This window comes from Lissotriton helveticus, chromosome 2_2, assembly GCF_964261635.1.
Source record: "Lissotriton helveticus chromosome 2_2, aLisHel1.1, whole genome shotgun sequence".
Taxonomy (NCBI): Eukaryota; Metazoa; Chordata; class Amphibia; order Caudata; family Salamandridae; genus Lissotriton; species Lissotriton helveticus.
Genome location: NC_136060.1, coordinates 283939421 through 284011509, shown reverse-complemented (window position 1 = coordinate 284011509; position 72089 = coordinate 283939421). Strand labels below are relative to the sequence as shown.

At 42.5% G+C, this 72089-nt stretch overlaps 1 protein-coding gene across 1 annotated transcript; it reads right to left on the bottom strand.

Moving 5' to 3' along the window:
• Positions 1-24453: 24453 nt before the first annotated feature.
• Positions 24454-52701, bottom strand: LOC144821653 (uncharacterized). The gene is made up of 3 exons (XM_078678884.1): positions 52628-52701; positions 47308-51013; positions 24454-24483 (listed from the first exon to the last, which is right to left on the bottom strand). The coding sequence occupies exons 2-3, from the start codon at positions 49450-49452 to the stop codon at positions 24454-24456; spliced, it is 2175 nt and encodes a 724-aa protein (XP_078535010.1). The 5' UTR covers positions 49453-51013; positions 52628-52701.
• Positions 52702-72089: the final 19388 nt, after the last annotated feature.

Here is a 72089-nt window from a genome sequence, read left to right as displayed (position 1 = left end):
TGTACCGGTACGACTCACATATAGCACGAAAAACAAACTCAACATGTGTTAAACATCAATCCTATATCCATACCATAACACCTTGGATACCCTTAGCAACTACCATAATACCTTGGTTACCCTTAGCAACCATCAATTTCTGCTACCAGAAGAATTGATCCAGCGGCCTATAGGAAATATGCCATAAGCTATGCTACCTAACTCTATAACCCACTCTATAAAATACTACTCTAACTCATGGACCCATTAACCAAACATGACATATTTTGACCTACTGAATCAGGTGGCCAAATTAAACCTATACAACTTATTTACAAATTATATACAATTATATACATCCGCGGTAAACGATGACATCATTTGAACAAATCCTAACTATTTAAATGACCACCATGGCGATGGCATCTAGCTATTAGTAACCTGTACTTCTGAATAACCAAGACCAGCTTGTTTTCAAGAGTAAGATTTTATTAACTAATTTTGAATTATTAGGAATATAATTTTATAAATGCAAATTTTATTAGAATCATAGTAAGCATGTTTGAAAAATATCATAAAGAAATACAGTTTTAAGCAAGGAATTATAAATTTAGCATTTCTAAAATCCTAAGTCCCTAGCTAAGCTAAATAAATGGAAATAAAGTAAAGTCTTTTAGGGTTCTTACGTGCTCCACGCAAAGTCCGACAGCACGACACCCTCATCTGAAAGTTGGAAAGCAGCAGCCAGCCCATCCCTAGGGCATGGGATTTTTATACCTTTCTATGCTAGCTAATCTAAGTAAAGGAAAATTTTCTGCAAAAGTCGATGTCTCATTGGTCCAAGAGTGACAAGTGACATGTCACCCACATTTCAAAACTTCCATTCGGTCATATTCTTTGGGACCATTGTCTTCCTTGTACGTGTTCCATAGCTTCCTTGATTTGCAACAAATTTGAGCAAGAGTTCTCGCTGGTTTCAATACACATCCTCGGAGACCAAGTTATCTAATGTTCTTTCTACCGGTTTCTGACCTTGGCCACGTCCGACAAAAAATTAATGACAACGCTCCTTTATTGTTCAGTGAATGAAACTTTGATGGAAACTTTCAAAAAGGACATCTCGTGCTCCTTGCAGAAATTAAATTCATCTTTTAGCAAAACTCGAGCAAACTCGGCCCAAAAGCAGGCAACTTATTTTTCTAGTATAAAACAAACACAAGAAAAGTATTAATGTAAGAAATATTATTTATTCTGTTTCCACCCTTCGTTTACTAATTGATTAACCCTCCCAATTAGTCTAAAGTTACCTAGCAAGAAGCAAACAAATAAAGCAGCATTTTATATTTACCAGACTTCATGAAACCATTAAACCTTATGTGCACCTAGAATAGTAGAAATGACACCACATAGTTAAGGAAAGCAAAATAAGCACATGCCTCTTTTAAATCTGCTGCAGTTAGTAATGACAAAACGAAAATGACAAAATTAATTTATTATTTTTGCACGAACAAAAAGATGCAACAATTATGCACGTTTATGAGCACACATGTTAATGTCCCCGTATGTAAAGTTTAATCTAGATTGTGTTAGCATAACACATCACAAATTATTAATATTATTATTTCATGTTATGGAAGTGTGACGTCACGAGTTTTAACAGATTTCTGTTTTCTATCTCGCTCCATCAGAGCCCCGAGCTTGAAGGGTCGAAAGAAGAGAGCGCCGATCAGCTGGGCTCCGAAGCAGCGGCGGTGGCTGCTGTTTCCATCACGGGAGAATGGAGAGTGGGGAATGGAGACGCGAGATGCTGGAGGTGAGACCGCTTAGCAGCTGCGCCGCGTCCCTGTGTTTCCGAGTAATGAGAAGTGATGAGAAGTACCCTTAGGCCCCTTAGACCTCGGGCTGGTGCCTCTCCTCTGACCTCCGATCCCCAATTGCAGGCAGGCAGCTCGCGGCACTCACCGGTCAGGGCTCAAGGCTCCCCCGTGGATATGGACGTGGATGCCAGACACAGACGCCGATGCGAACACAGGTACAGGCACTGGCTCTGGCGATTCAGGGTGATTGCGAGCGGCACAGACACAGGCTTAGGCTCAGACCGCATGAGACAGGAGACAAGGGACGAGAGACAGGGTTGTTGGTTTTTTTAAGCCCTGCTGCTGCTCTTCTATGGGCGTTCTGCAGATTTTCATCCGGCAGAAGGTAGAAGGTAGAAGGTAGAAGGCAGATGATAGAGAGCAGAAGTACCAGCATATTAGGCATGCATGGCGGTCTGCAGTAGTTGATTAATATTCAGCTCCGGTGGGCACTTTAGGCAAAACGGCTCCCTCGGGCAAGGAGCTCACGACTGAGCTCTTCACTCAGCCGCCATCTTCTCCCAACTGCATCCTTTGTTTTAGGTGGTCCCTTGACAGCCAGTGTTGGACTTCTCTGAGCGTGTTGTGGAGTCTCTGAATGTCATCAATGGAGGTGGTTTCCAGATAGATCTGAGTGTCATCGGCATAAAGGAGGAAGGGGACGTTGACTTTTCTGAGTAGGGTTGTGAGTGGTTCCATGTAAATGTTAAAAAGTTGTGGGGAGAGCACTGACCCTTGGGGGACCCCCTGCTAACATGCTGTAGGCCAGACATGAAGTTTTTGATTTTTATTCTTTGGGTGCTGTTGTGGAGGAAGGAGGACAACCATTGTAAGACCACCTCATCTAGACCTGCCCTTTCTTTAAGCGCCTTAATGAGGAGGTTGTGATCAACAGTGTCAAAAGCTGCCGATAAATCTAGGAGGATGAGAAGGCAGCATTTGTCTGCATCCAGAGATTTGTGCATGTTGTCAATGACGTTGAGGATCACAGCCCTTTCTGAAGCCCGATTGGTGGGCATCGAGGATGGATGTCATATTTGAGTTGTAGTGCGAGATAAGTTCCATTGCGGATAGGTGATCAGAAAAGCTGGGGCGGAGGGAGCGTATCCTTTTGTCTAGGTCTGTTAAAGGAATCTGTGTTAGTTTTGTGGACCATTTGGGGGGGTCTTGCTGAGAGCTTTTTGGTTAATATGAAATAGGATGCTGTGGTGGTTGGACCAGTCCACGGGGAGGACGTGGTCGATCGTCACTGTGTCATTTCGAGCGATAATGGCATCTAAGGTTGCCCCAATATTGTGCGATTCTTCGGAGCAGAATTGGGTCAGATTGTTGTCCTGAAGAAGATTGTTAGCAGTCAGAATTAGATGATTGTTTGCCTCATTCCAAAGCAGGTTGAGGTCACCATGAATTCGGTTATTTGAGTCACCGAGTGAGCAGTGGGCAATCAGATCCCACAGGTGTTTCCCGAATGTGGAAGTGTTGCCTGGAGGATGGTATAGGAGATGACAGAGAATTGCTCTGTTGTCGTTTTCTAAAATGGCAATGGTGTTCTTGTGTATGATTGCTATGCCTCTGCCTCTTACCTTGTTGATGATAGTGAAGTCAAGGGGCACCGACATGTCTGGGTTTGGTGTGAAGAATATTTTTAGCCAAATCTCGTTTATAAACGGAATGTCTATGTCATGCGAGAGGATGGTTTCTGCTAGTTCTGTTGCATGTTTAGTGGCTGATCTAATTTGGTGGGGGAGGCTCATAGAATGAGAGTGAGGAGGGCAGGGGGTCTTGGTGAATTCAAGGTGCTGTGGTCTCATCCGAAACCGGTGATCACTTGTATCTTGGTTATAGGGGAGGCTGCAAGGGGAGAGTTGGAGGTTAGAGATAGCTCTGTCGCATCCTTAGAGGGCATGACTGCTATGGTTTTTCTAGGTCTCTGATATCGATACTCTGTATCGGTTTTTCTGGGTCTTTTTCTCAGGGTCTCTGGGGTGGATGAGGGTTCACTGGGTCCCTGAGTTTGATACTTGGTATTGGCTTCTCTAGGTCTTTGAGTCAGTGTGGTAGGGTTGGTTAGGAGTTCACTGGGTCTCTGGGTTCGATACTCAGTATCGGTTTCTTTGGGTCTTTGTTGCAGGCTCACAAGGCTGGGTGGAAGCTCATTCAGGCGTGGTGAGTTGTTCGGTCTTGGATGGGAGGAGCTAGTCAAAGTTTGAGACCATAGCAGAGGCAGCCTAGTCTTACGGGCCAAGTCGTGGTTCGTTAAGATTTCCCTCAGGCCCAGGGTTATCAGTTCTAGATGGCTTTCTAGAAGGGCTAGCTGCTGCTCCAAGATTACTAGGGATAGGGATAGGGTAGGGGCAGCTTGGGAGGGGGCATCAGGCAAGAGGGTGGGCATATCTGTGTTACGGGGCCTTTTGGTGGAGGAGCTGACCGTATTAGGGATCATAGGTAGGGTTAGCAGATGGTCGAGCTGTGCTTTCACCATCCTGTTGTTCACAGCATGAGTGGAGTGACTGGGGGTCTGTACGTGCGGATGAGGGTCGTTCCTAGCTTGCAGGTTGGGGAGATTGGGAGGAGGAGGGTGTGACTCAGCGAGAGGTAGTAGCTCTTGGTTTGAGGGAGAGCAAGTGCGGGTGGTGACTCGTGTAGGACGGGTGGTTGTTCTGGTAAATGGCGAGGAAGTGGGTGATCGTTTCTCCAAATATGGACGGCTGGTTAGAGGTACGGAGTAGGGTGAGGAGGGGCAGGTCGTGTGCAAGGGGGTGATTTTCAGAGAGGGGAAGAGAGAGTCGAAGGCCTTTAGGTTCTCCTTGTTGGATTGGATCAGGACTGTTCCGTTTGTGTAGATAGTCACAGAGGGGTTGCAGTTTCGCATCAAGTGATTAGTGATTGTGGTCATCAGTTTGTAACTGTGCAGGGTGGTCGTAGTTTTGGCAATGGGTAGCTGTGTTTTGAGCGTGGCAGTCCAATTGTCTGGTCTTTTTGTGTGGAAGATTAGATCCATTTTTATTTGCCCTTTGGAGGAGCAGTGGTAGATGAGATTTGGTGTGTTGTCTGATCAGTCTATGTTTAAGGTTTCTTTTTGCTTTGAGTGAGAGGTTGGGGGAATTGATCACGAAGGTGTTCAGGCCATGGGGTTTCAGGTAAGTCGGTATGGGGGGACATTGGAAGGAAGGAGTATCGGATCCAATTTTCTCTCTGTTTCTTGAGTAGAAGAGAGTTGCAGGAGGCCTTGATCAACTTAAGGGCTAGTCGCTAAGAGAGTGAGGGCCAATTTTGATAGGATTGTTGTAGTTGGCAGGTTCAGATAGCCCAATTTGTGTATTAGTCTGCTTACAAACTATGGGATGGGATGTAATGGAATGGGGACAGCTCCTCAAAGGTTAGAGCTTGATAGAGGGTCAGGTTAGGTCTATTGTATGCATTGTTTTAATGACTGAGGTGGAGCTGGGTAACATTCAGATTGTTTGAGGTGGCATGAGGAAAGCTCTTTAGAGGTCAGAGCTTGGTAGAGGATCAGGCTTGTTCAATTACATGTCATGCTTCAATAGCTGATGAGGCGCTGGGGAACATCATCAGGTGGAGGATTTGTTGGGTCATTCTCAGTGGATCTAAGAGGTGGGGGGCTTCCTGACCTACTGAGCACTCCCTTACCTTACGATCGGGCTGCGGACTTTCGGATCCAGGTTGTGATTGGTCAGGCGAGCACTGTCCTGTACCTTTTTGTTGCAGAAAAATCTTGTGCGGTCTGGTCCTGGAGTGAAGATGCTTGGAATGTAGATCAATGTTTCCTTGGCTTAGGTGGCTTGGTTCTGGCTCACCTTTTGGACCATTCCTGTGAGTCCTGCCTTTCTTGGGGTGTGTTGTGTGGGGGGAGCCGGACTTTTTGCAGGGATTGTGATCCTGCAAACAAACACATGATAACAAATGCAAACAAATGTTAAAAATTAAACCTAAACTCTGAGGAAGAGTTTGTGTTTTCAAAGACTTTGTTTCAGTACAACTTACTGCCAAATATTCATTGTTATGAATTTAAAGAAAACAAGCCTATCTGAGGGATTCCTTGTTTTTTATATAGTTAAGTTACAGGCAAGACTTTCTAAAGCTCAACAGGACAGAAGAGAGACTCTCATTGAAGGCTATTTCCCACTGGTATTCATAGAGAGTTTCAGGGTGTCAGTGTGGGAGATCCAGATCATAGCTCAGTGAGCAACTGAGCTGAAACCGTGATAAATGAGTATTTCAGTCAGTTGAAACAGTGTTGCTAGCCTATTACCCCTACAGTGCTTTTTCGCTTGACCCTTGTAATTCGTGTATATCAATGCAAAAAGTTCCCCAAATCATGCTGTCAGTTTTGTTTTTGTTTCCCATGGAAAAAGCCTCCCTTCACATTTGGACTGTCTCTAGCCAGGAACTGCCTCTCAAGTAATATGAGGGTAGTAAATACTGCTGTTCACATTTTCTTGCATCAGGATATTGCTTGTACATGTATAGGAATGGTGATGGTGTAAACACACAGAAAATTCATGAACCAAATAAGGCAGTAGTCTGTAACCTTTAGACAATGGACCTTGTGCAGGAAAAAAATGTGTGTGTAGGTTTATGTCTTAACCTGAATGTGCATTATTTCCAATTCACTTACATTCCCAGTAGTACATGCAAACAGGAAATTAAACCTGTGCAAAAGCACTTTTTCCCTAGGGAGTCAATTTTTCATCCCTGGAGATATCCCATCTTCTACACCCCCAACAAATGTGGAAGTCAATTATTCACGTTTCCTTCCTCGAAAAAGAGTTACTCTAGCTTTTGGCGGGATAAAGTTTATGAGTAGTTCAAGGGGGGAAGAGGTCAATTTTGAGTTTAGGAATCCACACAAACATATATGTCTGTGAGAATTACAGAAATTCCAAGGCAAACAAAGCCTATGAACATGCATTTCCCACCCCTTGATAGTGATTTGTTATTGCTTAATTCTCTGCACCCGTGGAAAAATCTGAAATAATAAATACATTTACGCCGAAAAAGAATTCTGGCAGGTGTGTATTAGACATTTTGGCTGCAACATTATGTCTGAAGGTGACTATACCCTTATCAACATTGGCCAATGTCTATCAATGAACCAATACCTTTAAATATTGGTATTATACTACCCCACATAATACTAAACACTTTTGAGCATACATGAGTTTTGATCCCAACGGAGGGTTAAGTAGGGGAAATGGAGAAGCATTATTATTCCTTTTGATTCAGGATAATTTAAAAACATACCTTGGAGAAGGTACAAACAATGTAAAAGTAACAATGTAATTAAAAAAGGGGCTAATTTGCTTTTGTAAACACACAGAGATGATGGATGGAGTGCTGAAACTTTTCAGACACTCCCACCATGTCACAGATCCGGTTTGAATCCATCATCATTCTTTAGCTCACTTTGCCACCCCAGCTGCCTGGACCCAGCCATATGCAAATCAGTCTTGACCCTGGCCTCATTGGAAGAGTACAGCCCTGTAGGCCATTTTGGTTAAAGTTCCCTGAACTTTTTGCTTTCCCCCTAGACCGTTTTTCTGACCGAGAGATGCTAATTTAGATGCTTTGGGTACAGGAGTTCTCTATGTAAAATGTATTGGTGATTTGTTTTACAATATGATATGAATATGACTATGAATATATCGAATAAAGTATTACTTCTATGTATTGGTGATTGGTTGGCTATGATTGGTATGTTTGCCTTACTAGTAAAAGTCCCTAGTGATGTGCACTGTGTGTGCAATGGCTAGTAATGCAAGGGCGTGCAGAGGAGGGAACTTAGGCCTTCAGTGTAGGGCCTGCGTGCAGAATGCTAAGTTAGCAAGTATTCCTGACAAGTTCAACCACTTGTCAGGCCTAACTTTCTCTTTTGCATACACATGGGGCACCCCTGTGGTAGGTACTAGGTAACCCCTGGACAGGGTGCAATGTAGGTAACCGGCAGAACATAAACTCAGGTGTGTGTTATGTTCTGCCAGTGAAAAACTCTCCATTTCGTTTTTTACTGCTGAATGGCCATTCTGCCCATAGTACAGAATGGGGGAGGCTAGGTCAAAAGGCCTGGGTTGGGGCTATAAACCAATTGACTCATCTCCTGCTGAGTAATTAAGGATCCAGGCCCCCAGTATCAAAGGGAGAGATATAACACTCGAAGGGAGACACCCAGAACTCATTTAGGGAGGGGTCTGGGACCCCTGAGCACATATAAGCTTCAAAGACATTAAGGGGTATAACTATGAGAGCTGAAGCCCCTGATTGTTGGAATGAAACAGATATGGATTGAGACTGAACAGGCTTGGGCCGATTCTGTGGTCAAGAGGAACCTCTGCTAAAGAAGGAACAACTGAAGAGACTGCTGTGGATAGAACAATCCTTGCTTCGTGATCTGGGGTTGGTCTGCATATTGCTGTTCTAACTAAGGAAGAGGCTGTTGGACTGTGCTTGGAGGCGCTGGGTCCCTCTGCTTGAAGAAGACTGTGCTTTGTGCTGTGTCTTGTAACCCCAAGGGCTCGAGGTGAACTGGCTCCCAGTTTGGAAATACAGGTTCATAAAAGTTTCCGGAGAAGTCCCAAGCTACGCGGTGTGCACGTGGTTCTTGAGACCCTCAGAAGTTGTGCCTTGTGATCGTGGGCACACAGGAGTAAGCTTAGTCTCAGACGCACAGAGTGGGTGTTGTGGTGCAGGCCAAGGTGTTGGTGAGGAGCGTCTGGTCGTGGTGTGCATGGGCGAGACGAGGCGAGGCTCAGATGCGCAATGGTATTGGGAAAGTTTTGGGAAAGAGCGCCTGGACATAGTGTGCACCGGGAGAAGAAGTGAGTCTCTGACATGCAAAAGTGTGTGTCATGGTGCAGCCAGGGCATTAGGGAAGAGCGCCTGGACATTGTGTGCACCGGGAGAAGAGGAGAGGCTCAAACTCGCAGGGTGCGTGTTGAGGTGCAAGTGGAGCATTGGTGAAGAGCACTGGATCGTCCTAAGGACCAGAGAAGATGCAAGTCTTGGATGTGCGGTGTGTGTGTCGAAGTGCAAGCTAAAGTGCTGTTAAGGAGCGCCTGGTTAGGGTGTGCACGGAATTGATGTAAAGTCTCCACAGTGCTGAGGGCGGGTCTTGGTGTGGACTGAGACCGCCGGAGTGAGGGCCAAATCATTGGGCCCTCAGAGTCGAACAGCAGCAACCCGGGCCAACAGCCACAAAAGAGCTTCACTGAGTTCTGGATTAAGGCCAAAGTCGCTGACGTCTGGGAGGAGAGTGGGATTGCACCCCCCCAAGGTAACATGGATCAACACCTGGGGTGGAGTGCAGGCCCGGAGGGACACTCTCTCAGCCTCCCGCTTCAGTCAACTGCGCGAACCGTTGCTTTGGTCAGATCCCGGCCCATGCTGACCCAAGACGGGCCAGTATTGGGGCCGGAGTGGGAAGCAGTACTTTTTGTGTCATCATTTGATCCATAACAGGGGCACTATTAACAGGGCATGTAAAACAGTCGTATTACACTTTGCATTATTGCTGCTAACGAACTATCGAACTGTCGTATGACGCCTGACTTCATTTGTGCCTCATGAACTGAATGCTGGGTGGGCTACACACTGCGTTATTTCTCCCTTGCATATTATTTGATTGTAAAGTGGCGCATTGCATTATTTCTTCAGTGCACAGTATCTGAGTTTAACGTGACACAGTGTATTATTTGTTCATTGCACCGTGCATGATTGTAGCGTGACGCATTTCTTTATTTCTTCTTGGTACAGGGCATGCTGGTGGTGATACGCATTGCATCATTCCTTCAATTTCAAAGTACATAACTGTGACGCTACGTATGTCATTGTTTCTCTGTTGCACAGTATGAGAGAATATTGTTACGCATTGCAGTATTGTTTCCTTTGGCAACCTGTGTGATTCTAGCAATACGGCTTGCCTAACCTTTTGGGAAACGGTTAGAAGTGAGCTTAACTGTTGGTTAGAAGTGGTGGTTGGGATTAGAACCTACCGACCCACCGGAAAGAATACTACCCATTCTTATATGTTGATCTATTATCATGTGGTCGTATCGTATAATTGCCTATATGAAGATTATACTAATTTTTATCAATACTCATGTGGGGTCTATTTGTGATGACATCATGGGGTTACTGTGAGCATGGTTGCACATTCTGAACACTTGTGCTTTGGAGATAAGCCTGGCTGCTTGTGCCAAGCTACTAAGGGGTAAGGGGGTGAGCAGGGCTATCTCAGACTGTGTCCTTACTTAGCCTAACGTTGAAGTGAGGGGTCCGAGACGCACGCCTCCAGCATTTGGTGACAGCAGTAAGTGACAGGGACCTCTTTTTCCAACAAGCCCGAATTGCCAGGCCAGATCCTCCCTGGACCGGAAACAAGCATCCTGGGAGCAGTATTGGGGTAAAAACTTCATCAGCCAGGCTAGCTTGCATACAGCAGCAAAGTGAGCAAGGGACCCACGTCTGGGCATACCCTGCCAGCTTAGGGCGAACAAAGAAAACACAAGGAGATGATGGAGGAAGGTCAGAAACTCTTCAGGCACTCCCCCCAGTCACAGATCTGGGTTTAATCCTTCATCGTTCTTTAGCTCACTTTGCCACCCCAGTTTGGACCCAGCCATATGCAAATCAGTCTTGACCATGTGCCTCAACTGAACAGTCCAGCCCGAACAGCCTGACAAGGTCCTCCCTGGACTGGAAACAAGCATCCTGGGACCGGTTTCGGGGTAACACCCCTCATCAGCCAGGCTAGCTTGAATTCAGTGGCAAAGTGAGCAAAGGACCCACGTCTGGGCATTCCCTGCCAACTTGGGGCGAGCAAAGCAAACACAAGGAGATGATGGGGGAGTGCTAAAACTTTCAGACACTCAGCCCCTGTCACAGATCTGGGTTGCATCCATCATCGTTCTTCAGCTCACTTCGTCACCCCAGTTTGGATCCAGCTATTTGCAACTCAGTCTTGACCCTGTGCGTCATGGGAACAGTCCAGCTCAAACTGCCAGGCCAGGTCCTCCTTGGACCAGAAACAAGCATCCTGTGACCGGTTTTGGGGTAACACCCCTCATCAGCCAGGCTAGCTTGAATCCAGTGGCAAAGTGAGCAAAGGACCCACATCTGGGTATACCCTGCAACTAAGGGTGAACAAAGCAAACATAAGGAGATGATGGACAGAGTACTGAAACTTTTTCAGACACTCACCCCCAGTCACAGATCTGGGTTGAATCTATCATCGCTCTTTAGCTCACTTCACCACCCCAGTTTGGACTCAGCCATATGCAAATCAGTCTTGACCCTGCTCATGGAGACAGCCAGCCCGAACTGCCAGGCCAAGTTCTCCCTGGACTGGAAACAAGCATCCTGGGACCAGTTTCGGGGTAACACACCTCATCAACACCAGGAGATGATGGATGGAGTAACTTTTGTAACAGATCATTTGGTATGACTTCAAATAAAGAAACACCTCGAAACGTACATTTTTTGCAACTTTCAGTAGAAGGAGAATAACAGATTAGAGGTGCTTCCTGGTCTCCTCTCATTACTCAGTACTCAGCTACTTGAGTTTGGGTGCTATGCATGCTTGATGATATGATTGTAGTGGTTGATATTGGGTATGAGTCTAATACGGTTTGTTAGATGAATTCACTGTGTTTATGTACACTAGTATAACAATGAGATTACATATAATTATATAAACAAAATTAACAAAAGAGGGAGGTAGAGTAGTTGAAGTAGGATTCTTACTTCACAGACTTGTATGCATAAACAAAAGGAATCCTACCAGGAGAGGCGTGCTGCCCATAAGGGTAAGGGAGAACTCAGTGTTTGGTAAAATACCCCTCACACACCAAAAGGCCCCTTGTTGTCATGCTTCATCATCGGGGTCTTCGCACCCCTCTAACGGGATGCAGCGTGCTGTGACCTACGACTACGCGGGAGCACTGGTAAATGACTATGTGTGGTGTGTGTGGTGCAAGTGATAAGGATGATAATGTGAGTGGTGGTAGGTAGTGAAAAGTTAAAAGGACCTGGCTCGTAGGTGACATTTTTTTTTATTCAAGACCTCGGGCTGGTACTATTAAAAGAAGTGAAGTGCGAGGTAAAAGTCTGTCGTGATAATGAACAGTACCTCATGTGTGCATCGACATGTTTCGGAGCTGGCGCTCCTTTTTCAGGACGGGAGCACAACTTCCCCACCTTACTCACGTATTACTAGTTCGTAACTCAAAAATATTGGTTAGTTAACAAAAAGTGACAAATATTTTAAGTGGTAAAAAGGCTACAACGTGCCTACAGCGTTTTTTTGGCTCAGGATACATGCAGTTGCATGACCTGAAAAAAGAAAACAAAAGGATGGTCACCCAAGGTATGGGTAGTTCTACAGGTGCAGTCACCTGGAACAAACCATTTAGCACAGTTGCCCTGTAAAAGAAAAGGACTCACAAGACATACGATATAGAGAACACACAAAATTGTTTAAATAAAAATACCAAGGAAATGTGGGTCATACTTAGTAGATATAAGTTGCTTGCTTCATGAGCTCAATAGAAGCGTCTGGGGTTGATTGCTATTTTGTGCAATCTGAGTGGAAAGATAAAAGTAACAAAAACGAGTTTCAGTGATCAGTTCTTACTCACTTGGTTAGGAGGATAAGCCTTGATTACCCTCTCATATACTCACAAGCTGGGGATGAATTATCCACCGTGTAGCCCCACACGCTGCTCCGCTCGTATGGTTGTATGAGCCTGCTGTGGGAGGTATTTATACCAGGTGGTCCTAATTGGTTAGGCCGGTATTAAATAGGCGGATTCGGTGTAATGCCCAAACATGGCCTATCCGCTAGCCTAATTACCGGTTGAGGACTGATTACGAGTCCTTGAACTGATAGGTTCGTTAGAGAGAGAGAGGCGGAGAGGCGCGCCCTACCTACGCGTGCGCTGCCGCCCAACATCTCTACCTCGCGCATGCGCTGTGACTCTGTAGAGTTTGCGCATGTTCGTCAAGGAGATGCTACTTGACCGCGCATGCGCGGTTGGATTGCTAGCTCCCTCGGTTACAGTGGGGAGTTTAATATGTTAAAATAAGCTGACAGACGCTGTGGGCCTCCTTCCCCGTGTTCTAATTTTCTCAGTAGGAGTGGGTGTGTATTGAAGAGGACAAGGTGAAGGCAAAAATGTCGTTGAAAACTATTAAAATTGGCTTATGTTCATGTAATTTACAGCTTATTGATTGGGCATATATTCATTAATTGGACAGTTGTGACCAAGGGACATCATCATTGAGTCCGTGAATATGCGTGCCCAGACGGAACACCCATCTTTGTTCTTTTTGAAAAAGGCCTTTTTCAGAAGGCAATGATTCAATGACTGTCCAACTCAGGTCATTGCCACAGTGTTGTTTTACAAGGTAGTGTGTTGCCATCTTGGTTGTGCTCTTCTTGCACCGGACATTGCTTTTATGCTCATTTAGCCTTGTTTTCACTGCTCTAGTGGTCATCCCCACGTATTCCAAACCACAGGGGCACGTTATTAAGTAGACCACGTTTTTGGTGTTACAGTTCGTGAGACGTCGTTGTTCCCAAGTGGTGCCATTCCTGAATGTAAGGATCTTGCTCTTTTTTGTCAGGTGGCAGCTGCTACAATTTCCACAGGGAAAGTGGCCATGAATACCGATAGGTTGTGTCCTTGTGTCAGTATCTGTTTTTGGTCTGGTATGTACCAAGATGTCTTTCAGGTTACGTCCACGACGGTGGGCATGCATGGGTTTCTCAAGGTTCATTGTACCACAGTTAAGAATGGACCAATGTTTATTTATAATTTTGGAAACCTCGTTGAACACAGTGGTATAGGTAGTGCCTATCGAAATATTTACTTTTGAGAAGGCAATTATGACGGAAGTCAATAAAATCAATCTGTCAACGGCTAAGGTTTTTCATAATACCAACAAACAGGAGCCGCAAGCTATAAGGGAACTAGCTGATAACAACGAAATAATCATAAAACCAGCAGACAAGGGTGGTGCTATAGTGGTGCAAACAATAGAGTTGTATGATACAGAATGTCTGAGATTATTATCTGACAGACGGAACTACACTGTATTACAGGACAACCCTACCGAAAGAATCCGAACAAGGATAGGGAGCATGATCGAAGAGGGGCTTGCGCACGATTGGTTGAGTAAAAATGAAGCAGAGTTCTTGCAACAACCTACACCACGCATCCCCTATTTCTACTGCATCCCAAAGATCCATAAAAACATGTCCAACCCGCCGGGAAGACCCATTGTGTCGGGTATTGGTTCTATTCTTGAGCCACTCTCCAAATTTGCGGATGCTTTCCTACGCCCACTGGTCCAGTCAACAACCACTTACCTTAAAGACACCAAATCAGTTCTACAACTGCTAGACAACAGAGACTTCGACCCATCAAATCAACTCCTGATGAGTTTGGATGTGGAGAGTCTGTACACGAGCCTGCCTCACGATGAAACACTCCAAATCATCGAAGAAGTACTATTTACCACTCCTTGGAAGTACCAAACACCAAGAGGTCTGGTCCTTGAATGTATCTCTTTAGCACTACAACAAAACTTTTTCCAGTACAAACAGACTATCTATTTACAAAGCCATGGTACCAGCATGGGTAGTACTTTTGCTCCGAGTCTGGCTGGACTATATGTCCACCATCTAGAGACAAACAAGATACTACATCCAGACAACCCATACAGGAGCAACATCAATACCTGGAAAAGGTATATTGATGATGTTTTCGTCATCTGGAACGGGGACCACCAATCAGCGGTGGATTTCCTAGCATGGCTGAACAATCAAAATGCTTTCTTAAAATTCACTAGTACTATCTCAGACCATTCCATGGTCTTTCTGGACCTCAATGTCTACACTGAAGGTGGAAAATTGAAAAGTACCACCCATTTCAAACCCACAGCGAGGAACTGTCTCTTAAGATATGACAGTTTTCACCCCAGACATCTAAGAGGGAATTTGCCATATGGACAATTGTTACGTTTGAGACGTAACTGTACCGAGCTGAGCGAGTACAAGTCACAGGCCTGTGACCTCAAGAAAAAATTGTTACAGAGGCAGTACCCAGAGAAGTCTATCAATAGAGCCATGAAGAGGGCCAAGAATAACCACAGAGAGGCTCTTTTACAAGATCGAAAAACGTGAGACTAGTGACAACAAATGACCGATTTGTGTCACTACCTATACCACTGTGTCCAACGATGTGTCCAAAATTATAAATAAACATTGGTCCATTCTTAACTGTGGTACAATGAACCTGGAGAAACCCATGCATGCCCACCGTCATGGACGTAACCTGAAAGACATCTTGGTACATACCAGACCAAAAACAGATACTGACACAAGGACACAACCTATCGGTATTCATGGCCACTTTCCCTGTGGAAATTGTAGCAGCTGCCACCTGACAAAAAAGAGCAAGATCCTTACATTCAGGAATGGCACCACTTGGGAACAACGACGTCTCACGAACTGTAACACCAAAAACGTGGTCTACTTAATAACGTGCCCCTGTGGTTTGGAATACGTGGGGATGACCACCAGAGCAGTGAAAACGAGGCTAAATGAGCATAAAAGCAATGTCCGGTGCAAGAAGAGCATTACCAAGATGGCAACACACTACCTTGTAAAACAACACTGTGTCAATGACCTGAGTTGGACAGTCATTGAATCATTGCCTTCTGAAAAAGGCCTTTTTCAAAAAGAACAAAGATGGGTGTTCCGTCTGGGCACGCATATTCACGGACTCAATGATGATGTCCCTTGGTCACAACTGTCCAATTAATGAATATATGCCCAATCAATAAGCTGTAAATGACATGAACATAAGCCCATTTTAATAGTTTTCAAGGACATTTTTGCCTACACCTTGTCCTCTTCAATTCACACCCACTCCTACTGAGAAAATTAGAACACGGGGAAGGAGGCCCACAGCGTCTGTCAGCTTATTTTAACATATTACACTCGCCACTGTAACCGAGGGAGCTAGCAATCCAACCGCGCATGCGCGGTCAAGTAGCATCTCCTTGACGCGCATGCGCAAACTCTAAAGAGTCACAGCGCATGCACGAGGTAGAGATGCTGGGCGGCAGCGCACGCGTAGGTAGGGCGCACCTCTCCGCCTCTCTCTCTCTAACGAACCTATCAGTTCAAGGACTCGTAATCAGTCCTCAACCGGTAATTAGGCTAGCGGATAGGCCATGTTTGGGCATTACACCGAATCCGCCTATTTAATACCGGCCTAACCAATTAGGACCACCTGGTATAAATACCTCCCACAGCAGGCTCTTACAACCATACGAGCGGAGCAGCGTGTGGGGCTACATGGTGGATAATTCGTCCCCAGCTTGTGAGTATATGAGAGGGTAATCAAGGCTTCTCCTCCTAACCAAGTGAGTAAGAACTGATCACTGAAACTCGTTTTTGTTACTTTTATCTTTCCACTCAGATTGCACAAAATAGCAATCAACCCCCAGACGCTTCTATTGAGCTCATGAAGCAAGCAACTTATATCTACTAAGTATGACCCACATTTCCTTGATATTTTTATTTAAACAATTTTGTGTGTTCTCTATATCGTATGTCTTGTGAGTCCTTTTCTTTTACAGGGCCACTGTGCTAAATGGTTTGTTCCAGGTGACTGCACCTGTAGAACTACCCATACCTTGGGTGACCATCCTTTTGTTTTCTTTATTCAGGTCATGCAACTGCATGTATCCTGAGCCAAAAAACCGCTGTAGGCACATTGTAGCCTTTTTACCACTTAAAATATTTGTCACTTTTTGTTAACTAACCAATATTTTTGAGTTACGAACTAGTAATACGTGAGTAAGGTGGGGAAGTTGTGCTCCCGTCCTGAAGAAGGAGCGCCAGCTCCGAAACATGTCGACGCACACATGAGGTACTGTTCATTATCACGACAGACTTTTACCTCGCACTTCACTTCTTTTAATAGTACCAGCCCGAGGTCTTGAATAAAAACATTTTTCACCTACGAGCCAGGTACTTTTTAACTCTTCACTACCTATCATCCTCATCACTTGCACCACACACACAACACATAGTCATTTACCAGTGCTCCCGCGTAGTCGTAGGTCGCAGCACGCCGCATCCCGTTAGAGGGGTGCGCAGACCCCGATGATGAAGCATGACACCAAGGGGCCTTTTGGTGTGTGAGGGGTATTTTACCAAACACTGAGTGCTCCCTTACCCTTATGGGCAGCACTCCTCTCCTGGTAGGATTCCTTTTGTTTATGCATACAAGTCTGTGGAGTAAGAATCCTACTTCAACTACTCTACCTCCCTCTTTTGTTAATTTTGTTTAGTAGGCAGCGTGCAGCTGCGGGAGTCCAACACAAAACTCATACACATAGAAACACACACCATATATCAAGGAAGCCAGCGGTCGTTACGTAATGGAGGACGAACATGGCTTCACGTTTGGGGAAGATGAAATTGACCGGATACTGGGAGACATCAGTCCTTTTGAAGGCCTGAGCAATCCAGCAACCGGCCCTAACATCAATGAGTGGAACAAACTAATTAATCTGAGACGTAACCAAATAAAAGCAGCCCTACATGGCCTTTTCATGAAAGAATACCTTAGGAGCAAAATGGCACCACCCGGGTTGATTGTTAAAAATGAACCACTGATTTTCCAGAATGATCTCATTTTTAAAAAAGAGTGGTCACTGATCTCATGGCACTGCTCAAGAGACTGGCTGGTCTTGATAGTGAAAACAGCAGCCAGGATCACTCAAGAACTAAAGATTGAGATCAACAGAATCGAGGTCCAACTTAACACATACATATCACCAGCTGACCTAAAAGCGAGATTGGACGAACTCAATCAGCAAATGACTGAGTTTGAGTTTACACTGAAACAAAGCAAAACCAACAAACTAAGTAAGGATAAAGCAAAATTCACACCAGAAGGAGCTTACCCTTACACAAAAGCTGACTACGCTCCCAAAAACTCCAACAGCGATTATGATAGTGATGGTTCTGACAATGGTTCCTCTGGGTCTAATTCTAGCGGGAATAAAGGGTACAAGCCACGGCGAGGTGGCTGGAGACAAAGAAGACAACAATTCCCTAGACAAAGGGGGTGGAGAGGGTACCAGCACCAACCCCAACCCCAGTATCCAACATACCTGTTCACCCCTTTTCCATTTGGTCCGCCCATTGCAGGACCTAACTACCAACAGTGGAACCCAGAATACAATGAGGGTTTCTATGATCAACAGCCTTTTTTAGGCTCACGCCCCGGAACACGGGGAAGAAACAGAAAAGGCAACAATGTAGCCTGGGAAGACCAACAGGAACAGAACAATTCCAGGACCACCAGGAGTATGACAGGATCCCTCCCGAACCACCCATCAACAAGCAAAAGGGGGACTTAGTGGTAAACCTGACTCCCTGGCCTCTGACGGAGATTCAGGAAAATGTACTAAACAAGGGACTAGGGTTTGTACCTACGCATAAACCAGACATTTTCAGACTGAACATGGAAATGAAAGACTTTGTGAGGAGGCTGAAACTACAAGCTTTTTTTCAGGATAAACCATCTATCCAAGGAACAACAGATACGGGACTACGACCGAAGTCCACATTTACCCCCCCTGACTCCACTTTGCCTATCGAAATATTAACTTTTGACAAGGCAATTATGACGGAAGTCAATAAAATCAATCTGTCAACGGCTAAGGTTTTTCATAATACCAACAAACAGGAGCAGCAAGCTATAAGGGAACTAGCTGATAACAACGAAATAATCATAAAACCGGCAGACAAGGGTGGTGCTATAGTGGTGCAAACAATAGAGTCGTATGATACAGAATGTCTGAGATTATTATCTGACAGACGGAACTACACTGTATTACAGGACGACCCTACCGAAAGAATCCGAACAAGGATAGGGAGCATGATCGAAGAGGGGCTTGCGCACGATTGGTTGAGTAAAAATGAAGCAGAGTTCTTGCAACAACCTACACCACGCATCCCCTATTTCTACTGCATCCCAAAGATCCATAAAAACATGTCCAACCCGCCGGGAAGACCCATTGTGTCGGGTATTGGTTCTATTCTTGAGCCACTCTCCAAATTTGCGGATGCTTTACTACGCCCACTGGTCCAGTCAACAACCACTTACCTTAAAGACACCAAATCAGTTCTACAACTGCTAGACAACAGAGACTTCGACCCATCAAATCAACTTCTGATGAGTTTGGATGTGGAGAGTCTGTACACGAGCCTGCCTCATGATGAAACACTCCAAATCATCGAAGAAGTACTATTTACCACTCCTTGGAAGTACCAAACACCAAGAGGTCTGGTCCTTGAATGTATCTCTTTAGCGCTACAACAAAACTTTTTCCAGTAAAAAACAGACTATCTATTTACAAAGCCATGGTACCAGCATGGGTAGTACTTTTGCTCCGAGTCTGGCTGGACTATATGTCCACCATCTAGAGACAAACAAGATACTACATCCAGACAACCCAAACAGGAGCAACATCAATACCTGGAAAAGGTATATTGATGATGTTTTCGTCATCTGGAACAGGGACCACCAATCAGCGGTGGATTTCCTAGCATGGCTGAACAATCAAAATGCTTTCTTAAAATTCACTAGTACTATCTCAGACCATTCCATGGTCTTTCTGGACCTCAATGTCTACACTGAAGGTGGAAAATTGAAAAGTACCACCCATTTCAAACCCACAGCGAGGAACTGTCTCTTAAGATATGACAGTTTTCACCCCAGACATCTAAGAGAGAATTTGCCATATGGACAATTTTTACGTTTGAGACGTAACTGTACCGAGCTGAGCGAGTACAAGTCACAGGCCTGTGACCTCAAGAAAAAATTGTTACAGAGGCAGTACCCAGAGAAGACTATCAATAGAGCCATGAAGAGGGCCAAGAATAACCACAGAGAGGCTCTTTTACAAGATCGAGAACGTGAGACTAGTGACAACAAACAACCGATTTGTGTCACTACCTATACCACTGTGTCCAACGAGGTGTCCAAAATTATAAATAAACATTGGTCCATTCTTAACTGTGGTACAATGAACCTGGAGAAACCCATGCATGCCCACCGTCGTGGACGGAACCTGAAAGACATCTTGGTACATACCAGACCAAAAACAGATACTGACACAAGGACACAACCTATCGGTATTCATGGCCACTTTCCCTCTGGAAATTGTAGCAGCTGCCACCTGACAAAAAAGAGCAAGATCCTTACATTCAGGAATGGCACCACTTGGGAACAACGACGTCTCACGAACTGTAACACCAAAAACGTGGTCTACTTAATAACGTGCCCCTGTGGTTTGGAATACGTGGGGATGACCACCAGAGCAGTGAAAACGAGGCTAAATGAGCATAAAAGCAATGTCCGGTGCAAGAAGAGCACTACCAAGATGGCAACACACTACTTTGTAAAACAACACTGTGTCAATGACCTGAGTTGGACAGTCATTGAATCATTGCCTTCTGAAAAAGGCCTTTTTCAAAAAGAACAAAGATGGGTGTTCCGTCTGGGCACGCATATTCACGGACTCAATGATGATGTCCCTTGGTCACAACTGTCCAATTAATGAATATATGCCCAATCAATAAGCTGTAAATGACATGAACATAAGCCCATTTTAATAGTTTTCAAGGACATTTTTGCCTTCACCTTGTCCTCTTCAATACACACCCACTCCTACTGAGAAAATTAGAACACGGGGAAGGAGGCCCACAGCGTCTGTCAGCTTATTTTAACATATTAAACTCCCCACTGTAACCGAGGGAGCTAGCAATCCAACCGCGCATGCGCGGTCAAGTAGCGTCTCCTTGACACGCATGCGCAAACTCTACAGAGTCACAGCGCATGCGCGAGGTAGAGATGCTGGGCGGCAGCGCACGCGTAGGTAGGGCGCGCCTCTCCGCCTCTCTCTCTCTAACGAACCTATCAGTTCAAGGACTCGTAATCAGTCCTCAACCGGTAATTAGGCTAGCGGATAGGCCATGTTTGGGCATTACACCGAATCCGCCTATTTAATACCGGCCTAACCAATTAGGACCACCTGGTATAAATACCTCCCACAGCAGGCTCATACAACCATACGAGCGGAGCAGCGTGTGGGGCTACACGGTGGATAATTCGTCCCCAGCTTGTGAGTATATGAGAGGGTAATCAAGGCTTCTCCTCCTAACCAAGTGAGTAAGAACTGATCACTGAAACTCGTTTTTGTTACTTTTATCTTTCCACTCAGATTGCACAAAATAGCAATCAACCCCCAGACGCTTCTATTGAGCTCATGAAGCAAGCAACTTATATCTACTAAGTATGACCCACATTTCCTTGATATTTTTATTTAAACAATTTTGTGTGTTCTCTATATCGTATGTCTTGTGAGTCCTTTTCTTTTACAGGGCAACTGTGCTAAATGGTTTGTTCCAGGTGACTGCACCTGTAGAACTACCCATACCTTGGGTGACCATCCTTTTGTTTTCTTTATTCAGGTCATGCAACTGCATGTATCCTGAGCCAAAAAACCGCTGTAGGCACATTGTAGCCTTTTTACCACTTAAAATATTTGTCACTTTTTGTTAACTAACCAATATTTTTGAGTTACGAACTAGTAATACGTGAGTAAGGTGGGGAAGTTGTGCTCCCGTCCTGAAGAAGGAGCGCCAGCTCCGAAACATGTTGACGCACACATGAGGTACTGTTCATTATCACGACAGACTTTTACCTCGCACTTCACTTCTTTTAATAGTACCAGCCCGAAGTCTTGAATAAAAACATTTTTCACCTACGAGCCAGGTACTTTTTAACTCTTCACTACCTATCATCCTCATCACTTGCACCACACACACAACACATAGTCATTTACCAGTGCTCCCGCGTAGTCGTAGGTCGCAGCACGCCGCATCCCGTTAGAGGGGTGCGCAGACCCCGATGATGAAGCATGACACCAAGGGGCCTTTTGGTGTGTGAGGGGTATTTTACCAAACACTGAGTGCTCCCTTACCCTTATGGGCAGCACTCCTCTCCTGGTAGGATTCCTTTTGTTTATGCATACAAGTCTGTGGAGTAAGAATCCTACTTCAACTACTCTACCTCCCTCTTTTGTTAATTTTGTTTAGTAGGCAGCGTGCAGCTGCGGGAGTCCAACACAAAACTCATACACATAGAAACACACACCATATATCAAGGAAGCCAGCGGTCGTTACGTAATGGAGGACGAACATGGCTTCACGTTTGGGGAAGATGAAATTGACCGGATACTGAGAGACATCAGTCCTTTTGAAGGCCTGAGCAATCCAGCAACCGGCCCTAACATCAATGAGTGGAACGAACTAATTAATCTGAGACGTAACCAAATAAAAGCAGCCCTACATGGCCTTTTCATGAAAGAATACCTTAGGAGCAAAATGGCACCACCCGGGTTGATTGTTAAAAATGAACCACTGATTTTCCAGAATGATCTCATTTTTAAAAAAGAGTGGTCACTGATCTCATGGCACTGCTCAAGAGACTGGCTGGTCTTGATAGTGAAAACAGCAGCCAGGATCACTCAAGAACTAAAGATTGAGATCAACAGAATCGAGGTCCAACTTAACACATACATATCACCAGCTGACCTAAAAGCGAGATTGGACGAACTCAATCAGCAAATGACTGAGTTTGAGTTTACACTGAAACAAAGCAAAACCAACAAACTAAGTAAGGATAAAGCAAAATTCACACCAGAAGGAGCTTACCCTTACACAAAAGCTGACTACGCTCCCAAAAACTCCAACAGCGATTATGATAGTGATGGTTCTGACAATGGTTCCTCTGGGTCTAATTCTAGCGGGAATAAAGGGTACAAGCCACGGCGAGGTGGCTGGAGACAAAGAAGACAACAATTCCCTAGACAAAGGGGGTGGAGAGGGTACCAGCACCAACCCCAACCCCAGTATCCAACATACCTGTTCACCCCTTTTCCATTTGGTCCGCCCATTGCAGGACCTAACTACCAACAGTGGAACCCAGAATACAATGAGGGTTTCTATGATCAACAGCCTTTTTTAGGCTCACGCCCCGGAACACGGGGAAGAAACAGAAAAGGCAACAATGTAGCCTGGGAAGACCAACAGGAACAGAACAATTCCAGGACCACCAGGAGTATGACAGGATCCCTCCCGAACCACCCATCAACAAGCAAAAGGGGGACTTAGTGGTAAACCTGACTCCCTGGCCTCTGACGGAGATTCAGGAAAATGTACTAAACAAGGGACTAGGGTTTGTACCTACGCATAAACCAGACATTTTCAGACTGAACATGGAAATGAAAGACTTTGTGAGGAGGCTGAAACTACAAGCTTTTTTTCAGGATAAACCATCTATCCAAGGAACAACAGATACGGGACTACGACCGAAGTCCACATTTACCCCCCCTGACTCCACTTTGCCTATCGAAATATTAACTTTTGACAAGGCAATTATGACGGAAGTCAATAAAATCAATCTGTCAACGGCTAAGGTTTTTCATAATACCAACAAACAGGAGCAGCAAGCTATAAGGGAACTAGCTGATAACAACGAAATAATCATAAAACCGGCAGACAAGGGTGGTGCTATAGTGGTGCAAACAATAGAGTCGTATGATACAGAATGTCTGAGATTATTATCTGACAGACGGAACTACACTGTATTACAGGACGACCCTACCGAAAGAATCCGAACAAGGATAGGGAGCATGATCGAAGAGGGGCTTGCGCACGATTGGTTGAGTAAAAATGAAGCAGAGTTCTTGCAACAACCTACACCACGCATCCCCTATTTCTACTGCATCCCAAAGATCCATAAAAACATGTCCAACCCGCCGGGAAGACCCATTGTGTCGGGTATTGGTTCTATTCTTGAGCCACTCTCCAAATTTGCGGATGCTTTACTACGCCCACTGGTCCAGTCAACAACCACTTACCTTAAAGACACCAAATCAGTTCTACAACTGCTAGACAACAGAGACTTCGACCCATCAAATCAACTTCTGATGAGTTTGGATGTGGAGAGTCTGTACACGAGCCTGCCTCATGATGAAACACTCCAAATCATCGAAGAAGTACTATTTACCACTCCTTGGAAGTACCAAACACCAAGAGGTCTGGTCCTTGAATGTATCTCTTTAGCGCTACAACAAAACTTTTTCCAGTAAAAAACAGACTATCTATTTACAAAGCCATGGTACCAGCATGGGTAGTACTTTTGCTCCGAGTCTGGCTGGACTATATGTCCACCATCTAGAGACAAACAAGATACTACATCCAGACAACCCATACAGGAGCAACATCAATACCTGGAAAAGGTATATTGATGATGTTTTCGTCATCTGGAACAGGGACCACCAATCAGCGGTGGATTTCCTAGCATGGCTGAACAATCAAAATGCTTTCTTAAAATTCACTAGTACTATCTCAGACCATTCCATGGTCTTTCTGGACCTCAATGTCTACACTGAAGGTGGAAAATTGAAAAGTACCACCCATTTCAAACCCACAGCGAGGAACTGTCTCTTAAGATATGACAGTTTTCACCCCAGACATCTAAGAGAGAATTTGCCATATGGACAATTTTTACGTTTGAGACGTAACTGTACCGAGCTGAGCGAGTACAAGTCACAGGCCTGTGACCTCAAGAAAAAATTGTTACAGAGGCAGTACCCAGAGAAGACTATCAATAGAGCCATGAAGAGGGCCAAGAATAACCACAGAGAGGCTCTTTTACAAGATCGAGAACGTGAGACTAGTGACAACAAACAACCGATTTGTGTCACTACCTATACCACTGTGTCCAACGAGGTGTCCAAAATTATAAATAAACATTGGTCCATTCTTAACTGTGGTACAATGAACCTGGAGAAACCCATGCATGCCCACCGTCGTGGACGGAATCTGAAAGACATCTTGGTACATACCAGACCAAAAACAGATACTGACACAAGGACACAACCTATCGGTATTCATGGCCACTTTCCCTCTGGAAATTGTAGCAGCTGCCACCTGACAAAAAAGAGCAAGATCCTTACATTCAGGAATGGCACCACTTGGGAACAACGACGTCTCACGAACTGTAACACCAAAAACGTGGTCTACTTAATAACGTGCCCCTGTGGTTTGGAATACGTGGGGATGACCACCAGAGCAGTGAAAACGAGGCTAAATGAGCATAAAAGCAATGTCCGGTGCAAGAAGAGCACTACCAAGATGGCAACACACTACTTTGTAAAACAACACTGTGTCAATGACCTGAGTTGGACAGTCATTGAATCATTGCCTTCTGAAAAAGGCCTTTTTCAAAAAGAACAAAGATGGGTGTTCCGTCTGGGCACGCATATTCACGGACTCAATGATGATGTCCCTTGGTCACAACTGTCCAATTAATGAATATATGCCCAATCAATAAGCTGTAAATGACATGAACATAAGCCCATTTTAATAGTTTTCAAGGACATTTTTGCCTTCACCTTGTCCTCTTCAATACACACCCACTCCTACTGAGAAAATTAGAACACGGGGAAGGAGGCCCACAGCGTCTGTCAGCTTATTTTAACATATTAAACTCCCCACTGTAACCGAGGGAGCTAGCAATCCAACCGCGCATGCGCGGTCAAGTAGCGTCTCCTTGACACGCATGCGCAAACTCTACAGAGTCACAGCGCATGCGCGAGGTAGAGATGCTGGGCGGCAGCGCACGCGTAGGTAGGGCGCGCCTCTCCGCCTCTCTCTCTCTAACGAACCTATCAGTTCAAGGACTCGTAATCAGTCCTCAACCGGTAATTAGGCTAGCGGATAGGCCATGTTTGGGCATTACACCGAATCCGCCTATTTAATACCGGCCTAACCAATTAGGACCACCTGGTATAAATACCTCCCACAGCAGGCTCATACAACCATACGAGCGGAGCAGCGTGTGGGGCTACACGGTGGATAATTCGTCCCCAGCTTGTGAGTATATGAGAGGGTAATCAAGGCTTCTCCTCCTAACCAAGTGAGTAAGAACTGATCACTGAAACTCGTTTTTGTTACTTTTATCTTTCCACTCAGATTGCACAAAATAGCAATCAACCCCCAGACGCTTCTATTGAGCTCATGAAGCAAGCAACTTATATCTACTAAGTATGACCCACATTTCCTTGGTATTTTTATTTAAACAATTTTGTGTGTTCTCTATATCGTATGTCTTGAGAGTCCTTTTCTTTTACAGGGCAACTGTGCTAAATGGTTTGTTCCAGGTGACTGCACCTGTAGAACTACCCATACCTTGGGTGATCATCCTTTTGTTTTCTTTTTTCAGGTCATGCAACTGCATGTATCCTGAGCCAAAAAAACGCTGTAGGCACATTGTAGCCTTTTTACCACTTAAAATATTTGTCACTTTTTGTTAACTAACCAATATTTTTGAGTTACGAACTAGTAATACGTGAGTAAGGTGGGGAAGTTGTGCTCCCGTCCTGAAGAAGGAGCGCCAGCTCCGAAACATGTCGACGCACACATGAGATACTATTCATTATCACGACACACTTTTACCTCGCACTTCACTTCTTTTAATAGTACCAGCCCGAGGTCTTGAATAAAAACTTTTTTTCACCTACGAGCCAGGTACTTTTTAACTCTTCACTACCTACCACCACTCACATTATCATCCTTATCACTTGCACCACACACACCACACATAGTCATTTACCAGTGCTCCCGCGTAGTCGTAGGTCGCAGCACGCCGCATCCCGTTAGAGGGGTGCAAAGACCCCGATGATGAAGCATGACACCAAGGTGCCTTTTGGTGTGTGAGGGGTATTTTACCAAACTCTGAGTGCTCCCTTACCCTTATGGGCAGCACTCCTCTCCTGGTAGGATTCCTTTTGTTTATGCATATAATTATATGAGACTTTTAAAATCTTCTTAAATAATAATTAATCTTATTTGTAAAGCACAATCACATCCCCCCTATAGGCTTTCAAGGCACGGGGGTCGTCGGGGAGATTAAGTGTGCTATTGCCCAGAGTCACATGTTGTTTAGCTGAGCTGCCGCAGGCGATCAAACCATGATCCCTGTGCTCTGGAGTCAAAGGCTCTGGTCGCTGCGCCACACCTCTCCTTAACCATCACTCTTAACTTTGTTGATTATCATTATTAAATTATTGTTATGTATACACCCAAACTTACTTGTTGTTGTGAGCCCTCTATCCAGATAGGATACTAATTTTAAAAATTCTGAATTGCCAATGGCTATTGTACATTCATGATTTTTTCCTTGCCTTAGGTACTTATAACATTAGCAGGGGTCCCCTTTTTCATTCACTTCAGACATAGTCCAGGAGCATTTTGCAAGTTGTTGGAACCTTTGAATGATGAATGATGTACTATGTGACATCATAAGCAGGGCATTGCGGGGGCGCAAGTTATAGTTAGCTCAACTAACTATAATAGCAGAATTTCTATCATTTTGTATGAGTAAAATGTCCAACTAACTATAACGTCCCTGAAACCTATGGTTTTTCTGTGAATTTCTAAGGTTTTTTAAATGCTAATTCCTAACTATAATGTCTGTAAAACCTATAGTTTTTTCAGTGAATATATATATATATATCTCTATATATATATATATTCACTGAAAAAACCATAGGTTTTACACACGTTATAGTTAGGAAGTAGCATTTACAAAACCTATGAAATTCACTGAAAAAACCATAGGTTTGACACCAGTTATAGTTAGCTGTAAATTTTACTGATATAAAACCAATGAAATTCCACGTTATAGTTAGTTGGACTCACTATAACTTGCGCGTGTAATGCACTGCTGATGACGTCACATATTACATCACTCATGACATCACTGATGACACCATCCAGTGAATGTGTGTCTTTCTGAAAAATAAATATGTGTTATATATGTATATATTATTGGATATCTTAGTGAATACATATATTAGTGAGTAATGCTTAAATGTTTAAATATATGTATTAGTGTTTCACTTTGTGTATAAGTGGCTGCATGGGTTGATGAGTAGGTAGATGTGTATGTATATAGGTTATTAGATGTTTTTCTTAGTATCAGTATGAGTGTTTGCATGCTTTGGTGGGAGTATTACTTAGTACATAGATGCAAGAATGACTGAGTCTCTGTTTGTATGTGTTTTGAAGACAGCATATGTGCAGGACTATATGGGTGGATGAGTGTGTATATGTCTGTGTTAGTGAGTGAATGACTGTCTTATTAGTGTCTTTATCAGTAACTACATATGTTTTAATCTAGTATATGTGAATATTGATGTATATAAGTGAGTATATGTGAGAGTGAGGGATTGTAAGAGTTCCTGTTTAAATTAGTATGTGTTTCTATAAGTGATTTTTTAAGAGAGTAAGTATGTGTAAGTTTCCTTAGAAGTAAAGTGGTAGTGTGTGTATAGCTCTTTATGCAAATAAATGGATGTTCAATAGTTTATTTGCATGTGTGAGTATGTGTGTGAATAACTTTTGGATGACTGTCGGTGTGTAACAGGATGTGTAGGTGTATCACTACATATGATTAGTGAATATATGTATGAGTGACTATATAGAACTGTTGGTGAATTAGTTCATGTGTATATGGGTGGTGGAATTATTGAATTGGTTGTTCTAACTGGTATGGGTATCTCCATTTTTTTGAAAATTTTAGTTTCTATTTTTGAATATGTGTTTCAAGGGTTAGATTACAGTGAAAGGAGGTCTGTCACTGTGTCACAAGGATGGTGTCATCAGTGATGTCATGAGTGATGTAATATGTGACGTCATCAGCAGTGCATTACACGCGCAAGTTATAGTGAGTCCAACTAACTATAACGTGGAATTTCATTGGTTTTATATCAGTAAAATTTACAGCTAACTATAACTGGTGTCAAACCTATGGTTTTTTCAGTGAATTTCATAGGTTTTGTAAATGCTACTTCCTAACTATAAAGTGTGTAAAACCTATGGTTTTTTCAGTGAATTTCATTGGTTTTTAAAATGCTAATTCAGAAATATCTCGTGTATACAACCTATACTTTTGTCAATAAAGTTCTGGAAATATTTTTTTCGGAAACAAGCCGTTTTCTTCACTGTTCAAGTTGCATAGAGACTCCTTGTAAAGCGATACAGAATTAGAAAGTCTGTACCTTGCCTATTTTTCAACGCATTAAAATTTGCCTGTAAATAAAAATAGCCTTTCTAAACTTTCGTGCACGACCCGGTGTGCGCACTCTCGGCAACAGTTCTCAATAAAATGGATAGCGCATTTCCAGGCTTTCGTGAGCGACCAACTGCACGCACCCGCCTATATATTTCGTGAAAACTTTGCAATCTGAACTTATTGAATTTCTTCATAGACCCATCAAAGAACTTATACTACGTCAAAGAGACTAAACCTAGGCTTCTTTTTTAATATTATGAAAATTTTCATTAAATGGAGCCGAATGTCTTTTTAAACTTTCGTGTGTGACCAAATGTACACACCTTGGTATTTTAAAAAAATATTTAAAAGGTTTTATACTTTAACAATTGTATGCTTGAATCGAGCTCAGAAGATATATTAAATCCGGATATGTTTGGATTTACTCCTTTTCACGTTTTAAAACTTCGCTGAATTAGACCGCTACTTCCAAATGGCGTACGTGACCAGATACTATCACCGCGTACACGTCCTGAGACGCGCATGTGAAGTCATGTGACTTGAAAACAACACTTCCAATTGGTTCTTAGTAGTTTCTATTCTGCAATTTACACGGAGCACTCCACCCACTTCTCTCACTCTCTTTTCTACTCTCAAAAGAGAACGACGTTGAACACCCTTCGGAAGACTTTGCTGAAATGGCTGCCGCCCCGCATTCATCTTCTGAATCTGAAGGAAATGAGCGACTACCTTTAAAAAGGAAAAAGGAATCTTTTATTTGGCAATTTTTCACTTATCCTGAAGAACATAAGAAAGTGAATGCGCCAAAAGTTACCTGCACGATATGCAATTCCGTTCTCTCAAGAGGAAATCCAAGAAAAAAATATTCCTTTTCCATACATACCATGGTGCGGCATGTCAAACAAGTGCACCCTGTGCAATTTGCAAAGGCATCGACAAGAGCCCTGGCCACGCTATTACCATCAGAGGTGGCCAGCACATCTTCTGGTGGACGACCTGTATCTCCATCGAGTGCTGTGATGGACTTGAGACCATATCTTGCAACGGTGCACATGAAATGCAACGAGTGTGGAGAAATTCTCCTGTACGGAGAGCAGAGCCTCATTCTTACTAAACTAAAAATTGAGAGTCATAAATGCCCCGAGAAAAGATAAATTTCTTCATTTCATTTTGATCCTGTGTCACACATGAAAATGTAGTTGCAAGTTTAAAAAATCAAAAACAACATAACACTTGTTTAAAAAAAAAAAAAAAGTTCTTTTCAGAACTAACTCATTCTACCAAAAAGAGCTCCAGGAGCATATTATAAAGGGGGTTTATCTCCGCTTTTTTGGCTTTCGTTCGTGCGCGACCGTGTGCGCGCACCCGCCTATATATTTCGTGAAAACTTTGCAATCTGAACTTATTGAATTTCTTCATAGACCCATCAAAGAACTTATACTACGTCAAAGAGACTAAACCTAGGCTTCTTTTTTAATATTATGAACATTTTCATTAAATGGAGCCGAATGTCTTTTTAAACTTTCGTGTGTGACCGAATGTACACACCTTGGTATTTTAAAAAAAAATATAAAAGGTTTTATACTTAATTTAATTTAATTTAATTTAAAATATTTCTAGAGCGCAGCGTACACCTTGCGGTTTCTTGGCGCTAGGGGGATTGGCAACTGGGGGAGAGAGACCAGGAGAATGGATAAGAGGAGATATTAAGAGAGTTTAAGAGGGGAAGGCATGACTGAAGAGGAACGTTTTCAGATCTCTACGAAAGGGGAGGTACTGAGTGGCAGAGCGGAGATGGTCAGGGAGTGAGTTCCAGAAAGTTGGAGCCAGGGTGGAGAAGCTGGCCCCGCCCCACTTTTTGCGTGTGAAGCGAGGGGTCTGAAGAAGGGACTTGGCGGAAGACCGAAGTTCTCTTGCAGGTACATACGGATTGATTAATGAAGAGATAAAAGCGGGGGCAGTGCCCTGGCGGGCCTGGAAGGCCATGCATCCGATCTTAAAAAGAGAGCGTTCTTTTACAGGGAGCCAGTGAAGCTCCCTGAGAAGGGGGGTGGAATGGTGATAACGAGGAAGGCCATACACCAGCCGGGCTGCCTGGTTCTGGATAATCTGGAGTCTACGCAAACTGTACGCGGGGATACCATGGTAAAGAGCGTTTGCGTAGTCCAGTCGCGATATCACTAGTGCGGCCATGATGATCTTAAGTGCCTGGGGGGAAAAGAAACGGGAAACAGTGCGGATAGTGCGGAGAGTGAGGAAACAAGAGGATACCACGGAACTGATTTGTGAGTGGAGAGTGAGCTGGTTGTTTATTTTGACACCGAGTGTTTTGACCGTGGTGGAAGGGGTAGGTGCGGGGCCGAAAGAGGGGGGCCAAAAGAGAGAGTTCCAGGGGCTGGATGAACCACCAGTGAGAACCAGCTCGGTTTTATCCGGGTTCAGCTTAAGGTGGTTGTGGTTCATCCAGTCCCTGATGAATGTCATAGTTGACTGGAAGTTAGAGACAGAGAGAGGAGAAGGGGACAGATCAAAGATGAGCTGGAGGTCATCCGCGTAATTATAGACGGTGACCTCCAGCTGCTGGAGTGCGAAAATGAGAGGAAAGATATAGAGATTGAAAAGCAAAGGGGAGAGAGAGGAACCCTGGGGGACACCGCAAGTGACAGGGAGAGGAGTGGCCGTGAAGTTGCCTAGCCGAACCGCCTGAGTGCGTTCCCTCAGAAAGGAGGAGAGCCAGACCAGAGCTGATCCCCCGATACCGGCCGCCTTGACACGGGTAAGTAAGATGGTATGGTCCACCGTGTCAAAGGCGGCGGAAAGATCAAGGAGGACCAGTGCCTGGTGTTTGTTCTCATCCATGCCCTTTCTGAGTTTGTCTAAGACTGCGACCACGACTGATTCGGTCGAATGCCTGGGACGGAACCCGGCTTGGCGGGATGCCAGTCCTCCATTTGCCTCAACATGGGCGCTGAGTGCCGCAGTGACGTGGCGTTCCATCACCTTGCCCAGAAAGGGTAACAGGGAGATGGGGCGATAATTGGCCGGGATGGAAGGGTCCGCGCCAAGTTTTTTCAGGATGGGCACTATTGTAGCTGCCTTTAGCACAGAGGGCACTACGCCCTGTGCCAGAGAGCTGTTGAGGAAGGCGATGGGGGGGTCAGGGCAGCCGGAGTAAATTTGCTGCAGGACTCGTGCCGGGCAGACGTCCGCAGGAGACCCCGACTTCACTTTGGGAAGTATCTCCAGAAAAGAGTGCTGAGTGAGGGGGGGAACGGAGGTAAAAGGGCATCGAACGGAAGGGGGGGAGGGATCGACGAAGGCAGACGAGGGTGGTGGAATGTTGGTCTTGATGGTATCAATTTTCTCTAAGAAGTAGGTATTAAGTTGGTCGCAGAGAGGCTGGGAAGGAGGAATTTGGGGCAAGGTTCGGTCCGAGAATGCCAGGTCATTCACTATGCCGAAGATTTCCCTGGGTTTGTTTTCTGCAGAAGTTATTTTTAAAGAAAAGTAGGAGGTTTTTGCAGCCAGGATTGCTGTTTTGTATTTGGCCAGTGCTGATAAGAAGTGGGTTTTTAATAAGGGACTGTAATTTTTCCTCCATTGCCTCTCCGCCCGTCGGGCGCTCAATTTGAGAACTTTTAGGTGGTCATTGAACCATCTATTGGAGTCCTTAGGTCGGCGGATGGAAATGCGGCGTAAGGGCGCCACTGAGTCGCAGCCTCCAGCCAGCCAGGAGTTAATGGCATTGGCTTGAGAGGCAGATGATAAGCCAGCGAGAATGGGAGTGGAGTTGCGGAGTGAGGAGGTCAAGGAGGGATAATCCAGTTTATTCCAATTCCGCGCCCAGGTGTTTTTGGTGTGCGGAGTTTTGGAAATCAGGTTGCGGGAAATGGAAAAGGAGATAAGGGTATGGTCGGACCATGGGCACGGCGAGACTGCAGCCGAAGCCACAGGGAGGTTAAGGGACCAAACCTGGTCCAGTATGTGCCCATGGGAATGAGTGGGGACGGATATGTGTGACACGAAGTTGAGGGATGAAAGGTAATCTGTAAATTCTTTAGAGGCTAAGCACTCATGTGGGTCTGAGGGCCAGTAATTGAAGTCTCCTAGCACCAAGACCGAGGCGTAGTTGACCACCAGGTTAGCCAACAGGTCTTGAAATGCCGGCAAGAATAAGGGCGAAGGCTGAGGAGGGCGGTACATAAGGAGGCAAGTGATGGGGGGGAGAATGAAAGAGAACGGACTACCAGGAAGTCAGCAGGGGGAATAGGGGAAAAAGGGAGTTGTTGAAAGTTCAACTCCGACCGAGCGATTAGGGCGACCCCACCACCAGCCTTACCTGCCGGCCGGTCGGCCCGCAGGGCCACATAGGAGGGGGGTAGGGTGGCCAGGAGAACAGGGAGGGAAGAATCACAGTACCAGGTTTCGGTCAGGAGCAGTATGTCAGGTTTCTCTGAGTCGAGTAAGACAAACAGCTCGTGGTGGTGCTTGACCGCTGACCTGGTATTGAGTAGGAAGACATTCAATGCCGGAGAGCGGGGGAGGGGATCGAGGAGGGGGGGGGGCATGGTGACGGGGGGGACGTGCTGCGAGGAATAGGGTGCAATGGGGGAAGAAGGAGCAAGGCCTAGTGAGGATATCCGGCAGCGGATGGAATCCGGGAGTGGCCAATGGCCTTGGAGGGCAATAAGGTCCTTGGTAGAGTAAGACGTAGTTTTGGCATGGAGTCGTGCCCCTGGCCCCGTCCGGCCGCGGACGGGCGCAGACGGGCTTGCCTTAGGCACGCCTTCGGCGCGCAAAAGTCGCGCCCGCTGCGCTCGTCCGCTGCGCTTCCTGGCAAGACACATGCTTTATGCCGGTGGGTCGGGAGATTGGGGGGGCGTGGCCAGCCGAGGGGGCGTGTCTCGCCTCACCCTCGGGAATGGCGGGAGAAGTAAGGGGATCGTTGCAGCGAGTAGCGCTGTTTGTGGCAAGTCAAGAGATGCAGGTAAGTAAAAATGCCAGTTAAAAGCACAATATTCAAACACAATACATTTTAAAAGCAGATAACCCCTGCTCCCGGCTTTCCGCCTCAGGAGCCAATCATCAATGCGAAGCCTAGCAGCGGCGCGCTCTATTTATAGATGTGGCGGGGGGCGTGGCCAGCCGAGGGGGCGTGTCTCGCCTCACCCTCGGGAATGGCGGGAGAAGTAAGGGGATCATTGCAGCGAGTAGCGCTGTTTGTGGCAAGTCAAGAGATGCAGGTAAGTAAAAATGCCAGTTAAAAGCACAATATTCAAACACAATAAATTTTAAAAGCAGATAACCCCTGCTCCCGGCTTTCCGCCTCAGGAGCCAATCATCAATGCGACGCCTGGCAGCGGCGCGCTCTATTTATAGATGTGGTGGGGGGCGTGGCCAGCCGAGGGGGCGTGTCTCGCCTCACCCTCGGGAATGGCGGGAGAAGTAAGGGGATCGTTGCAGCGAGTAGCGCTGTTTGTGGCAAGTCAAGAGATGCAGGTAAGTAAAAATGCCAGTTAAAAGCACAATATTCAAACACAATACATTTTAAAAGCAGATAACCCCTGCTCCCGGCTTTCCGCCTCAGGAGCCAATCATCAATCAATTTAACAATTGTATGCTAGAATCGAGCTCAGAAGATATATTAAATCCGGATATGTTTGGATTTACTCCTTTTCACGTTTTAAAACTTCGCTGAATTAGACCGCTACTTCCAAATGGCGTACGTGACCAGATACTATCACCGCGTACACGTCCTGAGACGCGCATGTGAAGTCATGTGACTTGAAAACAACACTTCCAATTGGTTCTTAGTAGTTTCTATTCTGCAATTTACACGGAGCACTCCACCCACTTCTCTCACTCTCTTTTCTACTCTCAAAAGAGAACGACGTTGAACACCCTTCGGAAGACTTTGCTGAAATGGCTGCCGCCCCGCATTCATCTTCTGAATCTGAAGGAAATGAGCGACTACCTTTAAAAAGGAAAAAGGAATCTTTTATTTGGCAATTTTTCACTTATCCTGAAGAACATAAGAAAGTGAATGCGCCAAAAGTTACCTGCACGATATGCAATTCCGTTCTCTCAAGAGGAAATCCAAGAAAAAAATATTCCTTTTCCATACATACCATGGTGCGGCATGTCAAACAAGTGCACCCTGTGCAATTTGCAAAGGCATCGACAAGAGCCCTGGCCACGCTATTACCATCAGAGGTGGCCAGCACATCTTCTGGTGGACGACCTGTATCTCCATCGAGTGCTGTGATGGACTTGAGACCATATCTTGCAACGGTGCACATGAAATGCAACGAGTGTGGAGAAATTCTCCTGTACGGAGAGCAGAGCCTCATTCTTACTAAACTAAAAATTGAGAGTCATAAATGCCCCGAGAAAAGATAAATTTCTTCATTTCATTTTGATCCTGTGTCACACATGAAAATGTAGTTGCAAGTTTAAAAAATCAAAAACAACATAACACTTGTTTAAAAAAAAAAAAAAAGTTCTTTTCAGAGCTAACTCATTCTACCAAAAAGAGCTCCAGGAGCATATTATAAAGGGGGTTTATCTCCGCTTTTTTGGCTTTCGTTCGTGCGCGACCGTGTGCGCGCACCCGCCTATATATTTCGTGAAAACTTTGCAATCTGAACTTATTGAATTTCTTCATAGACCCATCAAAGAACTTATACTACGTCAAAGAGACTAAACCTAGGCTTCTTTTTTAATATTATGAACATTTTCATTAAATGGAGCCGAATGTCTTTTTAAACTTTCGTGTGTGACCGAATGTACACACCTTGGTATTTTAAAAAAAAATATAAAAGGTTTTATACTTAATTTAATTTAATTTAATTTAAAATATTTCTAGAGCGCAGCGTACACCTTGCGGTTTCTTGGCGCTAGGGGGATTGGCAACTGGGGGAGAGAGACCAGGAGAATGGATAAGAGGAGATATTAAGAGAGTTTAAGAGGGGAAGGCATGACTGAAGAGGAACGTTTTCAGATCTCTACGAAAGGGGAGGTACTGAGTGGCAGAGCGGAGATGGTCAGGGAGTGAGTTCCAGAAAGTTGGAGCCAGGGTGGAGAAGCTGGCCCCGCCCCACTTTTTGCGTGTGAAGCGAGGGGTCTGAAGAAGGGACTTGGCGGAAGACCGAAGTTCTCTTGCAGGTACATACGGATTGATTAATGAAGAGATAAAAGCGGGGGCAGTGCCCTGGCGGGCCTGGAAGGCCATGCATCCGATCTTAAAAAGAGAGCGTTCTTTTACAGGGAGCCAGTGAAGCTCCCTGAGAAGGGGGGTGGAATGGTGATAACGAGGAAGGCCATACACCAGCCGGGCTGCCTGGTTCTGGATAATCTGGAGTCTACGCAAACTGTACGCGGGGATACCATGGTAAAGAGCGTTTGCGTAGTCCAGTCGCGATATCACTAGTGCGGCCATGATGATCTTAAGTGCCTGGGGGGAAAAGAAACGGGAAACAGTGCGGATAGTGCGGAGAGTGAGGAAACAAGAGGATACCACGGAACTGATTTGTGAGTGGAGAGTGAGCTGGTTGTTTATTTTGACACCGAGTGTTTTGACCGTGGTGGAAGGGGTAGGTGCGGGGCCGAAAGAGGGGGGCCAAAAGAGAGAGTTCCAGGGGCTGGATGAACCACCAGTGAGAACCAGCTCGGTTTTATCCGGGTTCAGCTTAAGGTGGTTGTGGTTCATCCAGTCCCTGATGAATGTCATAGTTGACTGGAAGTTAGAGACAGAGAGAGGAGAAGGGGACAGATCAAAGATGAGCTGGAGGTCATCCGCGTAATTATAGACGGTGACCTCCAGCTGCTGGAGTGCGAAAATGAGAGGAAAGATATAGAGATTGAAAAGCAAAGGGGAGAGAGAGGAACCCTGGGGGACACCGCAAGTGACAGGGAGAGGAGTGGCCGTGAAGTTGCCTAGCCGAACCGCCTGAGTGCGTTCCCTCAGAAAGGAGGAGAGCCAGACCAGAGCTGATCCCCCGATACCGGCCGCCTTGACACGGGTAAGTAAGATGGTATGGTCCACCGTGTCAAAGGCGGCGGAAAGATCAAGGAGGACCAGTGCCTGGTGTTTGTTCTCATCCATGCCCTTTCTGAGTTTGTCTAAGACTGCGACCACGACTGATTCGGTCGAATGCCTGGGACGGAACCCGGCTTGGCGGGATGCCAGTCCTCCATTTGCCTCAACATGGGCGCTGAGTGCCGCAGTGACGTGGCGTTCCATCACCTTGCCCAGAAAGGGTAACAGGGAGATGGGGCGATAATTGGCCGGGATGGAAGGGTCCGCGCCAAGTTTTTTCAGGATGGGCACTATTGTAGCTGCCTTTAGCACAGAGGGCACTACGCCCTGTGCCAGAGAGCTGTTGAGGAAGGCGATGGGGGGGTCAGGGCAGCCGGAGTAAATTTGCTGCAGGACTCGTGCCGGGCAGACGTCCGCAGGAGACCCCGACTTCACTTTGGGAAGTATCTCCAGAAAAGAGTGCTGAGTGAGGGGGGGAACGGAGGTAAAAGGGCATCGAACGGAAGGGGGGGAGGGATCGACGAAGGCAGACGAGGGTGGTGGAATGTTGGTCTTGATGGTATCAATTTTCTCTAAGAAGTAGGTATTAAGTTGGTCGCAGAGAGGCTGGGAAGGAGGAATTTGGGGCAAGGTTCGGTCCGAGAATGCCAGGTCATTCACTATGCCGAAGATTTCCCTGGGTTTGTTTTCTGCAGAAGTTATTTTTAAAGAAAAGTAGGAGGTTTTTGCAGCCAGGATTGCTGTTTTGTATTTGGCCAGTGCTGATAAGAAGTGGGTTTTTAATAAGGGACTGTAATTTTTCCTCCATTGCCTCTCCGCCCGTCGGGCGCTCAATTTGAGAACTTTTAGGTGGTCATTGAACCATCTATTGGAGTCCTTAGGTCGGCGGATGGAAATGCGGCGTAAGGGCGCCACTGAGTCGCAGCCTCCAGCCAGCCAGGAGTTAATGGCATTGGCTTGAGAGGCAGATGATAAGCCAGCGAGAATGGGAGTGGAGTTGCGGAGTGAGGAGGTCAAGGAGGGATAATCCAGTTTATTCCAATTCCGCGCCCAGGTGTTTTTGGTGTGCGGAGTTTTGGAAATCAGGTTGCGGGAAATGGAAAAGGAGATAAGGGTATGGTCGGACCATGGGCACGGCGAGACTGCAGCCGAAGCCACAGGGAGGTTAAGGGACCAAACCTGGTCCAGTATGTGCCCATGGGAATGAGTGGGGACGGATATGTGTGACACGAAGTTGAGGGATGAAAGGTAATCTGTAAATTCTTTAGAGGCTAAGCACTCATGTGGGTCTGAGGGCCAGTAATTGAAGTCTCCTAGCACCAAGACCGAGGCGTAGTTGACCACCAGGTTAGCCAACAGGTCTTGAAATGCCGGCAAGAATAAGGGCGAAGGCTGAGGAGGGCGGTACATAAGGAGGCAAGTGATGGGGGGGAGAATGAAAGAGAACGGACTACCAGGAAGTCAGCAGGGGGAATAGGGGAAAAAGGGAGTTGTTGAAAGTTCAACTCCGACCGAGCGATTAGGGCGACCCCACCACCAGCCTTACCTGCCGGCCGGTCGGCCCGCAGGGCCACATAGGAGGGGGGTAGGGTGGCCAGGAGAACAGGGAGGGAAGAATCACAGTACCAGGTTTCGGTCAGGAGCAGTATGTCAGGTTTCTCTGAGTCGAGTAAGACAAACAGCTCGTGGTGGTGCTTGACCGCTGACCTGGTATTGAGTAGGAAGACATTCAATGCCGGAGAGCGGGGGAGGGGATCGAGGAGGGGGGGGGGCATGGTGACGGGGGGGACGTGCTGCGAGGAATAGGGTGCAATGGGGGAAGAAGGAGCAAGGCCTAGTGAGGATATCCGGCAGCGGATGGAATCCGGGAGTGGCCAATGGCCTTGGAGGGCAATAAGGTCCTTGGTAGAGTAAGACGTAGTTTTGGCATGGAGTCGTGCCCCTGGCCCCGTCCGGCCGCGGACGGGCGCAGACGGGCTTGCCTTAGGCACGCCTTCGGCGCGCAAAAGTCGCGCCCGCTGCGCTCGTCCGCTGCGCTTCCTGGCAAGACACATGCTTTATGCCGGTGGGTCGGGAGATTGGGGGGGCGTGGCCAGCCGAGGGGGCGTGTCTCGCCTCACCCTCGGGAATGGCGGGAGAAGTAAGGGGATCGTTGCAGCGAGTAGCGCTGTTTGTGGCAAGTCAAGAGATGCAGGTAAGTAAAAATGCCAGTTAAAAGCACAATATTCAAACACAATACATTTTAAAAGCAGATAACCCCTGCTCCCGGCTTTCCGCCTCAGGAGCCAATCATCAATGCGAAGCCTAGCAGCGGCGCGCTCTATTTATAGATGTGGCGGGGGGCGTGGCCAGCCGAGGGGGCGTGTCTCGCCTCACCCTCGGGAATGGCGGGAGAAGTAAGGGGATCATTGCAGCGAGTAGCGCTGTTTGTGGCAAGTCAAGAGATGCAGGTAAGTAAAAATGCCAGTTAAAAGCACAATATTCAAACACAATAAATTTTAAAAGCAGATAACCCCTGCTCCCGGCTTTCCGCCTCAGGAGCCAATCATCAATGCGACGCCTGGCAGCGGCGCGCTCTATTTATAGATGTGGTGGGGGGCGTGGCCAGCCGAGGGGGCGTGTCTCGCCTCACCCTCGGGAATGGCGGGAGAAGTAAGGGGATCGTTGCAGCGAGTAGCGCTGTTTGTGGCAAGTCAAGAGATGCAGGTAAGTAAAAATGGCAGTTAAAAGCACAATATTCAAACACAATAAATTTTAAAAGCAGATAACCCCTGCTCCCGGCTTTCCGCCTCAGGAGCCAATCATCAATCAATTTAACAATTGTATGCTAGAATCGAGCTCAGAAGATATATTAAATCCGGATATGTTTGGATTTACTCCTTTTCACGTTTTGAAACTTCGCTGAATTAGACCGCTACTTCCAAATGGCGTACGTGACCAGATACTATCACCGCGTACACGTCCTGAGACGCGCATGTGAAGTCATGTGACTTGAAAACAACACTTCCAATTGGTTCTTAGTAGTTTCTATTCTGCAATTTACACGGAGCACTCCACCCACTTCTCTCACTATCTTTTCTACTCTCAAAAGAGAACGACGTTCAACACGCTACGGAAGACTTTGCTGAAATGGCTGCCGCCCCGCATTCATCTTCCGAATCTGAAGGAAATGAGCGACTACCTTTAAAAAGAAAAAACGAATATTTTATTTGGCAATTTTTCACTTATCCTGAAGAACAAAAGAAAGTGAATGTGCCAAAAGTTACCTGCACGATATGCAATTCGGTTCTCTCAAGAGGAAATCCAAGAAAAAAATATTCCTTTTCCATACATACCATGGTGCGGCATGTCAAACAAGTGCACCCTATGGAATTTGCAAAGGCATCGACAAGAGCCCTGGCCACGCTATTACCATCAGAGGTGGCCAGCACATCTTCTGGTGGACGACCTGTATCTCCATCGAGTGCTGTGATGGACTTGAGACCATATCTTGCAACGGTGCACATGAAATGCAACGAGTGTGGAGAAATTCTTCTGTACGGAGAGCAGAGCCTCATTCTTACTAAACTAAAAATTGAGAGTCATAAATGCCCCGAGAAAAGATAAATTTCTTCATTTCATTTCGATCTTGTGTCACACATGAAAATGTTGTTGCAAGTTTAAAAAATCAAAAACAACATAACTCTTGTTTTTAAAAAAAAAAAAAAAAAAAGTTCTTTTCAGAACTAACTCATTCTACCTAAAAGAGCTCCAGGAGCATATTATAAAGGGGGTTTATCTCCGCTTTTTTGGCTTTCGTTCGTGCGCGACCGTGTGCGCGCACCTGCCTATATATTTCGTGAAAACTTTGCAATTGCGACTTATTAAATTTCTTCATAGACCCATCAAAGAACTTATACTACGTCAAAGACACTAAACCTAGGCTTCTTTTTTATTATTATCAAAATTTTCATTAAATGGAGCCGAATGTCTTTTTAAACTTTCGTCCGTGACCGAATGTACACACCTTGGTATTTTTAAAAAGAAATATAAAAGGTTTTATACTTTAACAATTGTATGCTTGAATCGAGCTCAGAAGATATATTAAATCCGGATGTGTTTGGATTTACTCCTTTTCACGTTTTGAAACTTCGCTGAATTAGACCACTACTTCCAAATGGCGTACGTGACCAGATACTATCACCGCGTACACGTCCTGAGACGCGCATGTGAAGTCATGTGACTTGAAAACAACACTTCCAATTGGTTCTTAGTAGTTTCTATTCTGCAATTTACACGAAGCACTCCACCCACTTCTCTCACTATCTTTTCTACTCTCAAAAGAGAACAACGTTCAACATCTTTCGAAAGACTTTCTTTTCACGCGATAATGTGGAACACTGAGATTGTTACAGGATTTTCTATCAGATATGTGTTCCCATTTCTGTTGAAGCACTAACACCGTGGAAAATTCCACCGATAGCAGTGATATTTTTAACGCCGAGCACCGGCGATTTTTATCACTTAGAAGCCTTCCTATTATGAAGGTTTATCTCCTAAGTCTCTGATTCTCAAACTGTGCAACACGGCTCCCCTGTGTGCCGTAATGAAGTGCTAGGGGCGCCGCCCATACTCTAGTGTGACTAACCATCTATAAATTCCACAGACATCTCTACCCTGTTATCTGCAATTGTGAGCATCAAAAGGAGCTGCGCTACGCCCCTGTGAGAGGCCTCACTCCCACTGCTGCAACGGCTTGGCAGTCCTCCAGATGCACAGGAACAGCCCCTCCGATCCATTGAAGTTCTCTGTCGTGAGAGGCCTCACTCCCACTGCTGCAACGGCTTGGCAGTCCTCCAGATGCACAGGAACAGCCCCTCTGATCCATTGAAGTTCTGTGTCGGTCTCAATACCACTTACAAAATGAACATAAGCACTGAAGAATATTCAAGTATGTAGTACTCCTCCTGCTACAGCATACAGAATGCATTCTATTACCTATTAAAAAGTCAAACACCCACGCTACAATCATATAGAACACTTCCTCTAAAGAAGCCTGTGAATAACTTTAAAACATCAGGTTAACCTTTTTTTACTCTCTCATCATTATTAAAGATAAGTATTTACAATGCTAAATTAAACAATGCCATGGTTCTTGCTTTTTAATTTTAAAAATCTTGCAATCTTTCACAAACCCAATACTCATGGCTTCTTTTTCATGACAAAAATCTTGCAATATTACATACCTACATAGAATAACAGAAAAAACATAACACTACAAAGGCCGAACACTCTACTAAACGCGGATTTGTAACCTATGGCGCAGATTTATGTTAACTACTTCATACCCAGATATGCACCAGTTAATGTGCACCACAGTATGCTAGTGCTCCGTTACCCATGGTGTGCCACATTTGAAATGTGGCGCACCATGCTACAAAAACACCATACATGCGTAACACATCTGTGCTGAAAAAGTAATACATTGCTAGAGTTGCATCGCAAGTGTGATGCAGCTCCAGCAAGGCTCACCAATGCACTATATTCACAATACTGCGTCAATACCTACGCCTGCTTCAAGCACATGCACAGTTTTGAAACAGCATAGGTCTGAAAGTCACTGAGTGAAATATCATGCATTACAGTCAGCCACTTTCAAGACGCATTCCTTCAGAGGAACACTTCCTTATGGTGCAGGGCTTTAGAATGTGACATATCTCCTACATCCATAACGTTGTAAATGTGGTACATTATTTCCACTGTCATTGTATTAAATAAACTGACAAAATTGTGGCGCAAAGAGATGCAACGTCAACATAAAGCTGCTACAATGTGTTTTAAAGTGCCCTTTAAATTACAACCAACACTCTCTTTGAAGAGACCCCTCATGTTTTTTTAACACCTGTTAAGTCCTTCCATGCTCATGCGGAGCCGCTCCATCACGAGCATTGCCTCAGCTGTCCTCAGAATAGACCAGTTTTGTCATGGGCTTGCCGCTCTGCTTGCACAGCACTAATATTGTACCTCCATGACACGTTCTATTGACTAAGCAGAGCCTTGACAGAACCACTGTATCATGAACAGATCTCAACCGTGGCTCATGAAGGAGTACCTCTATCATGAGCATAGAAGTACCACTCAGCCCCCCGGCCCCCTAATGCTGAGGCAGAATTGCCACTGCAGCAAAGGACTTAAACTCCTGGAGAGAACAACATGTAACATTTAATATCATTTCCCACCAATGTTATCATATATCAGTGTTGCTGAACTCACTCAGTAAAATGTCGCTCATTTCATTAAATCACTTTTAAAGCATGCCTTATAACAATGCACCCAATTCTATGTGGAAGTGCTTATATTAAACATGACATTGCTTTAAACAGGATAGACAAACAAATGACACAGTGATGTAAAAGTTTCTTTATTTTTTATACTTACCTAAAAAATAGTAAAAAAGTAAAGTAAATTTATTTTCAAAACGTAGTACCTGTGGAAGAAAAGTAAAAATAAGATTATAATGTACATTTCATAAAATAAAAAAAAGTAGGAGTCAATAAGAGAGAGGCAGAGAAAACTCTCGGATGTTATTAGTTGTACTTACCTTATAAATATAATATCTGTGGAAGACAGTAAAAAAATATGTTTTAATACATATTTCTAAATTCAATGTAACAAAATAACTCAAACAACAAATTAAATGGTTTATTTTTGCTGTCCTCAGAATACATTGATTTTCACTATAAACAGTGATTTCAATATTAATCATCATATAACAGCGGGGAAAAAAAAACACAATCAAAATGATTGTGTTTAAAAAACCCATCCAAAATCTCCATACATATTATAAATACTTGAAAAAATATCTTAAATGTTTTTCTCAAATTCGCAATTTCTTGAGTAAGCACACTACATCTTCCACAGTTAAAAACTAATTAAACTATACGACCTATTGTTAAATATATCTCAAAAAAACACCGTGCAAGTATCTCCTATAAAAATCTATCTTAACTATACATTTTCTTCTCTCATACCTTTCCGCGTGGCCAAATTGTATAAGTTAACTCATTATCTTTTAAATACCTCTCCCAAAAACTTGCGTCCATATATGTTCTAAAATAATTATCTAAAGTACTCATTTTCTTCTCTCATATTTTTCCACATGGCCAAATACTATGAGTTAAGTAGTTTTTTTCTGAAATTTCTTAATCTTAATCTTATCTATTCTTTTGTGAACCTTTACAGTAACAATGTGTAACATGTTTTATACCATCAAACATTAACTAAATTTCTACCTGATGTTATCACTATACCAAACACAAATTTCATTTATAGATTTGTAGACCCTCAGTCACATGATATTTGTAAAGAAGAAAGTTTCATATCTTTACAGTATTAATCTTCCTACAGCAAGTGATTCTACTGAAATTTGGGTTCCAAAAATAGCAGATAGGAGTTAGTTAAGGCAAAAGGCAAACGTTTCTTAAAAGTCAATTGGGTATCACTGCAAAGCATCCAGCCACTTCCACACTTCAAATAAGCTGTATAATGTCCTGATGATGTGGAAGGCCCTTCATGAAAAATGATGGCTACAGTTAAAAATGTTCTTCTAGAAATAGATACTTGAGTAGCCACAACATTTTTAATTAAAGTTGACAATTTACTCCCATCAGCTCTGCATCGTTGAAACATTAATATTACATATTGTCCATATCTATGGATAAATAAAGTTGATAAAATTTCAGACTTACATTGAGAACAGACCATGTTCTGATGCGCATCTTTTACTAGTTTATTAAAAGACACTTCTTTACAGTCTGGTAATGTTAAATATATAAATCTTTCACTGTGTATATCAGTACTACTTGAAAATGAGCAATTATCACACTTATGTTCCCATTTATAAGAAAGGCCAAAAAGATTATCAATATCTACACCTTCATCTTCCAAAACTGTAAACATATACATAATAAATTCCTGACAATCTTGCTGAATATTCTGTGAAAATTGATTTACTCCTGCACATATGTCTAAAACATTCCTTAGTTCTGAAACACTTCCTACTTCACTTTCACCACTACTACATTTTTCAAATATAGAATTTAAGGAATAGCAAAATGTTTGCTCTTGATTTTCTACAATCTGTTCCTTAACATTTTTTAGAAAAAAAAACAACATTAACTACTACATTTGCATAACAGTTGACACCAGACCTGTTTTCAAACTAAAATCCAACAATCTCTTCAATACTAACCGTTTTCTTATGCCTACCAACAACAGCTACATCTTTTTTTCGTCGTTTCTCTACTACTTCAGCACATTTCTCCTCATTTTTCCTTTTCTGACCAACCATACGCCTTTCAATTAAAGGATATTGAGGTAAACTTGGAGCATATTCTCTTCTTAACCTATTATACTCCTTCACACAATTTAAATCTGCACTAATCTTTGTCTCATCATAATCAATTAAATAAAGTCCACATAAAGTTTTAACTCGCGATAAAGCAACATATGCCATACCCTCTTTGAATACAGTGCTTCCAATATTTACCAAAGCACAATCTACACTTAAACCTTGAGATTTGTGAATAGTCACTGCATATGCCAAACAAATTGGAAATTGCTTCCGACGGACATATAAGTCTTTCACAAGCAAAAAACGATTTGAACAGCGACTAATTTTCTGAACTTCCTCAATTCCATCAAATTTAATTCTTAAAAATTCAATCTCATCTCTATTTGTATAATTGACAAAACCAACAACATTACCCATTGCTCCATTTACCAATCCTCTTTCTACATGTAAATTTCTCCTTAAAATTATCCAACAATTTAAACATACATACAGATTTTTCTCTAAACCAGCAGTTTTAGATATATGTTTTTGAAGAGAATCCAATTTTAACTTCAACTTTTTGGACAAAACAATAGTACTACCTTCATGCTCTATTCTATCTTTAGCTTCCAGTTTCCTAATTTCTTCATTTTCTAAATTCAACATTTTCTCATTAAAAACTGAACATTCTTTCACAGTTGGCATCAAGCATATCACTGATTTATCTGCTACCTCTTTACTATATATTTTCTCAGGTATATTATCTTCATTAGGAAACAGCTTGGAAAGTAATCGTGTTCGTAGAGTGTGTTTCGCATCTTCAGTTAGTTTTCCAATCCTTATATCTTGAAGAATATTTCCATATTTAGTATCCTTTGCCTGTCGCATATTTTGAATCAGTTCAGTATATTTGAAATGTGACCATATATTAACATTTCCAATACTGCCCAGGCACTTTCTAGTCTCCTCATGCGTAACAGTTTCAAATACAGGTTGTCCTTTTACTGGAGTTAGTTGGAGTAGATATCCAAAAACTATGACATGTTTACCTCCAAATAACACATCATACTCTGTCTTAAGTATCTGTTGCATTCTTAAATGCACAAAAGCAAGCATTAAATTAGATACCATGCTTACTTCATCAATAATAAGAAGTTTCATTTTTTTAATCACTCTAGAAACTTCAAAACAAGCTTCTCCAGATAGCTTGTGATATTGTAATTTATTTTCATGTTCAACTGGCAGCATCAGTAAACGATGTAAAGTAATACCTTTAATATTATGTGCTGCCAATCCAGTTGGAGCAGTAACAACACACGACAGTGTTGACTGAGTTCTTTGCTGTAAATATGTAGTAATTCCTTTAATTAGGAAACTTTTACCAGTTCCAGCTTCTCCACTTACATATAATCGAATAGGTTGAAATGACATACATGAGCAATCTTTTCTCTCATGACGAAAGCCATGCTCAATGTGCTCTGTCACTTCATCATATATCTGTCTTTGCTGAACATTAAATTGCTTCTTTAATTCTTCTAAATTGATTGCTTCCTCTTGACCTTGCTGCATTGCTCTTTCCACCTCATCCATGGCGGTGGCTGCTTCATTTTGGATAATTGGTTGTCCCAGTGGATCTTGACTTAATGAAGCCGAACTTTGACTATCTTGTGAACTATCTCTAGCAATCTCCGCTGCAATTGTCGCTTCTTGCTCTATTTCATCATTCAACATTTGGAGATAATTACTAAAAACAGGACATTCAATACTACTTTTAGAAGCGTTGAATGAATCTTCATAACTATCAAACTCCCCAAGTAGTTCCTCTTCTCTACGCCATGGTTTAAAGAGTTGCAAAAGAGCAAAATAGTAAACTTCTCTTTTGTCAGGTGTTTCGCAACTCCGTTTCCGATGATTAATCAAGTGTCCTTTTCTTTGTTTCACCAGACATCCTTCTTGTCCAATTACAGCGTATACACCTTTATCAATGTTCTCTGTAACATTCCTTTTAAAAGTGTAGTTTTGAAGTATTTCATACAGACAAATGTTTTCTAGAAGAGTACTTCTATTTGGATAGTATGTATCCAACATATTTGTTTTCAGAATGTCTGTACTGTTTGGTTCTTTCTGGGCTAAATATTCAATTTCTTGCACAGGTTTTAGAACACGGTTTCGTGTTTCTGCAAGACCCAAACTCACCCAGAGAATAGTCCTTGATTTAGCATAAAGACTTGCTGATGATAATCGGTCACAACATTCATATGCTCCAATTTCTCGATGAGACAACATCTTCAAACTGTACGTATACAATTTCTTGCTTAGGCTCTTTTCATGAGAAATGTCTTCCCACATCTCCTTCAGTTCCGTCTTTTCAGATTTTGTGATGTAAGACGTTACATATCGAGCCACAGCAATAGAGTTGTCTGCAACATATTGTATGTCCATGTTAGCATTCCACATGGACAAAATCACTGGGTTATAGTCATTTATATATTTGGATTCTTCACCTCTTCTTAAATTGTACGTATTTTTAGGTGACCTTCTTCTGATGTTATGTCGCAAAGATGACATCAAATTGTTGACTCTTCCTTTTGAAAGTACCGGTCGTGCAAATCCAAAACGACATTTGGTGTAGAATTTACTCTTTGATTTGAATTTTCGCCGACAATATTTTCCACAACGATGACTTTGAAAGCGTAACACTTTTCCTCTTAAGTCCTTATCAGTTGTACTATTAGATATGTCACAAGTGGCATACTGTTCAATAAAAGACAGTACAGTCTCATCCGAGTCTCTTCCAAATTTAGGAGCGTCCTTGATCCATAACAGCATATGAATATGAGGAGCACCTCTTGCTTGGTATTCTTTTCTCCAAAAGAAATCCAGTACTTCACCAAGAGGCGGATTTTTCTTGTTTGTAAGAAAAGACATCATAGCTTCAAATCTATGATTAAAATATCTGCAAACATTAACCGGATCTAACGAACACAGTTCTCCGGGTGTCTTGTAGTTTATATTTTCTATGTTTGCATTCGCCTCCTGAAGAAATTCAAGTAAATCTTCCCAAGCATACTCTGCACAGCTTAGAGTTAAAAACCATGTTGGTGCTCCTAAGTTTCTAAGCATGCACTTCAAATCTCCATGACGACGGTACCAATACTCATTAGTACCACGCTGACAAACCATTAAATTAATTAGATGTGAATCCAAAACACTGTCTTTCTGTTGCACTTTATCCATAAATTCCTTTGCTGAAATATTATGCAGATGAACTCCACTTTTTAAGATATGGTTTACTGCATAAGAGAGACCAGATAAGTCACTCTCAAACAGAAGATGAAACAAATATGGGATGCATTGGCGAAACCTCGGATCTTCTGCATATAATCTTGTTGTCCGGTATTCAGATGCAGGAATCTGCATAGGTCGATCATCATATCGTGTACCTTCACCTGTAGGGAATAACTGTGGGAAACAACGACCTTCCAAACTTTCTTCCCACACACTAATAGGATTTCCTTTCGCCTTTTTCATCTGAAATAATTCAATAGCATTCCCTATTGCTTCTTTGGAATGCAGTGGATGAACACTGTAATGTTCATAAATTTCTTCACTTCTGGATACGTCAACTTTTTCAATTTGTCCAATAGACAAATCACTCTCCTCTTCTTCACTTACATCTTCTTCTTCTACGTATACATCTTTATAGTACTTATTGTTTTGAACTAAATACAACGTTGCCTTTTTGACTTTTCTAACATCCACTAAATCTTGCCAGATTTTCTTACTCTTTGTAGGTACACCATTAACAAGAATAACTAGAGGTTCCTCTTCTACATTTTCAACACCAATTGTTTCCATATTTTTTTTTAAATCAAGTGGCAAATATACAACTCTACCCTTTAATCCTCTTTGTAAATCTGAAGGATTTAATTTACCAGTCTTAGGCTCCATACGAACAATAGCCTGAAAAGGATGTACACATTGGATCAGAATAGTCTCATAAGTATTTAAATCCATCAATTCTGATGGAATATTTATCAACTCTAGATTATTATGAACAGCTCAAGCAGGCATTTTATTTTCATTTAATTTATTATAACAATATTTACAAATACGTTGCTCAAAACCCAAATCAAAATAATTTTCCACCAACAAATAAGTTGCAAAATCTTTCCATTTACCATTATTTTCATCTTCACTTTTTAAATATAAATCAACTAACCTAGTTTGACTTTTGTAATGAATGCGTCGACAACAGACACAAGAAAAATTTTGTTTCTCACCTGCAATTACCTTAAACTTTATTATTTCCTGTTCAAAATTTTCAATATTAACATGTCCAACATTTTCTAACACATTTCCTTCTATGATTATATCAGTTTCTGCATTATCTTCCTCTGGACCAAAATAACTTACCTCAATTTCTGCACAAATCTTCTTAACATCTAATTCACATCCATGCAAAAGAGCACTATTTAACTGTTTAAGTTTAAGTGCTGGACTTTTTGCATAATACAACTTTCTCACTAATTTTCTCATTTTAGTATGATGCACTGCTAACATCCTGAAGTGATGAAACACACTCTGGCATATTTTTTTAGAAAGACAAGCCAGAGAATGACCTTGCAGACCTATTTTTTCTCGCACTCTGCAATGATCTAATTCTTGCAACATAACAATTTTTTTTCTAAGACTTTCTTTAGTGTACTTACGTAAGAAATTGCGAAAGAAATCAATTGAATCCTGTCGTACACTACAAATGCTACTACAATTCCAACTGTAAACAGGAACATTAGGACGTCCCCCTGAATCTTCTCCAGCCATCACCTCTTCTGCATTTCTAACCACAATTTTCGCTTTCTCAATTACACATCCCTCCTTCACCTCATATCCTCGACCACTGGTGTCAACTGCATGCAACAAATCGTTACTTTGAAAGTAACTCTCTTCATTAAAAAATGGTTCAGAAGTAGAAGTATGCATCCACTTCCCAGAAAACACTTTACAAAAATTACTCCTATTTATGTGTCTCTTCCATTTACTTTTAGCTTTTAAAACTCGTATTGCCTTATTTAGCGTATTTATTCTATTAAGTACTAAAATAAATAATTTTCTTTTTGTCTCAAACGCGCGCTCAACAATACCCTCTATATATTGTTTCTTCTTAAGAAAAGCAGATCTTCTTTTAGAAACTTTCTCCTTTTGTAATAAATTCGAAACTACTCTTTTGTAAAACATACGCTTCCTGATTTGGCTAAATTGATTCATCCGAGTTTTACTGTACAGATTTTCCTGTCTGCTGATTCCAGAAACATTTTTATCTTTGGTTCCATGTCTCCTTCTCGATACTGGTATACTTTTTTCCTTGTCGACTTCAATACTAACATTTTTCCTTCCACATATTGCTCTCAAAAACTTTTTGGTTTGCTTACCAGAAGCACTCTTCTTTTTATCCGTCCTATGTTCTTTTGATACTTCTTCAATTCCTTTCTTCTTCAAATTGTATGTCCGTTTATAGAGCTTTCTTTTTTCAGTTCTGGTCGGCATCTTAATTTAAGATTTTGATGAAATTCTCAATCTGTAAAACATAAACATAACAAATATTATAGTTGACTACTAGCATATAACGTACAAATTTAAACCACAGATTCATTTTCTAAGTAGAATAAAGAAAATAACAGAAAGTCTCTGAACAGAGTAGGAAATCCTGTAGTAAATGTTGGTTCTTAATTTTATCACACTCCATATCTGTTTTAACATTATAGACAGTTTTAATTCTAATTTTTAAAGCATACAAACAGTACACTTTTTTCAAGAACTATGGGTCATTGTAGATGTTTTAACCTTTTTTACTACAATCTCTTTTACACTTCATGAGAACATGTCTTATCACTCTCATAAAGCACATCATCGATGAATAGGACAAGAAAACTGTCTTCAAGAATGCTTTACTATCAAAAAAAATTTTATTCATTGAAAAGTTCATAATCTAGTAGAACTTCCAGCATTATATCATCAGTAACTTCTTCAAGTCCAAAGTCCTCATCTCCTTCTACCATCTCTAAGTAAGCTGAGTCTAAAGACATGTCCATAAAATCATTATTTTCATCTATTTCCTCTTCAAAGACTGCATCTAAGATTTCCTCCATTACTTCGTTAATGATTTCAAAATGAATTTGTTTCTCTTCTGAGGAATTCTCCATAACTAGACTCAGTTTATTCTTCTGTATCCTTTTAAAAAAATATACAGACTAAATTATATCTTTTTTCATAAATGTATAACTTAAAAGTACCTTTACTAATTTTTAAACTACATATATTTTTATAATTTCTAACTTATTAACTGTATATATATTAAGATACCACGTTCCGCTTGTTTTGAAAAGAAATTGGCAATATAACCCTAAACATTAACACTGATCTTTTTTTTCCATTAAATAATTACTGTTCTTAAAAGACATTTTACGGTAAAATTTCTTTTTAGATTTTCTAGATATCACAAATATTGATTAACTGTAGAATTAATTTTTAGAGACCCATTTTTTCAGTTCACCAGTACAAAGAGCTATGTAAACTATATGCACTCTGAAGAGAAGGCTCACACTATACAAACCATAGCATTCACTTAACAGATTACTACTTTCCACAGAGACAGTTCCTTTTATGTTTCAACAGCATACTCACCATGTAAATGTCATAGCATATACAAAATGTCATACTAAGCATGAAGAACAACCTCATAATAAACCTCTGCATGAATATGTAAAACAATACCTATACATAGTATAATCACAGATATGCAGGAAAGATACCCATCACACCTAGAACCATATCATAATACCTCTCTGTAAATAAAAGAGAAAGACTGCCAAACATAATGCAAGAAGATTTCAAAAATCATGAGCACTTCACAAGATTTAAGTAATGGAAACATGAAAGAATTATACCCCAATGATCCATAAATCTGAACTCCATCAAAAACAACACATGCACCAAGCCCATTAAAAGATAATTTCAACTGTCAGTGGAGAATATCTCAAAATACATATCTAGTATAAGCAGATACAACCCATGTGAATAATTCAAAATAAAATCATATTTCAAAATGAAATTTTACAAACATTTAAAAAAATCTTCTTCATTATTTTCATGTGCACCCAAAAAAATTGCCTATGCAAAAATACCAACTCACCTGAAAAAAAGAATATAATTCCTCAAATTGTGTAATTCAGAAGGCAGGTTGTTGCTTTTCACCACCAAACACTGTAAAAAAGAAAATAATAAAATTTAATTAACTTATTACAGACTTATTTCTTACACAACATAGAGCCATTATAGCAAAGAACAAGCATAACAGATAAATTCCCCAAGATTCTCCATCATTACAATAAGATACAAAATGTCTCATTTATGAAACCATTGCGCCACAGATATGTCACTTTTTCCCATGTTAAAACTGATGCACCAGCGACAGAAGGCCTTCATAACTAAAAGCCCATGTGACGGAGAACAACTGCATAGACAGAAAATACAGGGCCAACCTTGGGCATATGCAAGCAGTACACCTGCACAGGACCACCAAACCCCAGGAGCCACCATATTAATATATATCCTTAATATAATAATCCTCTAAGGATGCATACATATTTGCGTAGCGGCCCATAGCAGGAATTTGGCGTGCTCTGGCTCTGTTCCACTTCCAAACACCTTGATCCAACCCCCCTATTCAGTGGGCTGCACGCTCCGCCCTGCCCAAACCCCCTGTTACAGAGCCCCCTACCTACGCTCCCTGCCCAGGGCTGCCATGACCCTATACCCGCCCCTGGAAAATGTATAAGACACAGCAACAGTAAAAATCAAAGAATAGGCAACATGCAGAAAAACTGTACAGTAGATAAAGAAACATATGTTTAAGATAACCCCATTGAAAAACATGTAGTAATTTTTTTAATCTGCCATGCATCTAGCCCTCCAGGACCTCTTTGGAAACTCCTGCTTTAAACCTTTACATTCCATTTTCACCACACACACGTTTTGTAAAAACCCATGTAACGGACAACAACTGCATACACAGAAAATGCAGAGCTGGCCTTAGGCATATGCAAGCTGTACACCTGCACTGGATCACCAAACCCCAGGGGCCACCATGCCAATATATATCCTTAATATAATAATTCTCTGACAATAGATACATGTTTCTGTGATGGCCCATGCCAAGAATTACGCGTCCTCTGGCTCTGTTCCACTTCCAAACACCCTCACCCCTCCCCCCTCTTCACTGGGCTCCGCACTCCGCCCCGCCCGGACCCCCTGTTACAGGGCCCCCTACCTACGCTCCCTGCCCACGGCCACCATGACCCTAGATCCGCCCCTTGAAAATGTATAAGACACAGCAATAGTAAAACTCAAACAATAAGCAACATGCTGAAAAACTACACAGTAGATAATGAAACATATTTTTTAGATAACTCAATTGAAAAACATGTAGTCATTTTTTTAATCTACCATACATCTGGCCCTCCACGACAGCTTTGGAAACTCCTGCTTTAAACCTTTACATTTGATTTTTAAACCATACACACGTTTTTTTTCAAAGCTGCATATTAAACGCCTAAACATGTATTTAGTCGTCCACATGCAGGCACTTTCAATTACATGACTTATTTAAGTGGAATCCCTGTAATGTTGCATATCTTTCCAAAAATACACCAGTGCCTATTATTATAACGATTTTTTTTCATTCTTCATCAGTGATATTATTTTTTACATATAATGAAAATCACTATGACTTTTTAAACGACAAAGCTTACGCGGTAAAAATCACTCTGCATTTGCTTCCCTTTAAGAATGTAGTTTATCTACCCCACGCATTTGAACCTTGATGTTTCCATCTGGCGGCGAATTCCGGCCTTGAATCACAAGACATGAACAACAGCCTTATTGTCACAAAAAGAAGTTAGCGTAGCATCTGTTCGCGAACATATCTTTCACTTAGCTAATATTCACAGACAACACCATTCCTTATAAAAGAGTGGCCTTCCTTTACAATTTACTGAGGTGACTCCCTTAATTTTAAACGCATCCTCCACTTCAAGACAGGCTATTTTTTTTATAACTACTAAGCAATGGTTTAGTGACCGGACTGCCAAAAATTATATCAAGTCATTCTGCTACTCTTCACTCCATGCTCTGCGACCTATTTCTGTGGACTTCCTGTTGAACTGCCAGTGCTGCGACGTTTGTGTTCCCATCTCGTTTATTTCAAAATGGATGTCCCTCCTGTCTTCGCAAACAAACCGGAACACTTAGAACTATTTCGCCAGAAGATGCTTGACTACTACGGCATCTTAGCACCCTCGACTTTGAATACTTCATATCGATTATCATTTCGATATTCCTATTTCACCTGTGTACAGCCTGTATTTCATTGCCTGAGCTGTGATTTCATGTGGGCCCTGGACTTATGTCTCTGCAACTTGGTACCTCCTGAAGTGAATTACAATCATCTCATGAATCCGTTAATTGATCATGAACAGCTATGTTGCAACGGAGGGATTATGGCCTTTGCAGCGATACAAGGAGTTCTAGGTCATTGGAATATATTCGCAGCGGCGCAAGATTTCCTGACAGACAACTACATTGAAAACCCACCAAGCTGTCCTCTGATGGTACTAGAGGCTCCGATAATAACAGATCATGAATGCTGCTTTCCTCTTTTCAATTGGATGGCTGACATCTTTTCGGATCATAACAGTGACTTCCTGTTAGAGGCACTTGCAGCCTACTTTACCTATACAATACTTGGATGACTGTTATGCAAGCCATTGACGTCCACATTTCGTTTTGCCTCCCTATCTTTTTCACGTTTTCTTGGATATTTTCTTAACATGAACAGACCTATTGGCTTTACTAACAGTGGACATTATGATTTCCTGCTGGTTAAATTTTGATCTTTTCTGTGGACTAAATTTTTTTTCTTCAGCTACTCGATTTTGAACTTTATTTTTTATTAAAGTCTAATCTCAACAATTCTATTGTATATCTTATCTTATGTTCTTTCAAACGTACTTGAAGCAAAACTCGGTAATATATGCTACATGTGCCCTAATTAATGTGTAAATATAGAATGAGTTTTTTATAACTGTAAACGCCATTTCGCATTTGAACTGCTTATTTCCGCCTCACACACCTCTGCTCCTTTAATTGTCCATAAACTAAAATATTTTTTAATACATAAGAGAAAAATATGTTCTTTCAATAATATTTCCATTGTTTTTCGTACTGTACTTCAAATGCAATACTGCAACCTTCAAAAGATATCTCAATACAGTAGTTCTTCTCAACACTGATTTGCGAACGATCCAACACATTACATACATGCACCTCTCGCCATTTTGTCGGTTTTGGCGCGTTTTTTTTCCCTTACACAATAGCATAACAGAAACGTGATAGTGCTTCGCATGCAGAGAGCTCATTGATAAAGACATATTGTCTAACCACTAGCATTTTCATATATCGTTCCTAAACTGAAAGGCCAGAGACCTTCTTCCATTTATTAACATATAATGAGCCTTATTTATGAAGGCCTTGCGCCGCCGGTGTGTCACTTTTTCCCATGTTAAAAGTGACGCACCGGCGGCGCAAGGCCTTCATAAATCTGCCCCAATATACTTCCTCATAAGAGTGTATAATTAATTTTGCTAAACCATATTCATTTTTCATCAACTATACCGTTTGTATTTTATGTACTAGTGGCTATACCGATTACTTTGTTTTTTGCAATGTCTGTACTCGTATTAGATAAGAAACTTGCCTTGAAAACAGTGCATTTCTGAATAAACATTTCAAATATACACGTTCTCTCTTTTAATCCATAATCTCAAGTAAAATGATTGTATATTGAAACAGTATTCATGTGTTCCACGTAACTTCAGCTGTACTAACTTAATATTTTCTTTTGTCGACCTGATTTACTCATACTAGAACCCACAGGCCTATAACAGCCCGTGAACCCTTTCTTAGTAGGTCGCGCACCATCAGACAGTTGTACCTCTGTAAAAAAATAATGTATTACTCTTAGCAAGCACTACCGCAGTTCCGCTTCTCTCAGTGTTAATCACTGCTCCCACGCTTCTACAGACCAGACGCTATGTCGTATTTCACTCCTTATCACGCTTTAATCTCCACAATAACAAACACTTCTCCGCCAGCCACCAGAGAACAGAGTGCAGATGCAGAGGCACTAAGTAGTGAAATACAACATACCCTCTGCTCTATGGAAACAACCGAGCGGTAATTGTGAAAGAAAACATTCACTAGCGCTTCAAAAAAGCATTTCAATTATATAAATAGTTTTTTCAAAACGTTCCAACTACTTTGATGAGACTATCTGTGTGTGCCTACACAACAAAGTTCCTCAACCCGGACTGAAGGCAGACACAGACAGACACACACACACAATAAGATAACACAGGGCAACGGAGACGGAAAACAGAAGGGAGATGAAGATGCAGTCAAACAGCAGGAGTGAGAGAGATATTTTTATACTCCGTTTGGTACCTTATTTACGAACACATTTACTGCACAAATCTGTGTACAACCTCATGGTCAGAACTTTTCATTTTATTTTACTCGACCACCTCCCCCTCTCACCCCAGCAGTGCAAGCCGCGGCCACAAACTACAATGTAATTTTGTCGTCTGTCAGAAAGTTTAAGAATTCATTAAGCATTACCACTTTTTCAAGACGATATCACATGTAATGTACCAACTTTTCATTTTATTTTACTCGACCACCTGCCCTTCTCACCCTACGCCCACCATCGCAGGCCGCGGCCACCAACCGCACTATAATTTTATTCCATTGTTTTTTCGTACTGTACTTCAAATGCAATACTGCAACCTTCAAAAGATATCTCAATACAGTAGTTCTTCTCAACACTGATTTGCGAACGATCCAACACATTACATACATGCACCTCTCGCCATTTTGTCAGTTTTGGCGCGTTTTTTTTCCCTTACACAATAGCATAACAGAAACGTGATAGTGCTTCGCATGCAGAGAGCTCATTGATAAAGACATATTGTCTAACCACTAGCATTTTCATATATCATTCCTAAACTGAAAGGCCAGAGACCTTCTTCCATTTATTAACATATAATGAGCCTTATTTATGAAGGCCTTGCGCCGCCGGTGTGTCACTTTTTCCCATGTTAAAAGTGACGCACCGGCGGCGCAAGGCCTTCATAAATCTGCCCCAATATACTTCCTCATAAGAGTGTATAATTAATTTTGCTAAACCATATTCATTTTTCATCAACTATACCGTTTGTATTTTATGTACTAGTGGCTATACCGATTACTTTGTTTTTTGCAATGTCTGTACTCGTATTAGATAAGAAACTTGCCTTGAAAACAGTGCATTTCTGAATAAACATTTCAAATATACACGTTCTCTCTTTTAATCCATAATCTCAAGTAAAATGATTGTATATTGAAACAGTATTCATGTGTTCCACGTAACTTCAGCTGTACTAACTTAATATTTTCTTTTGTCGACCTGATTTACTCATACTAGAACCCACAGGCCTATAACAGCCCGTGAACCCTTTCTTAGTAAGTCGCGCACCATCAGACAGTTGTACCTCTGTAAAAAAATAATGTATTACTCTTAGCAAGCACTACCGCAGTTCCGCTTCTCTCTGTGTTAATCACTGCTCCCACGCTTCTACAGACCAGACGCTATGTCGTATTTCACTCCTTATCACGCTTTAATCTCCACAATAACAAACACTTCTCCGCCAGCCACCAGAGAACAGAGTGCAGATGCAGAGGCACTAAGTAGTGAAATACAACATACCCTCTGCTCTATGGAAACAACCGAGCGGTAATTGTGAAAGAAAACATTCACTAGCGCTTCAAAAAAGCATTTCAATTATATAAATAGTTTTTTCAAAACGTTCCAACTACTTTGATGAGACTATCTGTGTGTGCCTACACAACAAAGTTCCTCAACCCGGACTGAAGGCAGACACAGACAGACACACACACAATAAGATAACACAGGGCAACGGAGACAGAAAACAGAAGGGAGATGAAGATGCAGTCAAACAGCAGGAGTGAGAGAGATATTTTTATACTCCGTTTGGTACCTCAATTTACGAACACATTTACTGCACAAATCTGTGTACAACCTCATGGTCAGAACTTTTCATTTTATTTTACTTGACCACCTCCCCCTCTCACCCCAGCAGTGCAAGCCGCGGCCACAAACTACAATGTAATTTTGTCGTCTGTCAGAAAGTTTAAGAATTCATTAAGCATTACCACTTTTTCAAGACGATATCACATGTAATGTACCAACTTTTCATTTTATTTTACTCGACCACCTGCCCTTCTCACCCTACGCCCACCATCGCAGGCCGCGGCCATAAACCGTACTATAATTTTGTCGTCTGACATAAACTTTAAGAATTCATTAAACATTACCACTTTTTCAACACGGTATCACATGTAATATACCAACTTTTCATTTTATTTCACTCAACCACCTGCCCCTCTCACCCTACACCCACCAATGCAGGCCGCGTCCAGAACCCGCACTCTAATTTTGTCGTGTGACAGAAAGTTTACGAATTCATTAACCATTAACATTTTTTCACGACGGTATCACATGTAATTTACCATTTCTCTCTCTATCTGCATTATCTGTCTCTCTGCTAATATCATTTTTTCACTTCATAAACAACTTCTCTCATTATATATAAAGGCTACAAAATCACACAAATAATTACTCTTTATATTAAACATATTTTAAACTTCATATTTCACATTTAAATTAAAAATAATTTTAGAAATACAACACATTATGACAGCCAAAAATGACTTTAGTTTCAAACTATGAGGAAAATCAATCATTGCTTGTGAGTAAACCATATTTTACGGTACATGACAAAACAAACAGTTACAGACTTACCTTTACCAATGCTTTGTACGATGTACAACAGTGACAGTCACAAAATACATATTCGTTTGAAAGAAGTCTCAATTATGCTGCTATCACTGCAACCAAAATTCAATGGCACAGATATTCAGTCAATACAGACTCATATATGTCTCTTCAGCCAATCATATTTCCTCCCGCAAAATTTTGTATTCAAATTTACATTTCAGTTGGTTGTCCCTCACAATATTTTCAATGTCACATAAAAGTCACCCATCACCCACTGCCATCTCTGGCTGTTTCCATGGTAACACCTCATTCTGCACCTGGCTGAAGGCACAGGTCAAAAGTTCATATCTCAACGTTCTACAGCAAACTAACAACACTGTTTTCCCTCCAGAAACACCTGCCTATCCACAGCTCTGTTACATGTCATTTTTTTCACACCCAATACTACTTTTTCTTTTACATAACATTAACATGCAACGTAGGCTTCAATCTTCACGTATTAGAATCAACCAATCATTTTTTGTTTTTCAACCACACCAAGCCTCATCCATTTTTTTATCCTGACTTTCAGCTTCTAACTGCCATTCCTCTTCCAGAACCCATCGGAGTACGAGTGCATCTACCTTGAAAATGAAGGTTTGGCTTTTAGGACACAGCTATATTCACTGGAGTGGAAAATATGCAGCAAGCAGACGAATTTCCAACCTTGATTTACCAAATGTGCAGATAACGTGGATTGGGCAAAGAGGATTAAGATGTCATCAATTAATACCATTGGTGAAAACTTTTATGCATCTCCCAGAACCAGACCTTATAATTGTGCACTGTGGTGGGAACGATCTAGGCACATTGACTGGGGTAGGTCTGGAAATGCTTCTAAAAGACACCTTTAGACAATTGATGACACTTTTTCCTCGAACTGCCTTGGTATATTTCAATATATGCCAAAGACAGAAATGGAATTGGTCCAATCAACATTGTGCACAAATTGAGAAAGCAAGGAGACATGTTAATAAATCTGTTTCTGCTTTCCTCAGAGATTATAGCATGGGTTCTATTTAACACAACAACTTGCGTTACCACATGCAAGACATCTATAGGACAGATGGTGTTCATTTCACGGATGAGGGAAACAAAATCTTCCTCTGCAACATCAGACTCTGCATCGGTACTTACTTATAAATGCAGAAAAAACTCAATTAACACAAGGGCTCTTTTCAGAGCCACCTTATATCAAAGCACTCAAACTTCTGATTTATCTCCATTTTCACACTCTTGTAAATAGGTGTGCGCGCCCGAGTGCGCGCACCCCGCAACTTAAAAAAAAAATATACATATATATATTTTCGCGTTTAAGGGCCTTACTGCACACCCTGAGAGAACCTACGCAGCAAAACAATCTCTACCTTCTCCCCTTTCCATGTTCCAACGCTTTGAAATGAGAATATATTTACTCGCAGTGACAAAATGGCGGTCAACACTTCCTGATTTCCTTCGAATCGAACGTTAACAGACGTCAAGCAGCAACAACAAAAATTCCGCTCGAGCGCAGCCGCTTGAGTGCGCGCACCCGTGCGCGCTTACAGATATATAATTGACTTTAACTTTAATTTTCTCAGCAACTACTGAACAGATTTACAACATTCCAAAAAAAGCGTAATCTGCGAGCCGGACTCTACAGTTTTGCCAAATTTCTTATAAATCCATTCAGCCGTTCGACCTGTAGCCGTGTCTAAACGTCCTATGGAAAATAACATGGAGAAAACAAGTTTTGGGACCCCCCTTTTATCTCAGCCCCCACTTCACCATTCCCCCCCAAACTTTCAGGGAAGGAGTGCAACGGACCGAGCCATCTTCTTTGAGAAATTCGCAAAGATTCATCCACCAGGGCCAAAGTTAATCCAAATAGAATGTTGAGGATTTCCTATGGAAACTAGGTCCTAACTATAACTACCTACTGGCGATATATCAGTCCAAAGAAACAGCTCCTACTGGACTCCATGAGACCCGTGGAAGGTGGCCCGCACGCCGGTAGAGCCCCTGGCATTCAATCGTAACAACAATTAACAAAGTCAGCGTGCTTTCAGAAAAGAAACAGACACAAAACCGTCAGAGAGTCTGAAGTGTACTTCACAATGCGTTTCACCTCGATAGGCTTGATCGCGTGAAAGGAACAACCAGTGTTACACGGCATAAGTAGTGTTCAAAATAAAGTAACAATCAACATAGGACTGTCTAAAAACATTGGCGGACATGTTTGAACGTTTGTATTTGATGATACATCATACATAATCAGTGGTTGCTGCATTATAACAGAAAACAAAACATATATACTGTATTGCACGTTAATTGTAGAAAGAGCAACCACCTCGAATCTAGCTGTGAAATAAAATTACGTTTCACGCTGAATTAGCAAGTAAACTTGCCGCAATCATATTCAAAATTACACAGTGCTTGGTAAATAAATAATGAGTCGGGTTACTGCCTGTGAGCCAAAAATAAAGTAAGATAAAACGCATATCTCTCACCCCGCAACGTGCTACAAGCGCGCTATCTTAGTAACGCCACCCTCTCAACTGCAATGAGCTTGCCCGTACTCACACCAAAAGTGTGAGTGCTGTCGCAGGCTGTTTGTCAATAAAGTTAAATTGACAATATGGAACTTTAATCCCAAGCTGTGAGACACTGTTGCCTATATTTGAACGTAGGGCAAGCAAATATGCAATTTAAAAATGAACAAGCCCATGTAAGGTGAGTACTGGTGATTTGGGCCCCTTCCTTTCCTCCTGTAAAATAAAGAAAAAAACAAAATAGAGATTAAAATCACAGTATCAAGAAAGAGCCTAAATAAGCATTCCTAGTGACTTGGGCACATAATGCTACATGGATTATCGAAAGAGGACTACTATAGTAAGACAGATAACATTAAAAATGTGGAATATTATTTCTTTAGGTGTACCGATAGTTCTTCTTCCTGATCGTCTGCGTATAAAAGCGCGGGGAGTAATTTACCATTGAATTTGTGGAAGTCATTGGTTAATTTAGACAGGGAATTCTGTAATTCATTTATGTAAAGAATAAAAAGTAGAGGGGCGAGAACAAAACCCTGTCTAACCCCCCTACTAATAACAATATCCCCAGAGACCTCCCCATCATTACTAATCCTCACCCGTGCCTTCAGATCCCTGTGCAAATGCGCCAAAAAATAAACCAAAGCCTCGTCCAACCCATAATTTAAAAGGACCTCCTATAAACGCGATCTATTAACAAAATCAAAAGCTGATGTGAGGTCCATAAAACCCCCAAAAAACTGGTGACTTTTGTGCAATTGTGTATTTGCCCAGGATGAGGTTTAAATTCAAACACTGTTCAACAGTTCCAACATTACTTCTGAAACCTAGCTGACAGCAATTTAAAATTTGGTTGTCTTCAGCCCAAGTCCTAATCTTAAATAAAAACAACGCTGCCCAAGATCTTCAAGGTATTATCTATCAAGGAAATTTGGCGATAACCGCTGGGTTTGGATCTGTCTCCTTTTTTAAAAATGGGCACAATAATACTAGTCGACCAGGTGCTCGGAATAGCTGTATTGGACAAATTATTGAAAACATTACATAAAAGAGGAGCCCAAAAATCCGGTTCATGTTTTATAAGATCGATTGGAAGCCCATCCGAACCTGGGGCTTTGTTCCCTATACTTTGATGTATGGCATCCTCAACTTCAGTTACTGTTATAGCGACCTTTGAGACTAGCCGGCTTATATTAATGTTGGAGGTCATTAGAGGTACCGTATAGATTCTGGCAAAGTGCGCCTCCCATAATTCGCTTGTTATATTACAGCTTATGGGAGTAATATCCAAGCCCATAGACCTCATGGCTATAACTGCTTTTCAGAATCCAGTTACATCCTTAAATGACGCTGCACTGGCAAGATTAGCCCAGCGTTCTTTCAATATCTCATCTGGGCGTAACTTGGTAGCGTTCTTATAGCAAGCTCCTAATGATCTAACTAAAATTATATCCCTGGGTGTAGTTGCTAATGCTACACGCAATTCTCTATTAGCCCGCAAGCATGTGCCGTCGAACCATTTGGGTGTCTTGCTAGTGTTGATGGCTGGTCTTGAAATTATATGTTTAATACCAACACATAGGCTACTAAGCGCCTCAATGATCTCTGCATCAAAAGTGCTACTTGAGAAACATGTCTCTATAAGTGAAGGATACAGTTTTATTATGTTTACAAATAAAGCTTTATTATCTATACCCTTCCAGATCACTCTGAGTTTATCAGTAGATGCCACTAAATGTTTAGCCCCTACTTCTCTTTTGGTGCTAGGCTTGGGGGAAAATCTGATGATTGTCAACATTGGGTTGTGATCGCCTTGGCTGGTACATAAAACCTCCGCCTTTACTAGGAGGTTTGCCATTGAGGACGATATAAAAACATAATCTATTGTAGATGAACAACCACGTCCTCTATAAGTAGGCAATGGGCGAATGTAGTTTGAATGTACTCCAACCCTTTCCATTACGTTGGTTAAATTACGCTGGGATAAATGGTTGTGAAGTTCCACCCCTCTTTTGCATGTGGGCTCCTTAACCGGGTTGATGGTAAGGATATCAGAGTCACTAAACAGTCGTGCATTGAAGTCCCCACCCAGGCACATTCCATCCAATTTATCATGCACGTATTGGTCTTCTAATTTATCCATAAACTCAAACAAATTAATAAAATTCCTGTTTGGTAGTGATGTAAACTCATTATTATAAAAGTTAATTAAACATATCGATGCCCCCGTGAGTAAATCGTTGCTTGAAAATTATCGTTGTTTGTCACAAGGGGTTTTATACTACCCCCGGCTGAAATATTTATCCATGTCGATAGACAACCAGATGGACAACCTATTTTGGGACTAGGTACAATGCTATTGTAACACACAAACCCTTCTAAGAACAATTCCTTTGTGCACCATGTCTCCTGGAACATTAAAATGTCATATTTACAAACCAGATCAACCCACTCCATGGAATTCAGCTTGGCTGTTAATCTTGCAATGTTCCAACTAAGCACACTTAGAATAGAATCTTGGGATCTGGGATCAGTGGCAACTGGGCAATCTATTAAAAGTTCCATGGGCTCAGGTGCAACAGCCGATAATCGATTCGATAGTCAGTCCAGACTCTCTAGACTGGACAGAACAGCAAACCGATTCTGTGAGGTATGTGTAGGGATAGTAAAGTTACATGGGACCAGGGGACGTTTATAGAAAAAACCCAGGGGTAGTGAGTGGATGAGAGTAGGGGAGTTGTTGTGAAATGTTTGTGCTCACAATAGCCATTTTACCAACGGAGGGCGTCTAAAATTCACAACTATGCAATCCCATATGATGTTCTTTTCGGAGGGTCCCACCCGTCCCACTCATCCAATCATTAATATTTTTCTGCCATTTGCCATCCCTAAGCCTTTATGCTTGGATAACCAATCGATGCTCTTATTCCTGAGTTGCTCCCAAGACTCAGTTTGGTCTTTCTTTAAGGGGGTACACCTGCTAGAATTACAACATAAGGACAAGCTTCGGGTGGTAAATGAAGGACGTCTGCAAATGGACTATTATCAGAAATGTCAAAAATGGGAAGAGTATTAGGGGCGATTACAGTGCTTGTGGGTGTGGGATCCAGTAGCATAGGGATAGCTGATGCTGGGTTGCAAGGCAAACTATTGCTGATGGTATTATGGCCAAATGCTGCGCTTGAGAGAGGCATCAAGCTAGGGATAGATTTGGAAGAGGAATTACTTTTATGATTACCACACATATCACAAGCAGTATTAACAGTATTGACAGTGGGAGGCATAGGGTCACCAATCTGCTGGGGTATACTCTGGCTAGTTATTCTCATTGGTTTTGGGTGCTGCTCTCCCCTAATTTTATCAACAACATTAACTGCATTTTTTGAGTATCAGAATTCTTTACCAAATTTTCAAGCCTGTTCAAATGTTTCAAAAGGGCATTGAAATGTTTCTCTACCAATTTCTTTAAGCGTTCATAAACAGAGTCCACTATGGTGTCAATTGAGATATTGCCCGGCCTAACACGGATACTTGGGGCAATTGTGTGCTCAGTTTGAGTGTAGGTGGAGTTGGCTGCGGCTTCTGATGTAGTCAAGTCCACAGTAATATAATTTGTTTGCTCAATAGGGCTCGAAGTCACAGCAATAGTTCCTTGTATCCACGAGCTCAAGGGTGTGGGTTGGGGTTTTGAGCAAGATGGCTGTTTCCTCTTACTGCTGGTGGGTTTTAGCGTAGTTCTCTTCCTTTTTGCCCCTATTGTTTTAATATTTGGGACCGAGTTTCCAGTAGTGACATTGGCTTTGGTTCGGGGATTGACGATCAGGAAACTCCTCATCGGCCTCATCAATCTCAATGCCTAACAACTCGGGACCTTCTAGCCACGTTTCTCGATGACAGGTGGTGGTAATTAGTACATTAGGTATCAAAGGGGGAGGGGAATTTGAGTTACCCCTCTCAACTCCTTCAGACAAATGCAGTTGGGGTGCAGATGGGCCCAAGGAAAGTCTCCTCATTGTTTGTTCGATCTCCAATGAGACGATACTAACAGCTGTTTCAAGCATACTATCAATAGTAGTGGTAGGCCTTGGTCCTGATGTTACTGTGCGCCTCCCCATATTTTAATTGCTTTGTGCCACTCACCTTAATGGACCGTTAAGAGGGGTGGGCCAGCCCGGCCTCTTTCGGTCTCTGACGAGCGCGGACGGGCCCGCCCTTGGGTGCGTGAGCGCCGCGCTGAATATGAAGACCTCCTCCTGCGCCCTCTGATGACGTCTGCAAGCGGCGCCCTACTGCACAAAGCCCTTTGGAAGCCCTCTGGAAGGTAAGTGATGAGAAGAGCCGTTCCACTCATGGCATTAATGCGAAAGAATTTGGCCTGTCCTGCGCTACGCTGAATATGAGGGCCTCCTCCTGCGCCCTCCGATGACGTCCGCAAGTGGCTCAAGTGGCGCCCTGATGCACAAAGCCCTCTGGAGCCTGAAGTCCGCAACCGCCTAGCCATTCCCCTCACGGCGGGCACGGTAATGCGGTGAAGCAGCTGGCCCCCTGAGGGAGCAAGGGAGCAGGTAAGTGATGAGAAGAGGCGTTCCCCTCACGACATAAATGCAAAAGAATTACATACGGTGACTATGATAGTGGGCGGATCTTGACCTTCAGGCACAAATATGATCACCTATACAAACAAGACAATTCTGGACAAGAAACTAGTCACACTAATGAAAGATCAACTATAGAGGCATCAAGTGCTGAAGACAGTGAATCAGATGTATCTGTACAAAATCAAACACCAGTAGCAACTAGTGAAAAAAAACGTACTTTTTTTAGACGAATATCGGACTCTAAGGAGGGAACGTCTAACTACAAGGGAAACACCAATACCGAAGACAAGAGGACAAAGTGGTCGAGGACGGGGCCGAGGAAGAGGTTACGGAGGAACCGAAGAACAAGGCTCAGACAACGGTGGCAAAAGAGGAAGGGGACTTGGAGCTATGGGAACCAACAGGGGATGCGCCAAAAGAACATATTGATGGATGACTTATTGGTGAATAGAACTATCATTAATTTATCACAAAGGAATCTGACTATGACAGAAAAGAGAACTCTCTGCCTAGGCTTATCGTTTTGTCCAACCTATTCCTCAGAATATGTCAATACAGGTATTGATGTTTTTATATATGTACGTAAATTGAATCTCCAGAAATGGCACAAACTCAAGGGCAGGTGTGAAACAAGGGGAGTGGAAGAGATTACTGATACAGGAACCTATAATTTTGACATAGGAGATACTGAGTTACTCAGTGATATAGTTGCTTTCGGACAATGTGAGGAGGGGTGTACATCCGTCTCTTCCACCCAGCTGCTTACTGAGTTAGACATCATCACTGACGCTTCAACGGACACCCATTTTAGACCCAAATCTGTGTTGCTACCTAATCTCCCTCACGATAGTATAGACACCTTTCACAAGGTAGTGAACAAGGCTCTCAATGAATCCAGGCATAAACGCAAGAAGGACAAAAACAAGGGGGACTACAACCTCTCATACAAACAGAATCAGGCACTCAAATCACTGATGGACGATGACAGTATTGTCATTCGTCCAGCAGATAAAGGAGGCAATATTGTTGTATTAGATCGTGAACAATACTTGATAGAAGCTGAGAGGCAATTAAAAGATGTAATATTTTAAGAACCTGTGAGTTTTGATAGATACATTATCAGCATCACTACCATTTGGGATTCTTTTTGTGAATGGAAGGATAAAGGTATCCTTACCAGGGAGGAATATGGATATCTGAAACAAGATTATCCAGTTCTCCCAGTGCTGTATTTGTTGCCCAAACTACACATAACCCCCATTTGACCACTGGGGAGACCTATTGTGTCATCAGGAGGCAGTGTGGCTGAGCATTTCTCTAAATACATCGACCATTTTCTGAGAGAGTTTGTACATAATTTGGATAAATATGTTAAAGACACCAAAGACTTTTTGCTGAAAATTGAGAACATGGTATGGGATACAGACTCGCTGTTCATTACGTTGGATGTGCAGAGTCTGTATACCATCATCAATCACCAACATGGCTTAACAGCATACAAACGCTATCTTAATACTAGACATGTGAAGTTTCGTCAACATACTCAGAGGCTACTGGACATGACGGAATACTGTCTGACTAACAACACCTTTTCGTTTGACGGTGCTTTGTTCTGTCAGGTTAACGGGACGGCCATGGGGTCGTGCTTTGCTCCCAGCTTTGCAAACCTGTTTATGGGAAGCTGGGAGGAGAGCATTAGATCAGATCCTGGACTTCAATCTGATTTTGAACATGTGTCGATGTGGCTTCACTACACCGACAATCTGTTCATTATTTGGAAAGGCTCTGAGAGTGATGCAATGAATTTCATTGCAAAACTCAATAACAATCAACTAAAAATTGTGCTTAGTGGGAACCTAAGCAGGACTGAGATTGAGTTCCTTGATGTCAAACTTCAGGTCAAGGATAACAGGATTCTCACCACATTACACCGTAAATCCACCGCGGGTAACAGTTTACTTCATGCCCACAGCAGCCATCCAGAGACTCTCAAGTGGAGTATTCCATTTGGGGAGCTGCTGAGGGCAAAAAGGAACTGTAACACAGAAGAGGCCTACAATCTTGAAAGTGAGATCATCGTAGGAAGATTCAGGGAGAGGGGATACCCTAATTGGATGCTTCGAAATGCCCTCAAAAGAGCTGGAACAATGGAGAGAACACAGACCATCTCAGATAAACAACCATCAGACGAAGTACATGATGAGAAGACCAGAATGATATTCACTTACAGTTCAGATGCACAGGCAGTTAAAAGAATTATCACCAAGAACTGGGAAATTCTCAAGAATGACACGGTCATTGGCGATATGATCCCAGAGAGACCCAGCATTACATACCGCAGGGGTGGAAACATGAGGGACATGCTGGTACGGAGTGACATTACCACCTATCCTCCTACCGACATGGAGGGCTTCAAGGGCTTTGACCCGTGCGGCTACTTCAAGGCCTGTCCCTGGAGCAAATCTCACAAACAAGTAAATCAAAATGGAATCACCAAGAACATCACCCAATTTTTGACCTGCAGTTCTGTTTTTGTTGTGTATGTCATAGTGTGCCCTTGCAAATGTTGGTACATCGGCAGCACCACATGCATGGCCAAGAAGAGGATTTTGGAGCACAGCCGTGCCATCACTAATTTTGATCCAAAATTCCCAGAGGCCCGTCAATTTAGAGAGTACCATTTTTCCAATGCTAAGGAATTGAGTTACATCATCTTAGAACAGGTACAAAAAAATCCCAGAGGGGGAAACAGAGTCCTGAAGTTACGCCAGAGAGAGTCCAAGCTTATTATTGACTTTCAAACTAAAACACCTAAAGGCCTAAATCAGGAAGAATAACTATCAGCACACCTGAAGGAATAACGTCTATTTCCCAATTTCTTTGCGAATACGAAAACCCCATTGGCACTTCTAATCATCTTAGTTTTAACCGCTTTGTGTTCGGTGTCCCAGCTACCATTTTTTGAGAAATTAATCCCCAAATAGGAAGTGGTCGCACTGCCCTCTGGGAGCTGTAGTCTCCAGCCGCCACCAGCCGCGAGATGTAGGAACGCGGCAACGGTGAGCGGCGAGACCCACAGCGTCAGGGCCCCAGGGACAGGAAGACGTCCAGCAGGTAGGTGCCCCACAGCGTTCTGGCAGATATTCCCCCCTGGGTCTTCAACGATTGATGGACAGGTTTGTTCTGTTCATCAAAAATAGGAAATTGGTGATCAATAGATCTAAAACCTATGTGATGGAGTGCTCTGGCCGAGCTAAGTCAAAAACGAAAACAAACTCCCATTATTTTATAGAAGGTGAACAGGTTTTAAAAGTAGACAATTTCTGCTATTTGGGGATTAATTTCTCAAAAAATGGTAGCTGGGACACCGAACACAAAGCGGTTAAAACTAAGATGATTAGAAGTGCCAATGGGGTTTTCGTATTCGCAAAGAAATTGGGAAATAGACGTATAGCAGATATGTTAAAAATCTATCAATCTAAACGCCTGTCTGCTGCCCTATATGGGGCAGGAGTTTGGGGTGTAACATCTGCCGGGTGCCTACAGATAGAGGAGAACAACTTCCTGAAAAGGCTCCTGTGTCTGCCCAAATCGACATCTAATACCCTGGTTCATAAGGAAACGGGGTCTCATTTCTTGAACGATTTAATCATGCTAAGACCTTTATTATTGTGGCGATCTGTTTGGTTAAATGAAGGCACCTCACTAAACAGAGCTATCATTGAGGATTGCCTCTCTTTGGACCAGCATATGAAGATCCCCTGGATCAAATATAATATTGAAAATTTTCAAATTGTCTTTGGATATGATGTGATCAATGATCGGTTTTGTGTATCTGATAACCCCAAGTCACATATGAAGACTATGTTTTTGAATTCCTGTATAGAGAGGCGTGCCTTGGAGGATTCAAAACGTATTACCTGTAAATTGTACAATGGCTTGAATGAGTTTAGTGGATTTCATCCCTACTTGACACAGGTGACTAGAGTCTCACACCAGTTTGTACTCACAAGAATGAGGATGGGAATTGCACACCATCTGGTTGCGTGTCCTAATATAAAAACGCGCCCTGTGGGACCCTGTCCATGTGATCACAAGACTGAACAGAGTACTGTGCACTTTCTTTTTTCTTGTACCATGTACAGTGAATTACGGAAAATTTACTTAAAGCCGATTTTGAATAGATTTGGAGTAAGAACTATCACAGAATCTATGAAATTGCTTTTTAATATGCATCATCCGGACATTTGCTTTTTTACGGCTATTTTCCTACAGAAGGCTATCAGCGCTAGGAAAAGCATGTGTTTTTAATGATTCTGTTTTAATGTATTTATTCCATCCCGCACTGGATAATTATTGTTATAACTGTATTTTTCTTTATATTTTTTAATCTATGAATTGATTGTATATGCAACTGTATGTGCTTTTATGGACATGTTTTATGCTCCGAATAAAGCTCTATGAAATGAAATGAATAATATTCCACATTTTTAATGTTATCTGCCTTACTATAGTAGTCCTCTTTCGATAATCCATGTAGCATTATGTGCCCAAGTAGCTAGAAATGCTTATTTAGGGTCTTTTTTGATCCTGTGATTTTAATCTCTATTTTGTTTTTTTCTTTATTTTACACGAGAAAAGGAAGGGGCCTAAATCACCAGCACTCACCTTACACGGGCTCCCTACCCTTTTTCTCTTTCCTGTTTTTCAAGAGAACTGCGATAAAAATCTGTTTTACAGTATGGCTTAGTGGTGTAGTGAGACGGTAACCTTTTGTATAATGGACTGTACAGCAGGACTGTATTCTGTTACCTAGAGTGTTGAGTGAAAATGTATTTTGCATAATTGATTTGTGTAATTACTATCATCCTCTTACCCCCGTTTTTCTTCCCTCTCCCCGCCCTCAGTTTATTTTGCTTTTCCACTTGTGTCGCCCTTTTTGTTCATATGACAGCATGTGTTTTTTCTGGCACTTGCCAATACGTGAGGAAATGCCATCCTTTTGTCCTTGATCCTTATTGCACTGTACAATAATGTATTACAGGTGCGCAACTATGATATTAAATTGGTTCAAGCTATATGACAGCAACGTTTGTGATATTCTTACACATTGTTCATTTTTTAAATTGCATATTTGCTTGCCCTACGTTCAAATATAGGCAAGAGTGGCTCACAGCTTGGGATTAAAGTTCCGTATCGTCATCGTAACTTTATTGACAAACAACCTGCGACAACACTCACACTTTTGGCATGAGTACGGGCAAGCTCATGGCGGTTGAGATGGTGGCGTCACTAAGACAGCGCGCTTGTAGCTCGTTACGAGGTGAGAGATATGAGTTTTATCTTACTTTATTTATTGCTCACAGGCAGTAACCCAACTCAATATTTATTTACCAAGTACTGTGTAATTTTGAATATGAATGGGGGAAGTGTACTTGCTAACTCAGTGTGAAACGTAATTTTATTTCACAGCTGGATTCGAGGTGGTTGCTCTTTCAACAATAACGTGAAATACAGTATATATGTTTTGTTTTC

What these genes read in the sequence shown, in the direction of transcription:
- LOC144821653 (XM_078678884.1), bottom strand. Translation starts at nt 49,452, where the DNA reads ATGGATTTAAATACTTATGAGACTATTCTGATCCAATGTGTACATCCT. An exon ending in AAACACCTGACAAAAGAGAA is followed by an intron (nt 24,484 to 47,307) that starts GTTTACTATTTT and finishes ATTCTCTCTTAG; the next exon opens with ATGTCTGGGGTGAAAACTGT.